The 57,912-nt window shown below is 39.4% G+C and overlaps 2 protein-coding genes across 2 annotated transcripts; both read left to right on the top strand.

Annotated features, from left to right (window-relative positions):
* Positions 1-7,496: 7,496 nt before the first annotated feature.
* On the top strand, positions 7,497-39,930 carry PLGRKT (plasminogen receptor with a C-terminal lysine). Its single transcript, XM_033003813.2, has 4 exons — positions 7,497-7,709; positions 29,669-29,799; positions 30,761-30,870; positions 35,484-39,930. The coding sequence occupies exons 1-4, from the start codon at positions 7,629-7,631 to the stop codon at positions 35,603-35,605; spliced, it is 444 nt and encodes a 147-aa protein (XP_032859704.1). The 5' UTR covers positions 7,497-7,628; the 3' UTR covers positions 35,606-39,930.
* A 2,292-nt stretch (positions 39,931-42,222) lies between these two features.
* Positions 42,223-45,335, top strand: LOC122154652 (relaxin-3-like). The gene is made up of 2 exons (XM_042804830.1): positions 42,223-42,499; positions 44,502-45,335. Exons 1-2 carry the CDS (start codon positions 42,262-42,264, stop codon positions 44,873-44,875), a joined length of 612 nt encoding a protein of 203 aa, XP_042660764.1. The 5' UTR covers positions 42,223-42,261; the 3' UTR covers positions 44,876-45,335.
* The last annotated feature ends 12,577 nt before the right edge of the window (positions 45,336-57,912 follow it).

The following is a 57,912-nucleotide window of genomic DNA, read 5'->3' as shown; positions in this document are numbered from 1 at the left end:
GGATCCAAATCTTCCAAAATCATACAACATGAGCCCCTCAGAAAGGAGGGTGTTGCGAGTGTTAGGTTATATGGTAACAGCTCCTCTGCATGCCCCCGACAAGCAATGGCAGGCAGGGAGGCCAAATAATAATAACCTGCTCATGCTGCTCCCAGGCCCATCATAGGAGATATTGGCCCATAAAAGACCCACCTCTGCAAGCACAGAGGAGCACAGAGGCCCCAAGGCAGGTGGGAACCCAAATAAAAGACTCGAAGGAAGGGCTCCCAAGAGAGCCTAAGGCCCCAGTTTGAAGCCCACCTGGATGAGCCAACACCACAGCACCTTTGAGACTGAGGGAGCTGCTGCCTGGTGGTGTGCTGTGGGACGCATTATGGGATGCAGGGGAAGAGCGCTTTGATGTTGCACAGGCCTTATTATGAGATGCGCAGGGGAAGAACCAAAGGTTCCAAAGGGATAGATCTGAATGATTTTGTGAGGAACAGGGGTGACACATAGAGGGGTAAGTGGATGAACAAGACCAGCTGCATATAAATAGTTGCTGACCAATGCAATTTTCTGGCCATGCCCCATGCCCAGTTGTGCAGTCTGTCCTCTCTTCTTGTTAAATTGTTTTCTGACTCTTTTCATGGGTGAGGGACTCTACTTGGGGGGGTTGGGGAGTGTACATAAGAGTCTGAGTGTGAGCAACTGGAGTCATACCATGCGTTGGAGGACCTGTATGTCCATGGTGCAGCAACCAGAGACTGGAGTGGGCGGACTTCAGTGCCAGCAAAGCTGTAGAGGCCCTTTGTCTGTGGTGGCAGCAGCTGGACTGGACCGTGGGCCAGAGGGCCTCTGTGCCTGGGTGCTGGCAGCTGGGGAGAGATGGGTGACACAAAGTGCCAGCTCCTCGGACCAAAGGCCCGTGTTCCCTGGGTGCAATGTCCAGGGCAAGAGGGTGTATGAGTGCATGAGGAAAGATCCAGCTGGATGAGCTGGGAAGTATGTGCGGTGACCTGGGAGGCAGGGGTGGGCACCTCTGAAGGCAAGATCACAGGAGGAGGTGGGACCCTACTGCCGGGACCAAGGGAGTCCCAGAGAGCTGCTGGAGAGACCATAGGGTCTGGGGAGTTTCTAGGGGAGAGCCTCACTGGGGGAGGGGCTGCAGACCTGCTGGGCTCATGTGTCTAGATGCCAGACTAGGAGACTGGGATCCAGGGACAGCTCGTGGGCATTAAATACAAAATATATTAATAATAATAATAATTGTAATTGTAATGAAAAGGAATATAACAAAAAGAGGGAGAAATAAAACCCAAGAGAAGACAAGTGATGCACTGGGCAACTGCCCACCACCCGCTGACCGATGCCCCAGCAGCAATTCCCCCCCCAGCCCATGCGCTGAGCCTGACGCTCCATGGTATGGAATAGCCCGTGGGCTAGTTCAGGTCACCTGTCCTGGCCACGCTCCCTCCCAGCTTCTTGTGCACCCCCTCGCTGGGGGAGCAGGGGGAACTGAAACGTCCTCAGCTCAGAGTAAGTGCTACATAGCAACAGCTCAAGCATCAGTGGGTTACCAATGGTATTCTCCCACTGAATCCAAAACACAGCATTGCACCAGCTACTGGGAAGAAAATTAACCCTATCCCAACTGAAACTAGGACAGCTGGATACCTTTCAAAACAAAAGACACAGCTATATTTAGAATACAATAGCTGGAATGTTCTACTGTACTCTGCCATATGCTCTGAACAACATTTATGCACTTACCTGCAAATTTACTACTGAATTTACACCTGCAAAACTACTAGCTGTATTTGAAAATCATATATTATTTTCTGTACAGAAATTCATCTTTCCACCTTTGTTCCTCTGATTGGCCTACTGACTTAATGATCACTGTCTACCTCAACCTTAATACATGCCCTACTCTGTTATTGGTTTACAGTTTTAGTTGAATTTATTTGCTGAATCTGACATTATAGACAAGTCTGAGTTTCTATAATGCATGCATTGAAACTAATTCCATTTTCTGTATGGTGTAGCCAATCAGTATCTACTAGACCATGCCTCAGAGCACATCTAGTTCTCTGGAAATCCTTCTGACATCCACAGGGGCTGCAGCAGAGGGTAACCAGAGCCCACTGTGATACCAGCAACAGCATCTGTGACCTCTGCACATACTGTGAAGGAGAGGACAGCAACCTCTATAAACTCCATAATGATAATCCAGAAGTGTTGGGGAACCTCATTAATGGTATCAAGCATGACCAGATCCTGAAGGGCTCTGTTAGATCAACAAAATGTGACAACATGAGAACAGTATGAATAAAAAAATGAAATGTTAAACACTTCTCTATTCTTCAGTTTCTTATAATGAAGAAAATGCTTTCTAGTAAACACTAAATCAAATTCCACTAGAAATGAAGAAGAGAATCAGATCATGGGAGTGGGTATCACCTGCTTAGCATTTACAGCACTTGTGATGTAAGAATCCTTTTCCAAATGGAAAAACAAAATGAGCACATATGAGCTGAGCAGCCATTATCCCTGGGAATTATTAAGCATCAGTGTATCTCTTTGGTAACTTCTTCACTTTGAAGTTGTGGGGTAATACAAGTCTATTCTAAATGTTGTTACCCATTGGGTTCCTTTCCAGTTGCAGATTTCACCACCCAAATTAACAATGGACTTTGGATTTTTATTAAAAAAAATAAATAAATAAAAATTGATGAGTAGGAAGCAGAATTACCCACGCAGTTTTGTCCTTGTGGTTCAGAAAAGAGGTACACTGGACATGGGAACTGGTGCCAGACATGAAGGTAACCAGTACAACTAATTCAGCTTGTATTTTGATAAGCTTTATACTGCTTAATAATAAACATGACATTTGTAAATGGAAAATTTACTTGTACAGCTAGGTAGTGTACATAAAATAAAGGTACAAAACAGTCACAAAACCAGGCAAAACAGTCACAAACCAGCCTGAGAAGTCGCCTTCTGGTTAGAACAAAAAATTACTACAAAAACATTCCCAGAATGAAGTGGAAGCTTCTAGTTTAAGAACAACTTTAGTAAGCTGATAAACATTTTAGTTAACTAAGAGGATTAGATAACATTGGGACTTCCCTTATTTCAAACAAAAAATGCTGTGTCAAAGCTAAAGGTTTATACTCGCTCTGTTTATGTGCTCGGATTTTCAAAGCTCATGTCTGCATATATTCACGCACTTCCTTTTTTCAAAAGTCAAACAGTAAGAGGAAAACAAAAACCAAAAATCATCAAGGACGTAACAATTTTTTTGTCATTAACATAAGACAGTAGAAATCTGGATTTTTGCTGAACACTCATTCCCAAAACAAAAATAAGCAATTGTCACAAGTTAAAGAATTTAATATCACAGGGTTAAAAAAGTTTACGTATTTACAATCAGTACAATTCTAGTGTACTCAAATAAATGCACTATGGTAAAACAGGGAAATCAGTCAGCTAAAGACTATGAACTTAGGGCACTGATTTTTTATCATTTTTAAACTATTTAACTATTTTGATCCAGCAGCTTTAAAGATATAAGTCATTAAATAACGCATTTGCTGTTCCATTTGGGAAAACATTGGAAGACTTTGGAATTTTTTGTCAATAATCTTTCCAGTTCAAATGAATCAGTCAGGCAGACTAATGCAGATGTAGCCTCCTTTCCAAATGCTAACTCTGTAGTCTACCTCTAGTATGATTTGCTTCCTTTGTAATCTGGATTATGAAACTGAAATGGATAATTGTTTTACACCCAAATCATTATGGTAAAATTAAAATTGATTCATCCAAGTGCACTATATATAAAGACGAGAAAGAATGCTCGCTTTCTTTCAAACACTTCTGGTTGTTCTTCTATGTTCCTTTTTCTTTCTTGTCATGGAAAAATCACATTTAACTTATCCAATAAACATCTGGATTGGCACAAGTTATAGTTATTTTCATTTTTAGGTTACTTATTTTTTTCAGTCAAGTACCTCAACCAAAATTTTTAAGATTTAATTATTTTTGGACCAACTATTTGTGGAGAAAATACATCTTATAACTTAAATCTTTTTCAAAAGATTACAAGAATGGGGGAGATATGACTGCTGATCTAATGGCTGCCAGTTTTGCACTACTGCAAAATGTCTTTATGACTGTGTGTGGGTCTTCTGCAATGGCAGCAGTCCCTATAGATTTCTTGATTAATGGAACACTGCCTGACTTCTGAAATGCCAACAATCCAACAGCACCATGCAATATGTGATGTTCTCTGATTTTTTTCTGTGCATTTCATATCATGACCTGACAGATTGGTAGTCAACAGGCTATAGCCTGGAGTACTGGAACAAGAGCCCGTGACTAAGCCCAGGTTTCACATGGCTCTACTCCACAGGACGACAGTTCCCAGCCAATGATGTGCCAACACATCATGAATAAGGTGCTGTACTGAAGTAGACTTGGCAGCACCAGTTGTCCCAGCTCTTGTTTTTCATTATCTATTTGAAACACATAAGATGGTGATGGAGCGTTAAGACACATACCTATCAATCAGCCATGCAGGACAGAGATTCTGGATTTGACTATGGCTCTTTAGAGGTGTTTCTAATTTCCTGTGACACCCACTCAGATGAAGAACAGCAATGTGGCTGGGGGTATGGGAAATGGAACAGGACAGGCTATGTCACCCAGTGTGGTGAATATTCGCAGTATCAGCGAAACCATACTGTTCAGCTTGTGCCTGGAGCAGCAAGCAGGCATCATCAAGGAGAGGCAAGAACTACAGCCCCTGTTGCAGATGGGCTCCATCCCAGTGTCTGCAGCCTGGTGTAACTGAAACCTGCCTCTCACTCCACATACATGAATGACAGTGGCTCTTTATGTCGTATGCAAAACTAGCCTCCACTCACTCTACTACTTCTTAAATCCTTAATCCTTTCTTCAGAAACTATCCCAGTTTTCCTAGCAATCAGCCACAGGTTCCTCCCCATTCTCTGTTTGTATATTATTGAAATCTGCTGCCCCATCATGTTGGCCCTCCACAGAAACCAGACCTCTGCAATACAGAGGTCTACTGCACTCTGAAGTATCTTTCTGCTGAAAAGAAGAAATTCGTACAGAACAAAATGATTTGCCTGGCTGCAAGGGGCTCAGTGGACGGGGGTGGATGATATCTTTGGTAACCTGCTCTGAAAGAAAATTACATTCTCTCAAATTTTCTAGTGAGAGAGCCATCAATCACTATTTCCTCCGAAGAAGCCTAATTAAAGAAGTTTCTGTCAGTGGCTGCCGGTGCAGTACTGCCATCTTGCGAGGAGCAGGAAATTTCTACTGCGGAACTTGGCTGCACCAGTACCAGGCAAAACTTCAGTTTTGTGCCACTTGTGTTCATCAGACAAGCCACTACTCCAACGTACTTGGAGGATGGCTTCTCCTGCTCACGGATGGATAGGTCTGTTATCAGCAGTGCGTGATTTCAACTATCAGTTATACTTTTTTCTGGCCCTCTCTGATCATTTCTTACAGCATCTCTCTCTCCCTCCTCAGTACACCACCATCTATTGTTTTTTTCCGTTCCTTCCCATAATTATACTAATCTTAATTTTTTGTAACATTTTACACAACCACCCATCACTCATGTATTTAACAGACTCACATGTATCCTTCCACAAAACCTTACTACCTTCTTGGATCACAAGCAATTAGAGTTAAGTACACATAGTTCAATGCATCCTCCAGTTCTCTGTGCAGGATTACAATTTTGTGAGTCAGCTTCCCTGTTTCCCCCTCCCTTGGTTGTTGCTGTTCTTCAGTGTATCTTAATGACAAGGAATGTTTTGAATCTAGATACACCGTTATGCACATATGATACCCCAGAGAAGTTTGCCAGAACAGGGATTTTCCATGTTCCTTTCCCATGACTGGCATCTGGTTATTTTAGATAAACCAAGATTCACACAAGGATTTTTATTAAAGGGAACAACATAATACCTTCAGTAAAACTATTAACTGTGGGCAAAAACCCTGCTTTCAAAGGTGTATGCAGAATCTTGGGTCAGATGCCTTCATCCTTGTATGTGCTTACATCTACAAGCAGTTAAATCAACACTTACTCTGTATTGTAAATTGACAGTAAAAGCTTGACATGGACCAGTTTGCCAAACCTCTGGAGCTGAAAATACAACCTACTACTATGTTTTTAAAGTTTGTATCTTCTTACAAACCAAAATTGTGTGTGATTAAGAGATAAAATACTTTTAAAAGTCATAGGCATTTTCAAAATATCACCAAAAAAAATCAAGTTCTTGGAAAGACTTGAAGTAAAGATGTTAAGCAATTTTTCACAATAGAAAAAAAAACTGTTCCTTCCTTACTCGTATTTTCATCGTGCCATTAAATAACAGGGAAAGATGAAAAATGGGAAGACAGCTGTTTTCTCAGACATTTTTTTCTAAAACACAACCTTTGCAAAAGCATATACATTTAGAAAATTAATTAACACTATGAATCACTTGCACGTCAAGACATTAGCAGATGCAAGTATTTGAAAACAACACTCACTACATCTGAATCTTGAACTAGAAGACTCATTCTGGAAAAAGATGATTACTTCTTGTTGTGAGATGTCAAATTCCACTATGAGGTGGTATCTGAAGTGCCGTATTTTCTCATGGACTGGCACTGGAAACTTCAATGAGATACCCTTTAGTGACAAAAGACTCCAGGGGATCCTATCCAGCATTTGTATCTCTGTTTTAAAAGCCAACTGACAGAGCATAATTTTTGTCTCAACACTTTTTTAATTATGAAAAGTAAATTTGGATTTCAAAGTCAGCCTTTAATTATGGATGCCGCCATGAAAACATTCTAACACAGGATGAAAGGCAGAGTAAGACAAGCAACCCAAGTGTCGAAGGCATTTCATCCCTTTCTTTGCTAATTTGTACTTAGTACCCAGTTGCATCATGCCCGAGATGTGAACCTGCCAGGCCCTGTATATACATTTAACATGGAGATTAATTCCTCTAATTTTCTTGGGTCAGTTTCTATAGATGAAGTATTTAAAAAAAAAAAATAATAAAAGAAAAAAGAAACCGACGTGCAGACACCTGCAGGACTGGCACTTCCCATCCAGCGCATTTTTAATACCCACACAAGCTGCAAGAACCAGCAAGAAGCCCATGGCTTTTTTCCACGTTTACGTTCCTAAATTGCCTCAAACCTGTAACGCCATTTCAATTCCTCGGCTAAAAGCACGTGCGGTGCCAGTCCCATTTGACCGGAGCCGCATTTCTTTCCCACTGCTGGAGGACTTTAGATCGTTTACTCGAAATTCGATCGAAGAGGAAGTCCGCAAAAAGCACAGCGCGAGATGGCGACAGGAACCCGCAGGCCCGTTCCCGCGGGCCCCGCCCCCCCACAGCCATGCCGCATGGCGGGCGGCCGCCGCCCGCCCTCAGGGAGCGGCCCGCGCAGCCGAGCGGGCCTCTCCGCGCAACGCTCCGCCGGGCGGCCCGGCCCCGCGGCCTGCCCGCCGCCACCGCCCCGGGGCGGGGCCGGGGAGAGCCGCCCGCCATACTGCCCGCCTCGGCGGCAGCTCCTGCCTCGTCTCCGCGGCGCTCCAGGGCACTATGGGGTTTGTCTTCTCGAAGTCCGTGAACGACAGCCTGAAGGCGCAGCAGGAGTTCATGCTCGTGAACTCGCGGCTCCAGGTAACGCCTACGCCGGCGGCGGTGTGGGGGAAGGTCACCCCCGGCCCGCTGTCCGCGCAGAGCCGGGCTTGCGGCTTCACCTGCCGAGGCTTGCTCCCCTCCCAGGGCTAAAGGTGCTCCGTTTACACGCTCCGACAGTTCCGGTGTGGTCACCTAACATAGCAGGTTCAGATGTGTAAAGCACCTATTCTCTGGGTCTAACCACTTTCTCGGAAGTTTGTGTTACTACATTGCATAGGTGGAAACTACCCTTATACTAGCCAGGCTTTAAAAATACAGTTTTGGAAACTTACCCTGAACAGTCCCCTGAAGCACAATTGTGTTATTGCAGTGTTAGACATATGTATGTTAAAGTGAACTGGTTACTAAAATACGGATACTGTTCCCTTAAAGCACGTGAGTTAGATATGTTTGAACTCTTCCACTATACAAAATCTTTCAGACAACTCTTTCTTTAGGTTCAGTTAGGTAACTGCAGTTATTCCACATTACTAGGAAGGCACTACACAGCTGTTCATTGTTCTAGAAACCTCAGACTAAATAGGTCATAGGCAATATATTATTCCCTCTCATAATAAAATAGCAGCTGAGAAAGAGAAGGAAAACCAGTTGAACTAAGGTTCAGAAAGTTGTGCTGAACAGAAGTTAGTGCAGCACTAGCTAGAGCTTCCTAACTTTGTTGTTTGGTATCTTATGATCTGTAACTTGTTTATATACTAAATGCTAGAATGCAATCTGAAGGGCTTTGCTGGAGTTTGTCCCGTTTGTTTTGTGTTTAAATTGAATACGCATAAACTTCAGTAGTGATGGATGGACTTCCAATTTATTAAATTGCCAGTAGATGGCATATTCTAGTTTTCAAAGCAGTGTGTACACAGTAAGGTTTGTAGGATCACATGTAAGCTGAACTCTGGATGTGACCCTGGAAATGTGTCCAAGGAGAAAAATGCCATAAGGAAAGATGATATAATAAAGTACAGGACAACTCTTAACTGTTCAAAGAAAAATAACTTTTTTTAAGTCTTGTAAACATTTTCTCTCTGTGCTGGTTATGTTTGTCAGATGCAAGCACAAGTTTTTTGTTCAAACAATTTATTTTTTTCCCTATACAGAGAGGTTCCTCCGACCCCCCAAAGTGTTTTTGGAAATGCAAATGACAAGAAGGCTTTCAGTTTGAGAATATGATGATGAAATTAAAGTGGAAGCTTGCTTTACGTGCTTCTCTGCTGTGCAGAATGACAAGAGTTGAGGAAACAGCTTGAATTCAGGCTAGCATTTGTAGAGTGCTATGGGTTTTGAATGGCAGTGTTTGGCCTCTTCACCCCAGGTGCCTAACAACTCTAGTTCTAGCCCAAATGCTCAGGCTAACATAAAAAATAAACTTGGTGGGCAGTTACAAAAAAGCTACAAAAAAGTCCTTTCAAGATCACATACAAAATTTTTGCAAGTTGTTCTTTAGGAACTCTCTCTGTGTTGTATTTCTTCTTTTTGACAATAGTAACAGTAAACATAGTAGATTTCTAACACTACAAATGACTGAACATACCTGATTTATACTATATTTGCAGACATATCGGCTGTACTAGAAAATTCTCATCCTTTAAAAATTCATAACGTGGGCATCTGTCGGGTGTGAAACATGCAGTGAGAGTGAGGAGAGGACTAAATTTTGTGTCATAAGGTGATGGAAGAAAGTAGCTCTGCTCTGAGCTTAAGGAGAGCACAGGGAAAAGGCTGACAGTTGTCTTTTCCGTATGTGAGTAAAACCTGTGATGTGTCTGGAGTTTAGTGTTAGACACACAACTTTCAGGCTATTATTATTTGTGGAAAATAATAGAGCTTGATTATTTGATTTTAGACATAAATTGTGTCTAGAAATACCTGGAGAAGTTAGGTCATGCTAGGACCAGAACAAAATACCTTAAGTTAAATCCTTAGATATTCTCTTCTGGTGAAACACTAGGATTTGGATACTATCAGTTCTCCCAACTTCCCCGGAAAACCAGCATATTTATTAATAAAATAGAAGCTTCCACTTCAAGCAGTATGATATATTTGGTATGAGAGATTCAAAAATACAGATCTGTTTTAAGTCTATCCCAAAACAACATGTGAGTTTGAAACGTGGAGATTTTTGTAGCTTCTGAACGTACTTGACAGTGCCTTATGATTACAATGTTGAGGAAATATGGTACTATTGTTACTCCAAGCCAATTGGTGTGAATCAAGAAGTCATTGGAATTATTTCTCCTAGAATACCCTCCCTGCTAGCAATAATGGTGTGACACTGCTTAGAAAAGAACTAGTAGGTCTTTGGGTTGACCTGGAACAATCCACAGCAGGTGTTGGTGACACAGAATCTGTGAAGGGTTCTAAGGCTTCTCCTGTTCCTTGTAGATGAGGAGGAGTCATAAAGTTACTGTAAATTGTTTGGAATAGGATTTTTGTGATATCAGCTGGCGTGACAGAACACTTTTTTTTTTTAAAGGAAAAATAAAATTATGTACATGCTTTCCTCTGAATGGAGAGAAAATACAAAGCTCTTCAGACTTGTCCTCTGTGGAGGGTTGTAGGTTGGAAGGAGACCACTGCAAAAATAGGAAGGCAAGTAACATGACAGAAGTTGAAGAAGACCTCTCTAAATCCCAAGCCTTGGTACATGAGAAAGCTCGGTCAGTTTTAGAGTTGTTCTGATCTGTGCTGGACACCCAAATCAGCTTGACTACTTCAGAATAAGAGAATGTTAAAAGGTGTTGTAAAGTTGTGTACATATTGTTTTCTTTATAACCTTCTTGGGATAACTCTGAAGAGAAGGGACTGTGGCCTTGTAAATTATATCTTGGTGCTTTCTGGAAGAAAAATAAAAACTCAGCTGACAGTTTGCCTTGATGTTGAAGGACTTGCCAGTTGTTTGTGTTGTCTTGGTGTGGCTCCAGAATTAAATACCAGTCTGTATCAAGTGGAGACTGTTTATGATACAAGTTTGTTGGGGCTTCATTTTTATCATGAGTCTGTTCCTTAAAGTATAACTTGCAAAATTCTTTCTAAAGACTTACTATGTCAGATCTACAGTTCAATCCTAGCAGATGGCCTTGCTAAGTGATTTAGTGTGGATGAATAGGTAAGAGGAGGTTCCTAGTCTCAGATCTTTCATAGCAGATTATTTTCATGAGCTATGTGGGTGCTCTTAACACAATAAAAAGCAGGAATTTAATGTATTTCTTTTGTTGAAGTGCTATGTTCTATACTTTCTGTTCTGGTTAGACTTTTATTCCTTGCCATTTTTTTCAACAACTCAAATGTATACCTTGAAAAAGTTATTTCAATAACTATTTACTAAGAAAGCCATTTTAAGCTGTACAAGGCAACTTGGAAAAAGATACACGTTTTGAAACTGGAAACTAAGAATTCAGCTATATTTGTGGCTGGTTATTCATTCCTCAGTATGGATTACAACACTTAAATGTAACTTTTTAAATTTTATATTTCTAGACTGTGACATTCCTTGACCAACAGGTGTGTCTCTTCATAGGAAATTGTCTGAAATCACATACTTTGAGGATTGCTAAAGACTTTATTGTGATGAGACAGGCTTAACTATAATTAATGCATAATATAAGTACACTGTCTTCAAATAATTTTAAAAAATGTTAAAATAGCCTTGTGTAATCTATACATAGTGTTATTTAGAGTGATAAGAAGCAAAATCATGGTAGAAGGTCATGGCACAGTGCTGATTAAAGTTTTAAATTTAATTTCTTACTGTTAATGAATTCCATTCCAGCTTACTAAATTAACTTTGCACTACAGAAGAATATTTTCATGCTGATGTGTAAAAGGCATTCTGAGTGCAACTTAAAGACTTTTACTTTAGGTTATAGACATAAAAAAGCCTAAGCTCTCCTGCGATTTTTTTTTTGCCATGCTTTCTCATGCATGTAGAGGAATCAAAACCACTTTCTTTTGTTTTAAATGGAACCCCACCAACTCAGTACTATGACACCCTTCCTCCCCCCACTACAAGTTAGATTTTAGTTTACACTCAGCTGTTATTTTTATAGAGGTAATACTGCTTTTGGCTCTAAAAAGTTGCTTTTCCTTTCTTTTATTGGGAAACTCTACACAGGGGAAACCAAGACAATTTCCAGGTTTCCTGTATGTAGGCTGTCTGTAAGTGCTCAGTGAACTACATGAAAAGTAACACTTCAGAGGAGGAGGCTGAGAGTTTGTTTTATCAGGAGTTATTTTTCCAGAAGTATTATGAGTGTCTAATGACATAAAGATATATTTATGTGTGGGGGAATAATACTGCATAGTAAACAGTGGTTTCTAGTCCATGGAGTTAAAAAAAAAATTAAGTCCCTAATAGCATTTGAAATCCTTGATAACAGTTTTCATTTATACCTCAGTGTATAAGGTGTTTTCTTAGTGAGAAAAAAAATTTTTCATTGGAACTCCACAAATTGGTGGTATACCGAGTCCTTCAATGACTAGCTTTTTTAGTCTTCCATATATTAGCTTGCAACATCATTAATAATGAGATATGAATTGATGACTAGCTTATAGTTTTGTTATGTCTTTTTTTTTTTTTTCTTTTTTTTTTAGCATGAGATGACCAAAACGGGAAAGCAGTATCTGACTGATTTGATTATGATATCTTTATGTGTAACAATCATACCTGGGGGATTAAGCATTCTCTTGATATTTTCTAGCTATTGAAGTTTTCACCTACATGCTGTTGTGGGGAAAAAAATTACAAAAAAAGCAATGAGGAGAAAGAGAAACACTGATTTTGGTTGGAGAATGGAAGGGAAGAATCTGTTGTATAGGGGACTACCTAGTGGAGTGATGTAAATGAGGGCAGGTCAACTCAGAAAGCAAGAATTGTGTAGCTGGAGTTTAAGCAATGTGGAAAATAGTAATTCATAGTTTTGTTGAATTCCTAAATGTAATACTGATCAGATTCTAAACAACGAACTTCCTTCTCCAGTAACTTGGAGCACAAGGAATTCTCTAAACTATCAGCATTTTTACTCTGTTAAAAACAAACAAAAAACAACAACAAAACAAACAAACAAAAAAAAAACCTAAAACCAAAAAAAGACCACAGAAAATTAAAAACCACTGTGTTTTCTCTAAGCAAAACAATAAATCACATTCCCCCATCCTAAAAAATTGTTTCTACTGTAGCAGCATTTTGCTGTCACAGCAGATACCAAGTAAACAAATCTAGAACATATCTGGTCCTTGCAGAAGCTTTTATGAGTGGCAGTGTGCTGGAGTTTCTGTAGTGTAGATGGTTCTGGAGAAAGGAGGTTTGTACATGCTCAAGTACACATGAACACAGCCTGAGAAATAAGCAGGAAGAACATGAGCTGTTTCTGGTCACAGCAACATCATGGGAATAACTGAGATGTGGTAGGGACAGCTCATGCAGCTGGAAATCTGTAATGGAGGGACAGGAGCTCTTCAGGAAAGACAGGTAGGGAAGACAAGGAGAAGGGCTGCCAATGATGTGAAGGGGTAGCCTGTGTGTTAAGGTCAGAGGAGAGGCCACAAAACATGACACTGTGGTGGGAGTGTGCTGCAGACCACTGATCAGGGTGACAAAGTACATGAAGCCCTTAAACAACTGAAGAAAGCCTCCGGATTACTGACTCTGGTTCTCATGAGTCTTCAGCCTCCCTAACATCTGCAGGGAGGGCCATAAAGCAGCACATAAGCAAGCAGTTGAGTACATTTCTGAAAAATGTGAGGGATAACTGATAGAGGTAGGTACTAGATGGGCCGTCCAGGGCTCATGTGCATCTGGATTTGTTACTTACGAATGGGGAAGAACTGATTTGGGGATGTAATACCAAAGACAGTCTTGGTTGTGGTGATAAGATCAGGGTCTTGAAGAGACTGAGGAAGGCAGGTAGCACAGTGCAGACCCTGGACATCGGGAGAGCAGATGTCTTATTCATGGAACTGGTAGGTGACATGCCATAGGAAGCACCTCTGGAGGATAAAGGAGTTCAGAAAAGTTGACATGTTTAAGGGCAACCTCCTCCTAGTGTCCCTGGTGAGACAGAGACCATGCCAACTGTACAGTCTGGGGGCTGACAAATGGGGAGTGACTCTGTTGAGATGGAGGGGACACTGGAAGATAGCAATCAGAGCATAAACCAGCAGTGTGCACTGGCAGCAAAGAAAGTCAAAAGGACCAACAATGAGGGCTTCATAAGCAGCGGTGCAGCCAGTAGGTGAGGGAAATGACTATTGTCTTCTGTGCAATGCTTTGTTAAATACATTTAAATACTGCATCTGTTTTTTGCACCCCTTCTCCCTTAATACAAGAAAAATTTAGATGAAAAGGAACAAGTTTAGCAGCAGATGATCAAGAGCACTTCTTGAGAGGAGGCCAAGTGAGCTGGACTTCTTCAGACTGGAGAGGGAAGCCTTCTGGGGTGCAGGATCCAACAACAGACCCCCCCAGCAACTGTGAGGAGGTCATCAAGAAAGAGACAGGGTGTTCACAGTAGTGGATTGCAGGAGAGTGAGAGATAGAGGGTATACATTGAAATAGGAGACTGGGAGCGGTTCAGACTGAATATAAGGAGAAACCTTTTCCCCCAGAAGGACAATGCAGCAGTGGAACAGAGGTCCAGTGAAGCTGTGCAACAGATTTTCAAGATTGGACTGGATAAAGCCCTCAGCAACCTGCTCTGATCCTGTTCTAAGCAGGAGGTCCCATCCAACCTTAGTTATTCTATCATGCTCTGACCACCAGGCACAGACTGTCCCACTGTATTTTGTGGATCCTGGGAGGTAGGATTTCTTCACATCTTCTTCCCAGACTGAGAATTAGGACAAGTTACCTCTTGATGTCTGCACTCCTATTGAGCACCACATGCACAGCAGCAATCTGTTGAAACAAGCTGTGACTTTATCTAACTTTTAACTGACAGTTGTTAGACTTTAGGTATGTGTAAGCCATACTGATACAGAAGTAATATCACAAGGAAGGGAATTCAGAATTAAAGCCTCGGTGTGCCCTGCATGTCAGATTTCAAAAACTAAGCAAAAATCTGGTTGTCTGTGGGAATAATTTACTTGAAATATAAGCAAATTGTACAATCTCCTGTATATTTTGAAATTTTTATAATATATATTGCTGTATTCACAAGTACGTTTCCCCAATACTGCTTAATATTATGTATCCAGTGGTAGCACATATATAAATTCGTCAACATCTGCAATTCCAGTAAAAAGCTATAACCATTATTTAAGCAAAACTTGTTACAAAAGTCTTAGATTACAGCAGGTTGGCTCTGCTAGACTTTCAGGGGCAGATTAGACTGATAATAGTGGAAGACTGGAGGACTGGAATTCTTGAAAAATGTAAGTTTTAGGAGAAAGTAGGAGCCAGAATCACAGAAACTGCTGGAAAGAGACTAGTTAGTGCTTAGGGCATGTCATTTCTGTAGCTAACAGATTTTTGTTGTTTTTGTTTTGAGATAGCAGTTCAGAGTAATTTGAAGTTTTGTTCAGCTGAGTTTTGGGGTTTTTTTCCCAATAAGAGAATTCCTTATCAGACAAAAAGATAATCTTCTCTGTGGGAAAGCATAATTGCATTCTGGAGTCAGAGATAATCCTCCAAATTAATCTTTAATGAGAGCCACATAACCTCTGAGAAAATAAACAGGCTAGGAAAAATAATATACTTCTGACAAATCTTGTATTTACCCATAATAAAAATGTTTGATTATAACCTCCTGTCTTCTATATGACTCTCTGGATAGTCTCACTCCTCTTCCCCTGCCATCCCTCCTCTCTTCCTATTTTATTATGTCAGACTGTAAAGTGCGTTCTTCTCCCGAGGTAATATTGGCTAGCTGGGAAACAGCCGTAGATCTGCTTTCATAGCAGTTTGGGAGCTTATAGGCTTGCTCCTTGTATACTCCCCATGTGGGCATGGGAAAGGTTCCGTACTCCTTGGTGAAAAAAATGCCAGTATCAAGTAAAACTGGAAAAGTAAGGGGTTGATTTTTCTCTTTTGACAACGCAGTGCAATTAGGTCTTTTCTGAAAATCCATGTCAGCTTCTCCTTGTTGTTCAAATATTTTCCCCATTTTAGGGGCTCCCCAATGTCATATAGGTTCATGTCAAGCTACGGGAAGACCACATTATCCTGTTCTAATGAGGGCCAGCCAGTGGTATTGAAGCTCCTCTGCAGTCCTGTACCTGACTGGATACATATATGCTCTTTTCTCTATTTTTTTTTCCCCCCCTTGGTGGTGGTTTGGGATTTTTCCTGCTTTGTTTTAACAGCTCCTTTTGAAGCTTTGGCAGTGATGCAAAATAATAAGGGAAATAGAAACTAGAGGCTTTTTTTCCCAAGTTAGTAAAAATTTCTAAGTTGTATAGCTGGGCAAATAATATAAAACATTGCTAGGGAAACTCATCCTCCATTGCAATAATACATAGTCTGACTTTTTAAAGATGAAAAAGAATAAAGCAGTTGCTTTGGACACAACACAGATATGCCAAAACCATGTTTAACTCTTGCAGATTCTGTACTTGTAGAAATAACTTAATTAAATCTGTTCTTCACTTCTCTCCTATGGAGAAAGATGTATGCATTTTACACTGTATGTACGAGCTATGCCACATGCATTCATGATTCAGCTTGAAGTGGAACTACTGTTGAGTGTTTCCCATGTCTGCAAATGGCTCTAGTGCTCTTGGTCTCCTAAGAATATGCTCTGGGACATTATTTCATCATAATATGTAAATATTAATTTCATTAGTCTGTAATTTGATGTTATAAAAGATTTGTGACAAAAGTATTTCTATTTGGAAAAACTATCAAAAAGTCAGTGTAAGCATAAATAAATAAAACTTTTCCTTCCTCTACAATGTCAGCAATTGGTTAGAGGCAAAACACAGCATGATTGAGTTACTTTCTTGCCAGGGTTGTATTGCCTTAAGTGGTTTGTATTGAATGACAGTAAATGCAAGGAATGAGGCAGTTTTCTCCATGTTCAACAATTTGTCCTTAAATCTGAAATGAAAGTATAGAAGTACCCTGTAGCAAGTTTCTAAATAGGCCATGTTTTATGACCAAATTATATTGGATATTTTTCTGAATTAAAGTAATAATAATAGTAAAAAAATAAAGTCAGTCCTATTATAAGTGATGGAAAAGAACCAGAACATTTCAGTTTATATCCAGACTCTCAGCAGTTTCTCAAAATAAACTCTGGCCATAATTCTATGAAATGTTTGTGTAAAAATTTAGATTGGAAGATTGGTTTAGTATTCTGATTGTCTTGATGAATTGGAAAATGCCTGAAATAATAAGCAATGGTATAATAGGTAATAGAATAAATACCAGCCCAAAACATTGTATCCAAGAAGGAAGAGTTACATAGATTAATCAAGTATAAGTGATCAGACTTCAGGAGCTTAAAAAAGACCTATGTTTTATATACTTGTGCATAAATAATGGTGTATTTTTTTTTAATATATATATATATGCTGATATATAAGCTGACTCAACAGCACATATTCTTGTAAAAAACAAATGTAATTGTGGATTTATTAACTAGGGGATAAAATTACAGCTTTTTCACTACTGATGACTTTGCTGGGAAGAAGATTTTAGCACTTCTTTTAATGAGCAGGTAAGCTGTGAAAAGTTTAGTGGATGGTAGTAAGAATAATAAAGGCATTAGAATCTATGAGGAAAGGGTGAAAAAATCGTATTTGTCTGACACTATAAACATGTCTGTTATGAATTCTGTATGTATTGGTGGTGGGTTTTTAATCCACTCATTTTTCTCATACGTTCTTCCAGAGATACTGAGTCTTTTCAATTGCAAAAGCAAGCAAGAAAGAATTGGGATAAATATTAGGAGACTGAGTGCTTAACTGCCATTGTATGGGTTATTAAGAAAAGCAGTGAAATCTGTCACAGGTGGTTTTGGTTGGGATAAATAAATGTCTATTTCAGGCTAACTTTAAAGGACCTCTGAATATACTTTCTAGCCTTATCCTCATGACTATGCAAACACAGAGGCTGAAGTACCTGAAGAAAATGCAGGTCCATTTAACCAAGGGCTAGCTAATATGTAACAATTCTTTCTTCTAGTTTTATTTTAAACTTAATACCGTTTCTTCCGTAGCAACATCTCTTTCCCAATTTTGCAATTTCTAACCAGCTTAAACACATGAATAGATGTTTTTAGTTTAGTTTTGGTGTGGGTTTTTGTGTGTTTTTTTGTTTGGTTATTATTTTTTTTAATACAGAAAATACCTGTTTTTGCAGACTTAACATTGATTTCTGTGTGAAATTATATTCACTATTATATTATATCATGTTACCAGTGAGATTGTTGTCAAGCAGAGATTACAAGATGATGTAACTTCAATTACACAGCTGTTTGTTATTGGTGTTTGGTTTTCATCTCAATTACTTTTTGAAAATGTACACAGCAATCATAAGGTTTATATATGCCCAGTAAGAAATAAGTTTAAAACTTCCAAAAGGAGTTTTAGGTTTGTTTCTTATTGGGAAGCATCTGATAATCTACTTATCCTCCTAGTGATTTTTGAAGTTCTTACTTTTTCAGAAACAAAAGTTTCTGTAGTAACATATGACAGAATATAGTGAAAGAGGCAGATGAAGCATTTTAAACATATGTTCAAGTGAAAAGTGAGATTACTCATTTAGCATAGATAAAGTACAAGCAGTATTTGTACCTGCATTAAGATAAATGTACAAAACTATACACCTTCCTTGAGTTACTGTTTTTGTGAGATTTGAATTGAATAATGGATTCTACTGTCCTTAGGATATATTAATACATAACACTTTGCTGAACTTCCTTTACTACTGCAGATACTGAGAATTTTGTGAGTGAGAAATAAGGGAAACCCGATTTATTTATCAGACACCTTGATGATCTCCTCTGCCCTTCTCTCCCCAGTTAGTTCTAAGCTGGGAAAGAATTTGTATTTGAGATGAAGGTTTTATATGCATAAATTTTATTTCAATTAAATTAAAAATGTACTAAGAGTATAAAGATGCTATTGCAAGATAGGTAGTAGGAGTTTGATGACATGGACAGTGGGATTGAGCATATCCTCAGCAAGTTTGCCAATGACACCAAGCTGTGTGGTGCGGTCGACACGCTGGAGGGAAGGGATGCCATCCAGAGGGACCTGGACAGGCTGGAGAAGTGGGACTGTGCAAACCTCATGCAGTTCAACAAGGCCAAGTGCAAGGTCCTGCCCATAGGTCGAGTCAATCCCAAGCACAAATACGGGCTGGGCAATGAGTGGGTTGGGAGCAGCCCTGTGAAGAAGGACTTGGGGGTAGTAGTGGATGGAAAACTGACTGTGAGCCAGCAATATTCTCTCCCAGCCCAGAAAGCCAACTGTGTCCTGGACTGCCTCAAGAGAGGTGTGGCCAGCAGGTCGAGGGAGGGTATTCTCCCCCTCTAATCTCTTCTCGTGAAACACTACCTGCAGTACTATGTCCAGCTCTGGAGTCCCCAACATAAGAAGGACATGGACTTGCTCAAGCTGGTCCAGAAGAGGCCATGAAGATGATGATCAGGGAGCTGAAGCACCTCCCCTGTGTTCAGCCTGGAGAAGAGAAGGCTCAGGGGAGACCTTATAGCATCCTTCCAGTACTCAAAGGGGGCTTCAGGAAAGATGGGGAAGGACTCTTTATCAGGGGGTATACAGATAGGATGAGGGGTAGCAGTTTTAAACTGAGAGTAAATTTAGATTAGATATAAGGAAGAAAATCTTTCCTGTGAGGGTGGTGAGACACTGGCACAGGGTGCCCAGAGCAGCTGTGGCTGCCCCCTCCCTGGGAGGGTTCAAGGCCAGGCTGGACGGGGCTTTGAGAAACCTGGTCTGGTGGAAGGTGTCCATGGCAGGGGGCTGGAACTAGATGATCTTTAAGGTCCCTTCCAACCCAAACCATTCTGTGATTCTATGAGTTTTACGAGAAACTAAACATTGGGCCACATTTTGTTTTAGTAATTCAACTTAAAGACAGATGCAAAATTTTAATGAAAACCAGAGGAGAAGAAAACAAAACTTTTGAAAAGGGAAAATGTTAATGTCTGTCAGATACGTAGTAGACTAAGAGTACTCCATCTTTAGACACGCAAGGTGAATTGACCTAATAAGCTTATTGTTTTGTTCATGGTAGGGACCTGTATCTTTTACATATTCCTGTCTTTATTGTAGGATGCTTTCTGAGTGATGTGCTAAAAGGAGGAGTAGAAAAGAGAGTATAAGAAAGTATGAGTAAGGGCAGGGAGAGATTGTCTCTGTTTTGTTTGATGATGAAGTATATTTGCAAAGAGTATTGTGGGATTCTGTCAGGTATTTTCTCAATAAATTCAATTAACCCATTAGTTAACATACCATTGATCATTTATCAGTTGATCATAAAATGAGATGGCTGTTGAAAGGCATATGTGTGCTATATTTTGACTCTTGGCAGGAATAAGAATGGCTAATGTTAAAATGCCCATGAGTTTCTGAACAATAAAACTGATTTTCATGTTTTATCACTTTCATTGATCAAAAAAGAGAACTGACACGTGCTTCTGCATAGGCTGCTTTCTGTAGAGTCCTGTGCCTAATAAAACTTTGTGTGATGACATTCTTTCCATCTACAGATTTGCAAACTTATATTTGTTAGTAAAAGATCAGCCACCTTCATGATGATACCTGAAAATTTTAATTTTTCCTAGTATCTTAGACACAAAGTAATTTTCTGCAGGGTTTTGTAAGTCCCTAACCTTTTCCTCTCTAATGTTTTCACTGAGAATTAGTCAAAAGGATTTTTTTTAAGTTCTGTTACAATTAGAATAATTGTTCTGTTTCTTCTGTGTGAAGTAAAACGTAAGCAACCTTTCCCTTTCCTGACTGCCTTCATCCTTTTCCCTTTGGGGTGGGAAATAGATAGATTTAGTTTTTATTGACAAGATACTAGTAGTGCTTAAGGCATCTCTAATGCATTTGTCTTGAAGCATTAGAAAAATTGTTTTGCCCCCTAGGTGATCTGGGCTTAATTCAGGAAATAAATGCTCTCTGGTAACAATTCTATATCCTTATTAGTTTGTGTGTATCAAATGGAACAGAACAAGATGAATGATATCTGTACTGAGGAAGATTAGAACAATCTATCTCAAAGGAAAAAAGCCAGTTTGGTTGGTATTAGCTGGGAGATTGTATACTCTGCGTGATCACTGTAAAGAAATAAACGCAGTGGTTTATAAAGAAGAGATTTTAATAGCTATTTCTAACACGCAAACACTACCAGCAAAAGATGCAAAACAGAGTGGTCCACCAGTAATGAGATAAATGATAATTAAATCTGTTCAGTGGAATCAATTCTACTGGTCTTTTTACTGGGGAGTATCTGTGACTAGTACATATCGTTTTGAATGCAGCTTGTTTATGTAAAACTTCTGTCTTCCTTGGAGGTGTACATGCAGCTAACTGTTACACATGTAAACTTAGTTTGTTGGGGGGATTTAACTGACTTCAGAGAAGAAATGCCTTCTGAGGCTGCCTCTTTTAACTCTATGAATTTTCCATAGTTCCTTCCTAGTAGATCACACCTACTGTTTTAGTCCTCTGCCATTAAGTCCACTGAAGTAAAATCTGACCATTTATTTGTTTTGCTACAAAATACTATTTATTGAATGTTAAGTTTAAAAAGAAAAAAAAAAAATAAAAAGGGTTGGGGGAGAAACCTGTATTGAGCAGAACTCCTAAAAGCCCAGGAGGTACAATGGGAAAGTAAAGAGCTCTTGTACCTATTTTAATTCCATAACAAAAATGGTGTAAAGAGAGCCACAGAAAGTTTGCAAGTCAGAATCTGAAATGGATAGGAAGAAGCATAATATTTGCAGATTTTGTTGGTATTATAACACCCTTTCATACCAAAATATAATTTCACATCCATTTCTACCAGTTTTCATTTTGGATTAAATGCTCTGAGTCTTTATTTTTCTTTTAATAAACAGGTTTGAGGCACAAAAGGAATATACGTGAAGGTATTACTGGGGGATGGGAATAACAAATTGAATAGTTCTTACTTATTCAGTTATTTGTCAGATTTCAAAATGACTTGATATTGTAACGTTAACTCTTTGTCATATGCTGCTTCATCTTTTTTACTATTCCTACGGCATGGATACTTAGTTTTTACACAGCTGGTCATCCAGTCACTTTGGTTTGTCTTTATAGAGAGTGTATAAAAGTACTGAGAATTCTAAACACCAATAATAGCACCTTAAAACTTTGCTTACTCTGTAGCTAATGTTATTAAATGCAGGTGGAGGACACCTTTCTTCACTCCTCTGCATGTTCATTGCCCAAAGGCCACACAGCAGGAGCATGGAAATGAGGGGTTATTTTCAAGAAATCACAGTCCGTTGGATTGAGCCCCTTCTTTGCACAGCTTAAAACGTCAAATGGTTTTAGGTGGTTTTGATGTTATTTTCTTTTTATATGTCATGTAATTCCAGTAACTTATTGATGACAACAGGAATATAAAGGATTTTTTTTTCAGCGCAGCTTACATTCTGGCTTCCAGCTAATGTTGTGAGATCCCTTTCTTTTTCTGATCACTCTTAGCTTGTAAATATGTTGTAATGTGTCTTTGCATTTGGAAGCTTTAAAAATAGAATTTTATTTTTAAGCAGTATAGTTTCTTGCACGTTAATAATTTTAATCATTCTGTTTACTTTATTTGAAAAATATTTGCAAACAAGCTTTGAAGTGGCAGGATAAAACATTTAAGTCAGATTTATTTTAACTGTTTGATCTAGAGGCCCATTTCCTGACTTATTTGTGCATGCTGCTCATAGAACCAAGCATACACTGTGTAATTATTACAAGTTATCGTCTCTGTATTGCACTCTGGTGGCTTACAATGGAGGTGTAAACATAGGTATCACTATGTTATTTTCCATTTATTTTTGCTAAACAACCATTTGCAGCAGCTTCTGGTTTTGCACGTTGATTAGGAAGGATGACACCTAGGATGAGTCACATAAGCCTTCAATCTTCCGTCTGCTTACGAAATGCCAGGTGCAAGGGGTTTGTGCAGTTACTTCACTATACTACCTGCACACCAACTTTTATATGTGTTTTGTAAGGGTCTTGGAGATTTTTGTGTGTGACATATTTTTGAAAAATTACGCCTTAATTTCATTGTGCCTCTGAGTACTCAGAGGTTAGAAGTTACTAGTTGTTTAAAGAATGCTTTCAGAGTCTCTGATCATTGAAAAACGAAGTGAAAATAACCTGTTATAGGCACAGTAGTCATGGCCTATACCAGATGTGCAAGAGATTAGTCTGTGACAAAACTGGAGGTTCTTTTAACATGACTGTAAGGATATTCCAAGAGTTTCTTCGTGTTTCTCTTTTCTTAGCTTTAGATTGTTTTGGAATTTAGGCAGAGATGGTGTATATTTATCTGGCTCATAATTCCGTCTAAAGTAGACTGCTTTTCAGTCTAAATATCTGTTTACCAGGCTGTCACCATAAATATGTCTTAATGATGGTGACATGAAATACAGTTCCCTAAACAGGTTTACTGACACAACCACTCTGAAGCCAAGAGTTTGTCCTGCCCACTGTTTTAGAGGTTTTAGGGGAAATGACATATTTGCCAGGAGAGCCATTAAATATGTAAGGGAGAGAAAGAATGTTGTTTTCACAGAACAAGTCTGATAAAGGAGGAGCGATTCACACCTAGCCTGTGTCCAGAAGATAAGGGGTCCTTTTGTTAACTGTGATAACCCAGTACTTGGAACTAGTTTTAGGTGGCCGGAGATACTGAAAGGCTTGGGGAACCTGAACTTCTGAATTTTTCATCTTAGTACGCTTGCGTGATGAGTCCATGCACATTAACTTCTCCGCCCTGGAGAGAGCCAAAGTTAATTTCCATGAACATGCCACGTACGAACACATACATGAAGGGGGTTGTCGGTAGGTGGTTCAGGAAGTCTGTAGACCCTGTAGTACTCAGCCAGTGAGGAATCCGGGGAGGGAATTTGTGGTCTGGAGACAGGGATGTGAACCATCGCACGATGGCTGCCAGGTGCATCCACCTGGTGGGGCGCCCGGTCTTGCAAGAACATAATAAAAAGTGCTTCACAACGCATCCTGTCTGAGCCACTGATCATTAGCAATTGAGCATTTTCTCAGAAATATATCAGGTTGCAAATAGAGGCCTTATCCAGGGGTGGTTCCTATGTCTCCTCTCCAGATACATCTTGATCGGCACAAAATATATCACAAAAATTGCATGGACAGTGAAGGGAGAGCATTTTGCACTGGCTCTGCTTTGCATTTCTGTTGAGCACACCACCTTGCATCCCATTTGTTTTGCTTTGTGTACCACCTTAACACAAAACCAACTTAGCATGCGTTCCTTCCTACAGCATATGAACATGAAACAGGAAAGAAAGAAAGAAAGAAAGAGAGAAAACAAGAGTCTAAACTATCAGAAATTTCCAGTCTGCCTACCAGTGCTGATGTGGTTTGTAATCCAGAGAGGACTGTTTATTTTTTTGCAAGTTGTCAACGTTGGTTAAATTATTTCAGATGAGAATTTTCTCCCACTGAATTTTAATCAGTGAAATGATGGTATAAATGCTCTTTTCCGTGGTTTGACATCATTGTGGCAGTCTGAAGGATAATCAATAGAAATGACAAGGTTGGTTACCACTGACTAGTTTATTAGCATTATCAGTTTCACAGTAACTGACCTTTTCCCTTTCCGCCTCACTTCTCTTCATCTGTCATGTTTCATTTTGTCATATTGATTTCCTTTTACTCTAACAGTTGGTATGTGGCAGACTTCAAATGCTAATAAGCCCTTACAGTTTCTTACATGGTCTTGAGAAACAACTACCTGTATTTAAAGAAAAATGGGAAAGTTATTTCTAACTGGGTCCTCTTGAGAGTGTTATAAATTATAAAATGTTACTTGCTACTAGTACAAATTTATTTTGGAATACGGACTTAAATTTTAAAATTACATGGTCAATATTTATGACCAGTAAAGAAGTTGTTACTGTAATTTAAGAAAATTTGCTCATTATGGAATTAAGCTTGCAGAAATTTATACAGTTTTTTTTAAGAAGAGGATATTAATTGTACTTGTATACGTGTCTCTAAAACATGGTCTAATTGTTGTAGGATGTGACTTCTTAACAGCAATAGAAAAGTGTACCTGAATGTGTACCCATGCATCCACATCACTGCTTCAGCTCTTGTGCCATGCACAGCAACCTGGCTGGGAAAACTACAGCCTCTCCCTTCCTTCCATTGCAAATCTGCACCTGAGACTCTTTACCTATAGCTTTTATACAAGCATAGGCATGTAAATAGTCCCTACTGAAGTTTTTACAGCTATATAGATGTGAGGCTTAAGTATTTAAAATTAAATAGGATTTCTTCCCTAAGACATGGCACTTGAATGGTGAATTGTTGTTCACCTCGTGTATGATGTGCACCTGTGGCTTGTTTCCTCAATAACCAACTTCTCCCATTGGTGAATTATTCTAAATAAATTGCAGCACACCTCTGCTAAGTTTGAATAGTACACATTTTTTCATCTTATTACCTGTGAAGTTCTACATGTGAAGTTACGGTTTGCAGTAAAGTGAATACTTACTGTTATATTCTGTTATAATCGGAAAAGAAGTCATCTTAAACATCGTGTCCTAAGGGAACAGAACTTGGCATTTGTCATAAAATCTGCATGTTAATAGGTCAAAAGTCTTCTCCACCCTTTCACCATCCCAGTGTGGCTGGCATTTTCAATAGGACACATGTGGAGGACAATAAGACACAATTACTAAGAAATTAACAGCTGAAAATGGGATATTGATTCAAACTGCAGTCAAACATGATTTGGTTTTCTATCTTTCATCTAATTCGAAATCACCTTTTCTTCTGGACTCCTGAGTCCTCTATATAGGTCTGCTTTCAAATTCTGACTTGCTTAAGGTTAACATAATCTTAGTGTAATAGTTTTGCCTTATGATCTACCACTAGTTGTTTGCAGGCGTAAAGGTAGAGTAGCAGTGTATACTGGTCATTCAAAACTGTCAGAACTCAAGATGTTCAATTCATATTGGCAAGCTAAATGGATAAGCACATAGATATTGCCTCTGAATTTTTTTAAATTTTGAAAGATTGGGGTACGTGGGAGTTGCTTGAGCGCCCGTATAGGTGCTTAATTTTGCTGCTTAGAGCATCCAAAATTCATTTAAATGCATATGCTATTTTAGTGTCTAACACTGCTCATAAACCTATTTAGCTGATCATGTGTCTGGTCTGGACATGCTAAAGCAGTCTTTGATGACACAGGGTAGGTAGGCGCTCTGCTTTGTATCTGCTCTGTCAGAGAACGCGCAAAGGGTGTTCCTGCTGTGCTGAACGCAGTTGCTGGAGCCCATGGGTGAAGGTGATGGCAGCACTGATACACATCATTCAGCAGCGCAGGGGCTGTGGTGCTCTCTGGAGAGAGCTCAGGCATACTCCAAACTGTTTTTTCTACAGTCATTCCACTAAGTTTAAGCTGAGGGATGGAATAGTATGTTCTGGGCAGCCTTGGCTTAATTGTTGCTCAGTTTTCCCTTTTACTTAAGGAAAGCTTGAAATTCAGTGAAGTCAGTGCAGAATTGCCCTGGAACACTTTGACTAAATCTCTTTGTTACGCAGATTCCTGTTGCAGTTCTACAGCTGCAGCAATATAGTCTTTTGGCAGGATGAAACTATGCCAAGTAACAAACCTGACCTCCGAAATGGAGAGTAAGAAGTAAGATTTTTTTCAAAATAAAGGATGACAGAACAAAGGGCATTTCTGGTGATTAGGACTGGTATTCCTGGATTTGGCATAAAATTGCATAGGTATAGAGGGATTTTGGAGCACATTTAGTGATGTTTGTATGTTATTATATTTTCTCCATTTAAGTTACGAGCAAATAAAAATTTATTTAAAAACAAACCTCTGCATCAGTACTGTAGGTTACATAGCATCCCTAAAAACATCTCAGTACTTTCTGGATGCTACACTAAGTTTATGGACAAAATAGATCTTTTATAGTAAACTGTTCATTGTAACATGCAACTTACGTAGTAGCAAGATTTAAATTATTAATTTAGCTAAATGTCACTAGATCTACTTTTTACTGCCTTCTGTGCATCAAGATTCCTCTGAAACCTTCTCCTGGCTATGCCACATTTCCCCATGTACACATAAAATGCTCATCTCAAGATTCATCAGTCTAAAGCTTCCCTCCAACACATCTTTTTTTAGGCAATTAATTTAAATACAGTATTGTGTTTCATCTAGGTAAGATTTTACATACACATTGAAGAAGGTTGCTCAAAGGAAAGGAATGATAAGCATTTTTCTACGAGTTTCCCTCTCTCCTCTCCCCCCCAACCCCCCCCCCCCCCCAGCCTTATTTTTGGATGGGGCACCATGTAAAATGTTGAGGATTGAGTTTTTTTAAGTAGAAAAAAAAATTCTTCTGGTTAGAAAAGAATATGGAAAGTTGTTTGATTATGTTATCTGGCTGCTGTTTATATTATAGAAAACAAGTTGTTTTCATTTATACTAAGTTATTTATATAAATTACTTTTAGATATACATGAAAATATCCTTGGGCTTCTGAAATTTGATATGACTGGCTCCTACAGAAAGGTGTTTGTTTGACCTTAGTCTCTGTGACTTGGGAATTTATTTTTATCTTTCAGTACTTGGGTTTTAAAGAGCTATCAAAGTAGAACTTGTGTGAGGGGTTTTTTTCTTTTGTTTGGTTCTTTGTTTTTAAAGAAACTGTCAGGATCCTTTAGTTTACTCTTGTAGTTTTAAACTTACAGCTTTCTTTTTATTCCATGCTTACGTCTTTTGATGCTCTGTGCATATTAAACTGTCTGTTTTTCTTCTTCTTCATTAAGCTTCCTTTTAGCAAGACCCATATTTCATATCCTTGTCCCACTTCCTCCCCATGTACTTCTTCAAATTGAAGCTCATTTAGGGTAATGCTGTGTATCTTGGAAGCATAGGCTCCGTATCTGTGCTGACAGGCAAACAAAGGATCCCTTAATACTTTTCACACTTGTGCAAACTACACACGTAATCAAATGGAAGGGGAAAATAGAGGTCATTAAATTGATATTACGTGTCATTATTTTATCTTGTCACGTCAACCCTTAGCAATTTACCAGGCTTAGAATATTGGAGGCCACAATGGGGATAATTAACGGGCGGTGTGCTAGTTTACTTTAGAATTTCCAAATATCTCATAGATGACAAAATAAAATCTAATTATTCTGATATTTTATTAAGTGGTTTGTCAGCCATTATATAATTACTTCTTCTGAAAAAAGTGATCTGAAAATTATGGATATCAGGAAGGTAGAGCCTGTTGATATTTTTTGTGAGAACAATTGCAATATAAGTCTTGAGGAAAGAGAAACAGATGAAACAGTATTGTGAGACTACAGTGAATGTTGTTTTTCCTACTGTGTACAATTATATGTAATTAGATCTGTCCTTTTTTTATTATGCTGTCTAAAAAATTAATTCTCCCTATCTAGGTACTGAATGAGCTTGTAAATAAGACAGCAAGATCAACATAGTCTGAAGAAATAATTAGTAAGAATTTAACAGAAATTGTTCTGTTCAGGCTAAATCAATAGTAATGGAGATGAATAAGTGGGTGGAAACCTTAACTAATTACAAATCCCTTAAATTATTCTTGAATTAGAAAGCAGGAGAAAAGAACAGATTTAATTACTTTTATAGATGCATGAGAAGAGAACTTTCTGAATTCACTTTGTTCTTTCTTTTCTAGAATATACTTTTTTAAGCAGCTGGTATTCTGTTTTCTGTACCTTGTTGGACTTTTTATCCAACTTCGTTAGCCAGGCTAGACATACGAACTCAGGTACTCTGTTTTTTTCCCAAGAAATGAGTTACAAACATTAATGGGAAGAAGCAGACTTTTTTCTGTGTCAACTAACTTCTGTACTCTGGTTTCAGACTGCTTGGTTTTGGCACAATTCTTACTTTTTGCATCACTCTAAGGAGGAAAGGTCATTATTCTTTTTGATGTTCTGTACAGTAGAGAGGAACTTACAAGAAATACTAAGTTTACTTTAATGGAAACGTAGCAGTAGGTTTAGATGTGTCATGTAATTGAAAAAAAAAATCTAGTAGTCTCCTTTTTTTTTGTTATGCACCATAGAAAGTACTACTTTAATGTGTGAATATGCAGTCTAGGTTGTACTTTTTGCAGTATTGTTTTTAATTTTAGCTGTAGAATTATTTTCTCATGGACTTTTGATATGTATTCCAGTATCTTTAAAAGATCTGATATCTTCACAGTGGTTTTTCTGTATTTGTAAACTATGGTGTTTCAAAAGTGTTTAGGTTTATCATGCATCATGGAGAAATCCTCATAGTTCAAAGAGGTGTCAAGACTTACTCTAAAGATAATATGAGCGAAATTAAAATCAAACAGAATAAATTGGAAAGCAGCTAGATGATACCCTTTGGATCACCATGGAAAGGCAAAGGTCAGAGAACCCAGGGAGTGCTGCTGATATTTGGGGAGCTCTTGGAACCTAACACTGGTATTTTTGTTTTCTTGACCTGGAGAAGCAGCATTAGAAAGATTCTGCATTAAAACATTTGCTAATTGACCTAATGCTTTCTTACAAACTATAAACTAGTATAAACTATTCTGAGTTATTACTAAAGACCATTCCTAATCAAAAGCTATGAATGACTGAAGTAAAATAACAAAAAGAAACCTCAGTGTTTTGGATTTATGGACCAATGAGAGATTGAGTCAATCTTTAACATAAATGAATTACTTAATTTCTTTTAATCTCTCTCTCTCCTTTAGCTGGAAAGGCAACTACTGATGCAAAACCAGATGAGAGAGAGACAAACAGCCTTGCAGATTGCTTGGACACGGGAATTTCTCAAATATTTTGGGACTTTTTTTGGACTTGCTGCTGTAGGTTTAACAGCTGGGTATGAAGTTTATTTCCTAGCAAAAATATTACACTTATATTTCTATATTGCTGGATCTTCCTTTTGCATTATAGCAGGTAGTTATTGTCATCCAGCAACTGCTCAGAGGCTGATCAGATGACAAAGTGACTCTGATTTCTGTCTGCTTCCGGATGTGTTTTGGTTATTTCTGTACTGCAGACTTAGATAAAAGCAGAGACATGTGAGCTGACAATAAAATGATGCAGCTGAGGTACCAAAAGTTCAATGTAAAATAAAAGTTCTGTGTGGAACAGGAGGGATTGTTTAAAAGCCATGCAATTTTCCTGACTGTATTGTGATTTAATGAACTATCAGCAAGCAACAAATCCTCCATCATCTGGGGTTTTTAATATGTCAGTGAACAAGTGGACATATTCTGAAATCTGCTCACTTAAAATTTTGATAAAAAAACTAACCCAGTGGGAAAAAACCCTGGCTAATAGAGCTGTATTGCATGGGGAAGAACTTGCCGTATAGGCCTTTTGTTTGGTAGCATGTTTTACTTGTGCTATAACATGATTAGAGGGAATGTAGGAAATATTTGTGATTTTGTGTACATAGTACAGATTAAATGAACCTTATGCATTACGTGTTCTCTGTGGACGCAGATGCATTTGGAATTGAACATAGTATCTTGATTGCTACATGTTGCATGTGGCTGGATAAATATATGCATGTGCACATGCATGACACGAGTTAGATAATCCCATTTTTGTTAGATATATTCAAAACTCACTTGAAGCATTTTTTAAAATATCCTTGGGTTGCTATTTGAGCAAGAAAGCAACCAGAAGACTAATGCTTCTGAGGAAATAAAGACTTGTTCTTTGATTAGAGATTGTAGAAGGACACACAAGTCCTAGACAGTCAAGGTCAACCTAAACAGTACTGATGTGCTGAATGTCCTAAATAATTTTTTTTTTTAATTTATTTTAAACAGAGCAATAAGGAAGAAGAACCCAGGAGTTTTACTGCCAATAGTTCCCTTAAGCTTTATATTTGCCTATCAGTATGATATGGGCTATGGGACACTGTTGCAAAGGATAAAAGGTATGTGTATATGTCTGTCTGGTTCACACATAGAACCAAGCTTAATATTTCAGATAACCTGTTCTTCTTAGGATGGCTGGGAGAAAACTTGCTACAGATTTTCGCTTTTTTTGGACAAAAATCTTACCCTTTCATTTCTTTTATTCTCTGCTACAATCAGATGCTTTCTCAGTCAAGAGTACTCACTCTACTTTTACAGCCTTTCCCTCCAATTAAGATTGTTAATTTCTTCTCTCTTGTTTCAAAAAGTGTGAATTCTAAGGCTATAAATGCAGCTGAAGTAAGCATTGCATATTTGAGAGAAATTACAGATCTGGTGATTTCCTTCAATATTCTACTCTGATACTGCTGTTTTGGCAAGGGGTAGGGGATGATAGGAGCACATAAAGGGATACAGACAGGAATTGTGACCAATCACAGTCATCAGCTGGTCATCTTGCCACAGTGCCCTGCTAAGATGAAAAAAATAAAAGTGAGTCCCAGAAAGTGAGGTCTTGCCTCATAGTTGCCAGTGGCAGATCTGATTAAGTGGTGGGTGTTGAGGATTATGGAGCTACATTTATGTTAGCTTTGATTCCTAGTGAAGGAGACATGCTATGACAGTGTTTCCTGTAAGTGAAGACAGCATTGGTCCATGGCTTGTCATCTTCACAAATCATCTTAGTTAACTAGCTTGATTTTCCTGTCTGATACTGACACAAGCATGTAGAAACAAAACAAAAATTTGTTTCAGCTCTTGGTCTTAGCCTCCAGATCTAAGAGCTAGGTTTCCTAACTGTGTGTACTTCACTGAAAATAATGATAGATTCAATTAATCAAACTCCCAGGTATTTCCTGCTGCATACAGGTGCAAATATATTTAGGTGATGCAGCAATCTATATCTGCGAACATTTCCTAAACCCTACTAAATACATTTCTTTGGATTTTAATATGAAGAGTCAGCTCAACACAGGGAGAAAAACAGGGTGACTCTTGGACATCAGAATGTTGAAAAGGAAATCAGTACATGCAGTGCAGAAGGAGCACTTGGAATCTAGGATTTGTTAATATGTTGGGGTTTTTTTAATGAGGTCATTTTCATTCCAGAATTCTGAAGGAGTGAGCATATCATAATGCAAACCCCATGATAAGAGTATGTTTACTGTGATCCTATATAGGTTGAAGAGGGGCAATGTGGTATCTTACTGCTTTGCAAATAGGAAAAGTCATCTTTATAACTTCAGGAACACTAGGGTAACTTCAGCAGTATGTAAGGCTTGTGAAAAGGTTTTGGAGAAAAGCAGCTTTAGAGCTAAATGGACAATAAGATAAAATGAAATATGTCAAACTAACTGTGTCTTTTCCAGGAAAATGATTTCTCTTTTCCAAAAGAAATGTGGTAGATCTACTATAAAGTCATGAAAACATATAGTGTGGTATCACATGAAGATTAAGTTAGCATGAAAGACATGGAAATTAGTAGACAGGTAAGCACTGGAGTAAAGACAAGATGTCAAAGGTTTGTGCTTAAAAAGGAAGTTTAGGTTTTAGCAGGGTTATTAGCAGTATTCCTCAAGATTTGGTCTAGATCTGCTTTTGTTTTGCATTTTAAATTATGGGCTGGTTATACTAATCAAATCTGCGGATGACAAACTTGATTGGTGTCATCAACAGGGAAGAAATAAACTATAGTACAAGAAGAACTGAAGACTTGAAGAACTGAGATAGTAAAATAGCATACAATTTGATAAGAAGTCCAGCGAAAAGCTAGAGACTAATAGGGATTTCTACCATCAGAGCTCACCAGCTGGAAATGATAAAAAAAGGGGAAAACCTGAATGTAGTAGGTGATCACAGAATGAGTATAATCCAGGTGAAATTATGAGAGTCAAGCAAAGTCTAGAAACATCAAGTGAGGTTACCTAGTATCACAGCATGGTTGAGGTTGTAAGAGACCTCTGGAGGTTGTCTGATCCAACCCCCCTGCTCAAGCAGGATCACCTACAGCCGGTTTCCCAGGAAGATGTCCAGATGGCTTTTGAGGATCTCTCACAATGCATATTCCATGACCTTAGTACAAATAGGAAGTACAGATAGGAAGGTATTGATGCAGAAAAAGCAGTAATACCATCCTTGGAAATTTAGATGTAATTTGGATCACTTCTGTATAAGGACTCTAGAATTAATGGAGAGTTAAATTTATTAGGAAATGCAGAGTTGCCTTGTGAGAGAAAATAAAGTGATTAGCTTTTTTAGCCTTGTAAAAATACATGAGAGATTTGGGTCTACAGATCCTACTTACAGGATAGGATAAACAAAAGTAAGAGAAGAAAATTAAACTAATTACTAATATCAGCACTAGGGTAAAAGGAGGTGGACTAGCCTGAATGAATCTGGGTTGGAAATCAGAAGAAGGTTCATAATTATTTGGAAATCAGGTTCAGGAGTTCATTTTTATTAAAAGTTTAAAATATAGTTGAAGAGAAGGTTTTATGATGCAACTGACATGCAGCCACAGTGCTTGTTCTTATTACTCGTCAGATCCCTGTGTCCACTCCCATACTACTTTCTCAACTACTGCTCTTTTTGCCCATGTATTCCATTGCTGCATTCCATGCTTCATCTGTGTTGTGTAATAATGAATATATACACCATTCCCTTTATTGTTCCCTCTTTAACTGGTCTCTTTCCTCCAGGATATGTCTATCTTCAGCCTCAGGGCCAATTCCCTCTCCTAAGCTAAACTGCAATTATTTCTGTGCTGCACAATCTTCCTTGTATCTGAATGACCTTGATCAAATGACCCTGTATCTGCTGTCCTTCATATTTTGGAGTCAGTTTTTACTCCTGGAAGGTTTCTCTGTTTCTATTTTACCAGGCATTTTGTCTCTGTTCTTGGTTGCAGTTAAGTTTTTCTTCTGTCTCTAGCCTATTTGTCCAAACGTCTTCTCATGACTTGCTTATTCTCCCACAATGAAATCAGAGGGTTTTCTGCTGCTATGTAGCTTGGGCTCATTAAAGCAAAAACTGAGGACATACATGTTTTGAGTTCTGTTTGCGCTGTTGAAAAGCCATAAATGTGCCAGGGCTGCATATCAGAACTGAATCTCTTGTGGATGGAAGTGTTACAGAACAGTCCTCAGGTGCACTATCTTCTCTGAAAGGCTGAGGACACTAAGATGCATTCATGGACCTGCTATTCTTGGCCTTGCTATTCTGCTTTTCCTCTTAGTCCAGCTACATATTGCTGGTGTCTTTCAGACAAATTACTAGAGGAGTGGCAGGGTTATATAGCCAGCCTCCAACTGCACAGAACTTCTCCACTAATGAAACTCTAGATACCTTTTCCAAGATTTAGATAGCTCACTCCTTATATCCTGAGCCATGTGAGGAGGATGATGACTGGGCAATCTGTTCTAGTTCATGTGAGTGACAGGCATAGAGATTTGACTATAACATCGCTGTCCCTTAAAATCTCTTGCTATTCCTTAATCAGATGCTATATGCAACTGACTGCCATTGTGTTATTACCAGTTACAGGGAGTGCTAAGCAGTGTCGTCCTGTTGGATATTACTGATGTGTGGAGGTCCCAAGCACTGTAATATTACCAGAATTGCAGTTGGAGATTTCAGCATTCAGACCTGTTCTAAAGAATTACCAAAATCTTGACTACATTACAATAATCAGTGAGGTTTATTGCACATAAAATACAGCTTCAAATCACTGCCATAATGATCCTCAATCTAGAAGTTAAGGCATAGGTAAACAAATTGTTAGCAGTGTACCAAATGACATCAGCCAAAACAAAAACATTCTTTGCCTAATATTCATCCTTTCTGATATCACAATCAGATCACCACAATTTATGTATGATGTTCAATCCATATCTTTGTTTTTTGGATTCTGTGACCTAGATGTTTTCATTCCAGCCTTACCCAGAGCATTCTGCACCCTGAGACTTTTTCCTGCTATGCTGTTAAGGCTGCATGTTTAGATAACTCTCTTAGCAGATCTTTTTGTGAGCAGTGTGCTTTGACCAACACTTCTGTAAGTCCTGTGCTACCCACTTTCTGCCTGTAGCCTGACATATTTTGGCCTAGTCCTGAGGCAAGAAGGAAAAATTGTGCCCAAATATGACACATCTAAAATACTGTGTACAGGGAATTTGGTTGTTAAAGATTATGTATGCTCTTATGTGTATGTCTGATCCACCCTCTTCTCAGACTCCTAATTGGTCAAATACGGTATGGAGTTGGTACAAAGTACATGGTGATGTTAGGTCCTTGCTGTACCTCATGCCTCCATTCCAAAGCACACGTATAATAAATCTCTAAACAAAACATTTCTCTAACTCAGTGTAGTTTTTAGGAGAAAGGCGCCAACAGAAACGGCAACAACAGCAGCACAATAGATTATTCTGGTTGAAGTTCTTTCAAAGAAATGCAGACTGAGGCAGATACTCAGTTCAGACTAAACACTTCTGTGTGCAGTTATCCCACCAGTCCAAAATTCCTTAAAGACCACTTTAATGCTACATTGGTATCAGCTCTTTTTTTTTTTTTTTTTTTTTTCCCACTTACTTTGTTTTCTCACAGTAAGGGTGAGGAAATTTATTTACTTTATTTTTTTCAGGTGAAGCAGAGAATATATTGGACACACAGAGCATTTTGCTAGAATTGCCAAAAGGACCACTCACTTATGAAGACCTGGAAAAAATCAGAAAATCTCAGAGCAAGTTATTCATAGAAAAATAGGAAGATGATGTTAAAGCTTAATATCTGAAATGTGATTGTAGTACTGGTTTTGGACATAAATGAATCATTAAAATCTTGTGGAAACTATGAGCTTTTGTAAAATCAAAATATAATTAAATTTTTCTTAAAATCAGTCCTTTCTAAAGCAATCATTTTCATGTTGTATGTTTCTCTTGAAAAATATCCATTGTTGATATAGTATATTCTTCTCATTTAGAATGAAATCTTGAATTTCCACTGTCTTTAGAGTCTGAAAATAACTTTAACCTGTAGTAAATATGTCTGGTACTGACAAAACTCACTATAATCAACAAAAATAAGTTAATTGGTAGTTACAAATTTGTATAAATACGGTCATAGTTTTCAAATATATTTAAAGATGCACAGCTCAATTTGAAGTCAGCAATAGACAGCCAACTCCTTTGAAAAATAAAACATTTTTTATTTGCTGTTCTTTAGGCAGTAAACTCATCAGCTGTTTCAAATTTTGGGATAAACAGCTTTTATCAGAAGTAGGTTCAGAAGCAAACACGTCACTTGCTAACTGTGTTTTACTCTTAGGAGAAACTGTATTAAAGTATGAGCAGAGATAATTTCTCAAAAAGAGGAAACAAATTATGTAGCTATTTCCTGAATCTTTTTCATGCTTGTTTGACATTCTGAAACTCAGGATAATTTGTTTACATGAAATCAGTTTCATTACTAGAGATGAATATTAACTCAGGCTAACAGCAAGCAAATTTATTAATGTAAGTTTTTGTAATGGGTAGATCCAAGGGGCCTTACAAGTACTGAAAAACTGAGGGATTTTTTGCATGCCTTTACTTTAGCATGTTATATACTGAGAATATAATTTTAGTATATTTTAGTGTTCTGATGCTATACTCGGGGGAAAAAAAATGCGTCTCTCTGTACTGGAAATCTTGTTTAAATACAGAATACTTTGTGTTTTGGATGGAAACTCTTCTAGCATTAGTCTAATTGTGGAATGAAAAACAAAAGCTCAAAAAGCATCCAATAATAAATTAAGCCTGAGTCTGTACTGACAGTTTGTTGAGTTAAAAATTAAATTCCAGCTGGATATAACGCCCCCAATCTATTTTTGAAGAATACTTGACTAAAACTAGAATACAGTTAGAGCAAGACAGGTGAATATATAATAAAACGAAAGCTTCCGATATACCTGTGTAAGACTGATTTCTGAAAGTGCATTCACTTCTGCCTTCAATCACTTCTGTAATTGGTTCTGTCATCTGCATATTAACAACGCATATGTAACAGATTTAAAATGTGATGCATTTTAATGTGCAGAGTGATAAAATGTGTTATAGTAACTTGTTGGGTTAGAATATCTTTGTCACACTTCAGTTGTTTAGGGTTTAAGGCAGTGATTTTAACTGTCTTGGGAGGCATGCCTCAACTCAGCCTGTGGTGCTACCCATGTCCTGTGAGCACAAAATGCAGCCCAAGGCCACCTCATGTTTTCTGCCTGTCCTATAACAATCCCTCACCACTTGCTGCTATATTATGTACTACTCTTAGGACATGCATATCCCTGCTTACTTGCCTTGCTTTGAATAACAGATAATCTACTACCTTTCCTCCAAGTTCTGAAGTCCACCTTGCTTTAATTTTAAAGAAGTTGTAACAGCCTTTTATGTTTTGATCTTTTATGTATTGATACTCTTTCTTCCCAGAAAGAAAAATAATTAAACCCATTTGGTTTTGTAATTGTATGTCTCTACCTGGGCCTTTTAACCACCCACTTTTTAATCCTATGAAAGACATTTTTACAAGAGAGCAGTTTTAACAATCCATACAGGAGTTTTACTTATGAATCCTAGAAAATTAGGAGATACCCTATTCCTATCCACTGTGAATTAGGAATTAATATCTGTGTGTTTGTGATAGATTGCTGGCCATGGCCATGGTGTTGGATCAAAAGGTGGTGTTAAAGGAAGCAAGAAGGGTAAGCAAAATAATGACCCAGACATCAGTTTTAGGAGATAACAGGATATCTGCCTATTACTCCATCCTAGATAAATTTGAATTATTTTTTTTCTTCCCAAAGGTTAAACTTAAATCAATAATGTTAAACCATTCCAAGATTCCACACTGAAAAGTGATGGAAATGGGGCAAGTTTAATTCAGTGTTACACAGTGACTATAAGTGAAAGTTACCAGATTTATAAGAGAAAAGCATCAGGCTCTGAGCAAGACAGTCTAATGCCAAGCCCAGAAACGGATTTAAACAGCCTACATAGAATGTGGCAAAGATCATCAAGAAGTTAAGGGTTAGTCACCTTCACTGCCTTTATTTTTCATTGTTAACTTTGCTTTTTTTCTTGATAAATATATGCTTTTGTTCTCAAGATGCTTAGTCTACGGCCAGTGTATTAATCAAAATGCTTGCATGTGCCAAGCCTGGTCATACCTGTCACAGAGGTATCCAGCTACAGAGTGGCTGAACTGTACAATTTCCTTCAGAGAATAATGGAAGAAAGCAGATCCTACCTTTGACAGAGTCTGCTTCAGGGTAGTAGATGTTTACAGCACAGTTGCCCATAATCATCATACTATAAACAAATAAATAAAACACCTAAAACATCCTGCTCCCTTCTGACCCTTCTGTCATTGATGCTCAGCTGGCTTCAGCTGCAAAACTTTAATATACCACGGCAACTGTCTGTGCTTTCATGAATCACTGGGTAAGAGAAGGAGAATAACTGCAGGGGGAGCTTGCTCTGACCTGAGGGTATTACTCTTACCAGTTTAATCTTGTTGGGTTTTTTGGTCGTAATGTCTGGTAGCCACGTAACCTGAATCAGTGTCACTTGGAGCAGGATTCTTCCAGGAAAGTGAGAAGTCAGTCATGATTAGGATGTCAAAATTAAACTCTTTGTGTTCTCACTAGGAGTATGTCTCATTTAGAATCCAAGAAAATACATGCTACTTGTGAGCCACAACTGCTTGCCCCATACTTCTCTTATTAATGTTGTTCTGATAGGATACATAATTATTGTTGAGAAACAAGCAAAGTCACTTTGGGGGGGGTCCAGTTTGGGCCCCTTCATTCCTTGGATGGATGATTTAACTTTTCAGAACCCTTCCTTACAATAGGGGAAAGTTGATTCTTACAGCCCCTTCCTAAACATTTTTAAGTTACAACTACAATTGCATATCTCTGCTCTTAAAAGTAGAAGGGGAAGGCACTTACATGGACATATACAAATGAAATAATTTCTGCATTATTATTTAATTGGGTAATCATTCTTGGAATTCATTATATAAAGATGGTTGCGATTTCTTAGTTTTTTATCTATTAGCTTTCTTGAAGGTGAACTGCTTTCTAAGACCCAGGATCATCTGATGAAGATAACTGGATAACACGGGTACTTAGTCATCAGTTATATGCGTGCAGTGCTACTTCACATTTCTTGCAGAATCCTCTCTGGTACTAAACAAACTTAAGAAATATTTTAAGTACATGTTTGGACATCTTTCAAAAACTAAGTAGTTATTGCAGCATTGAACTGCATGAATTTGAAATCAAGTCTCTGAAAAAAGACTAATGAAGTCTGTGCATTTTGGTCCTAGTCTGATCTACTGTGTAGACTGTCTGACATTTTACATGTGAATAAGCCTTTCATTCAAGGTATTCAAGGCTATCAAGATACTGGTAAAAGTTATGATTTTCATGAAACATCCTTTACCCTCTATAAACTTCAATTGCTATTGGCCAACGGATTCAAAATTTAGTGCAAGGGTGAGAAAAAAGACAAAATACTTGCATTGAGACAATACACTAGATGTACCTATCTTGCAAGATCCTACAGATCACAAATGGAATTTCATTTCTTTGCTCTGCTGCTCTGTACTTCTTTATAATACAAACAGTAAGAACGTGGATAGTTACTTCAGATTGGTTGTATTATTTATTTTCTTCTGCATGTAATAGTTTTGAATAAAAGTAGTTTTTCTAGCTATGATAAACAGATAAACAAGCCTACCCTCTGATTTGATTTAAATCCATGACAAATTATCGAGAGATTGACAATTACGTTTCTCTGTATAAAATCCTGTATGATTTAAAGTTATATGACTAACATAGTAAGTTTCTTTATAACCTGCTATTCAAATCACAGTAGATTCAGTCAAAAGCCTTAGATGTAAAGGCAATGTTGTTAAAATATGGCTGGAGGAAAAATACGCAGCAATATACCCCACTAGTGAAACTGCATTAAGCATAGTAACATTAAGCAATGTCAAACTACTGCCAGCTCATTCAGATATGATCCTTAATAAAACTCATTAACTCACTGCCAGTTGTTGCAGTCTTTAATCCTAGCAGGAGAGCATTTGTCGCCTATGCTCTTCAACAAAAAGAATGATGAGTCCTGCAGTGCAGGCTCCCCCAAGGAATTATGTCTTGGAAAGACAATCCCTCCAAGGCCTCTTTGTCAACTTGTGCTCTATCACCTACCAACAAGCATGATGGAAAGCACAGAAAGTAGTGTCTTTCATATTCAGTAGCTCTGATGAAGAAGCAGGTGAGGTCAGAAAAAATGTTTTGAACTGTTTGTTTTCCAGTCTCTTCAGTGCTTGCACTTAGCAGCTGCAGTCAGAGGTTGTGTGCTTCAGACAGTTGCAAAAACAAGGTTCTTACAAAAAAACCCTAAAGGTGGCCATCATAATGCCTGCCTTTGCTTAGGGAGAATTAGATGTGGTGCCACAGTAAGTCATGGTCCAGTTAAATTTGAAACTAAACCATGTGGAGAGTCAGGAGCTTCCAAGCTAGATTGACCAATCTGCCAGCTGTTTGGGGACTCTCTCGAAATTTCCTGGTAAAAACTCTGAGAAAGACATATCTGACATTTTGCTGCTTTGAAAGACTGGATCCAATATTAGACATGGACATAAAAGTACGATATAAAATAAATTATATTCGTTTACAAGCTAAGTGAGTCACCTGGTCAGTCATGGCCTGACTCAGTAGGCACCTTCTTTACTGCCCTGAAAGTCTGGGTAGTGCTCTTGCACAAGCCCATAGCTTTCCAGTCACTGAAAACTACTCCCTTGCCTAGAACACTAGTTACAATCCACAAGTAAGCTCACCTGATAAAATAGGTATTTTCAGAAAAAGTCCATGACACCAACAATATCAAACTGCTGCTCTCTTTAAAAATGCAAGTTCTGATTACCATTGCACAACTTGTCTCTAGCAGAATGGCGGTTAAGACTCTGAGGGAGAAACAGATTGAGGTTTTGTTCTTTGGGAATTTCTTATTGGCAGCCTCCACTTCTGCAGATTGCATCCTAGTAATAGCCTGGATGATAGTGCCTACTGTTGAACCGGTGCCACTGTCTAAAACATTTAAGACCGGACCAAAAAGAAAGTCCAGGTACTGACAACATTGTAGGTTGCTCACTATTCTACCTCTCCATGGCCTTTTTCTAGATCCAGCTCAGTGTAAAACACCGAAGTCCTCCTTGAAAAAGTGACTGGAGTTTACGTCTTCTCTGCCCGCACACCTGTGTACACTACACTTCGCACACACTTTGTACACGAAGATGCATGTCTTTATGCTCTCTTTCTAGATTGACTTTTGAGAGTTTTTCTCTATGCACTAACAGTATTCAAGGGATAGACAGCATAGCCCTCACACAAGAGGATCTACAAAGAGCGTCGTTGTATTTTTACAGAGATTAACTTTTCTGGTTTTCTACAGTGTGACTGTTTTTAAAGGGGACATATTGTGCAGGAAACAAACAAAAAAAAAAAAAAAAAAAAAACAAACAAACAAAAAAAAAAAAAGAAAAAAAAGAAAGAGCAAAGTTTACTTTCACAGGGCACATAGTTCTGCTCAGTGAGGCTGAAGAATGCCACCCTTGGCAGCGGGAGCCTGCTGGAGGCTTCTGGTGAAACACAGGCACGGAGACCCGCATCCCCAGGACGTGTGTGTTGGAGCCGAGGTGTCGCGGACGCCTGGGTGCCTACAGCTGCCACCAAACATGGGTGTCAAGAACGGCAAACCTGGGAGGAATTCAGGCTTTTAAATCCCACCTCAGGTGTCCACAGCTTAAGTAGTTCTGCAGAAGCACGTGTATTTCACTTAACTTGCTTCTGCCTTTGCACTTCAGCCAACATGTTTAGGATACAGGAGTAGTTATGCAGATTCAAGACCTGCAAGGGAAAAAAGAGATGAGCAGAAGTTTTCCACATTTTAAGAGTCATTTGAGAGGGCATTCGCGACGGGCACTTGACCACAACCAGGGAAAGCTGAGACGGAGCGCCGGGCAGAGGGCACGGAGCGTGTCTCGGAGTCGGTGGGGAGCCGAGAGCCGGAGGAGGGAGGCCGAGGGTGGGGCGCGCCTCCACCGAGGCGTGAGGAGCCCCACAGGGGGCGGAAGGAGCGGGGAGTCCTGCCCGAGGGCACAGGCAGCGCCCGCCGGCGGGCCGGGGGCAGCGGCGGCTCCTCCCGCGGCTCCCCCCGCGGCGGGGCCGGGGCGGGGGCCGGGCCGGCGGTGGTGACGCGGCGCCGCCCTCAGCCCATAAAAGGGCGGGAGGCGGGCGGCGGCGGCGGCGGCAGCGCGGGCGGCACGCGGCGCGGCGGCGGTTGGGCGCGAGGCCGGGCGGTTGGGAGGCCGGTGGCGCCATGGGGGCCAGGCTGCGACTCCTCTGCGCCGCAGCGGCACTGCTGTGCGCGGCACCGCCGCCGGGTCAGCCCGGAGCCCCCGGCGCGGCGGCCGCCGCCGTGCTGCCCGCCGGCGAGGGGGACGGGTACGGGGTGAAGCTGTGCGGCCGGGAGTTCATCCGCGCCGTCATCTTCACCTGCGGCGGGTCCCGCTGGAAGCGGCTCTCCCTGCTGGCGATGGAGCCGGCGCCCGCGGCCGGTGAGTGTCGGAGGAGCGGGCGGGGCGAGGCCGGCAGTCGCTGGGGCGCGATTAGCCGGGACAGCCGGCGAAGTTGTCGGTCGGCCCGGAGGCACGGATTGCTCCGCACCGCGCCGAGCAGCCCTGCTGGCGGCCGAGCCTCACCCAACTCTTTCCATTTAAAAGCCCCCAGAAGCGATAAATTACGCTTTTTCCTTCTGAGGCGTGCGGGGAGGTGTGATGTACCCGTGGAAGCGGTAGGGAAGTGCCTGTTGCTATGGCTTCGCTCCTTCCCCAAAGCTCTGTAACTTCGGGCTCTGCCGACCGGCTTCGGTTTTCCCTCCCTGCCAGGCGCTTTAAAGCTGTGCTCCTCGTCCTCCTCGGCCGTGCATGATAGGGGCATTACAGCATGTGGAACCGTTTAGGCTTTTTATCGCTCGCTTGTGCTGCTCTGTACAAAAGTGTCAGCACGTTGGAGGATGGATGGGACGCTGGTGCTTCAGGTTACAACTTAAATAGCAAGAACTGCTTTAGGGATATTTGCTGTTAATGGGTAAAATATTCCTCAGATAATTTTACTGTCGCCTGTTCCAAGTCCGATATTTTAAGAAAGTGTAAGCAGATGTTTTCTGGGCTGTGTTCTTAAACTGCAGTAGTGTAGCAGTAATTTTACGTGATGATTCTCATTTATGTTGATACTTTGCATAGTGAAAATAACATTTTTAACAAGGACAAAAGATGGAATTATGGCTAAAATGTGCAATGCAAGAGCTGCTTTTTTTTTCTTGCTTAAACATGCTGTTAATGAAATAATAATTGAACCTCGGGCAGTTAATGAAGCCAGTATTCTGGATTTCTTGGGAGTTTTTTGCCTTTTTTTTCTTTCTCCTCCCCTCCATAGATTGAGTGGAAGATAAAAGTTACCTTTGTGATTACAACAAATTACATATCTGCAGCCTCTGCTGGGATTGTGTTCTTTCCCAGCAAACTTTGTTTTTATTAACAGTGGTGCCAGAGAGCATCAGTCACTAGGAGTCCCCACTGTGCTGCACGCTGTCTAAAAGTCTTCCCTGACTCAAAAGACGGCTAAATAGCAGTTACTGTCTAATTAGTAAAGTAGCTACAACCACTTTTATTTTTGTACATATTTGGGAAGCTGTTCTATCTGAAAGCTAGCTTACATATATTAATTAGACATATTAAGATAAATATAACATTCACTGGATGTTCTCAAGTTCAGCTTTCTGAAACAATAAAAAAAAAAAACTATTAACAGCATCAAGACCACATGACAAACACGTTGGAATTTTTTTTTAAGAATTGAAGGAGTTGCTTTTCTTCAGCTGAAGTAAGCAATGCCACGTCTTTCAGAAGTAAAACTAAGAAAAGCCGTATGAGGTGAAACGCAGTAGAGCTGGATTTTTGAGAACACTTCAGTCAGTGAGACAAAGCATGTTTCTAAGTAAACTCTGCAAGCCTCTGCTATGTCTTAAGAAATTAGTGGAAATCATTGGCTGAAAATAGCCATAGAAAAATACCATCTATCAGAAGCAGTTTATGGACAATATTTGCTTATTTAGTCTGATACTTAGTCCTCCTTACATTTGTTCTTCATATGATGGTACTTTGTGTGATTATGCGTGGGAGAAGAGTGATGTAATACAATTCATGAGCCATGTGACGTAGATCTGTGGTTTCTGGGTATATGTCTTTGCAACAAAATTTTGTTTCTACAGAAATATCGAGACTTCTAGATCAGTAATGCTGCAGTTGTGATAGGGTGTCTATACCTCAGTCACGGTTGTAGCTGTGTACTCTCCACGTCTAACAGGCAGCATAGCCTTTAAAACATAAAGATTCCCCTAGAAGTAAGCTGTATGGTGGAGTGGAAACTGCAGTACTGACAGTTTTAAATAACAGTGCTTTGCTTGTTACTGACTGAAAGGTTTTTATTGCTACTTCTTAGAGCTACGTGCTCCTTTTGATCCTCGTACAACCTGAACTTAGTCTTCTCTTTAAACAGATTCTGCACGAACAGCAAGTAACAAACTACTGGGAAACTTCAAGGTGCAACCAAATTTGGGTCCTGAAGTGGAGCAGCTGCAGAGAAGCAGCCCATTTCTAGGATGGGAGACATTTAAGGATCTGTATAGTTTAAATGACTATAACGAATATGTACCTGTGGCAGACAACTTCAAAGAACTTGTTCGCCAGGTTGAAGAAGCTGTCAGCTCCCCTGCTGACAGTGGAGGAACAGGAGTTGCAAACCCCATGGGATCAAACAGTTATCTTTGGGCCAGCTATCCCAGAAGAAAACGTGAATCTCTGGGTTTGGCAGGAATGTGTTGCAAATGGGGCTGTACAAAAGCTGAAATTAGTACTATATGCAGAGTTTAAAATCCTCTCTGCACTTATGCATGAAATTAATGTTTGTTGCAGTGCCACTTGATTGAATACTGTACGGAGGAAGAAACTCTCACTGTGTTCTATTTTGTCTGTATGTGCCAGTCAATACTGCTGGTTTTCCTAAAAAAAAAAAAAATCCACTAGTGTAATTGTAATGACTTTTTTTTGCTGTAACTTTTAGTCTGTATTTTTTATTAAGTCTTTCAATGTCAAGTCTTTACACTTATATTACAAATGTATTATATCTTTGTAACACTTTAGGAAGAACTTCAATGTTTCATTAAAGTGTAGTTATACTAAATGTTACTGAATAGTTATTTCTCTTTCAGCAGAACATCTAGCGCTGTTCTTAAAATGAGAATCATGGTACAAAGCTGTACAAAAAGGGTATTTTGCCAGTTGAAGCTCCACTTGTGATAAATAATAGAAGAATTTTGCTTTCGCTAAAAGTAACTAAACAATTACTTCTTAGGCTAAAGCTATTATTAGTACAATGATCCAAATTTTAAGAAAAGTAAAAGACTTTACTGGGAAAAGAAAAGGGGGGAATTGATCTGAGGAAACACCAGTCTAACAGCCCCCCCTCCTTGGGATGCTCACCCGATGGTCCATATCAAAGGGTGGTAACTCCTTTGCAATGGAATGAGAAAAAACAGGGTGGGCCATCTCTGGTATCCCTTGTCCTTGAGATAGGAGAGGAACTGAAACCACTGGGCCATAAAAGACAAAGGAGCTGCAAATTGGCCCAGACTTGAAGGACAAGGTGTACGTACATACGTGACCACAGGACTGAAGAAAGAAGAAGATAAGATTGTAGAAGAAGCCAGGAGGCGTGCCGAAGGTGTTGAAACCGGCAGCTGTGTGGATAAAAGGGGGTTTGAAACTTAAACAATTTGGTGAGCCTGGACGGAGCTGCGACTCCTCGGCCACCCCAGCGCTGCATTTACTCTCTTACCTTAATAAAGATTCATTAATCCATATTTGGATGTGATTTGCCTTAATCTACCTATAACACACTCACCACTGACTCAGCTTGCTGATTATTTTGAACGTACTTTTTCCATTTCCTTGTAACTGCAGAATTGTTCTATGCAATATTGTCTTTCTAGAAACTTTACCACAATACAACACTTGCAGCCTAAATACTTCTTCATATTCATGAATGGGCTTAAATATTTAGCCGTGAAGTATTAACACTTTAATTATTCCTTGTTTACCTTCCCCATTGTTTTTTTATTACCACTGCTAATAAAAAAACAATGATAGTGTTGGATGTATTTCAATTAACTTATTCTACAGACACTCAGACATCTTCCTGCATGTGCTTAACAGTATGCTGGTCTACACTACTTCAGATTTATTTCTAAGTTTCTAATTGCTACTGTATTTATAAATAGCTAATTTAATCTTTGTAGTTGCTAAACTTTTTGCCTGCCTGGCTCTTTTTCTCAGCTATAACAAGTTGTATTTCTAGCTATCTTGTTGATGACTTGAGTTTTGGGGGTTTTTTTCTGACCTTTATGATGCTGATAACAGCTTTTTAGCAGAAGTTGACTTAGAGTATACTTCATAGCTTAGACTGCACAGCTATTACCTTTGGCTTCATTCTTCAAATTGTCTTTCAAAAAGTGTTCTTTGTTTGAACTACTGCTTAGTGAGATTATTGCATCACTTCTTTATTCCTTTTCCTAAGATGATATTGCTATTTCAGCAATTAAGTATCTATTAATGCTTTTTTTTTTTTTTAAACCTTATCAATTTTATTCACTAGAGCCTGGGCAGAATGGGCTTTCACTACGAATGTTGTCATCCTCCAGCTGGAAAGCACCATCTCTTCTGTCACTTAGCAAGAAATGAGTTTTCTTCTTCCACACTGTTGTTGTAGTGACTGTAAGATGCTCTTTGTCACTCTGAGTGGAGGAGATAACTGTAAAGTTGCGCAAGAGTTTTCAACAGGCTAGCTAAACTTCTATACCTTAGCTTCCAGCAACTTCACAAATAGTTTTGGGTTTGAAGACTCCTAGTTTAGATCAGGATTTCCTAGAAGAATACAGGAGGGGTTTGAAGGGAAGTTTTTCATATTTTTGAGTAGGATCCAGGGCTTTGGAAGTTAAGATTCCTTAGTGAGATGAAGACTAAATGGTACCTAGAAGCCTTAAGAAAAGGGAAAATGTGAAAATGCCATGCTTGATGAAACTGAAAATTCACCTATATGAATTTTTCATCTTGATAGAAAATTTTCTGGTTTTAGAAGCTTTTTAAAAGGAACATGGCAAAAGAAGAATATGGTGTTTATTCTAATTGCTTGCTCCAGTAGCACTGGTTTGGTCAGGTACACAACTTGCATATGCAGTGATCAGGCTTTCTTACATCCTGACTGAAACAAAGATGTAGTTAAAATCTTAAATGTGTGAGCCTTTGTCTTGAACAGAACAATCTGGAGTTTAACTTGACAGGTTAGACTTAACCTGTTGATAAAACTATAAATAGTTTAAGTAGAAATTAGTGTTCAAGATCAACTGGTTCATGCTGAGACAGAATTATAAATAGAAAAATCAGTCTTTATCTGACGTAAACAGGCATTTTTCAGAAGTATGAGTCAAGATAAGTCAGGATGCATAACCCAGAGAAATGGTGAAATTTGTGTTTCCATCTGGTTTCTTAACAGACCTCATCATATTCTGTAACAGCTTTAGCAGGTCAGCTGTGACACAAATCCATGACACAGACTGAAATTCAGCCTGTGTTTTAGAGTAAGAAAGTATTTGATTCTGTGTATACACTAGAGTGTGCAAAGAATTTCTTGGTGTTAATGCAAATTGAATTTTCAAAGATCTCCAAGGTTTTCTTTGTGGGTAGGCCATATTTTATAATGGTTTATTTGGACTATCGCCAAAGATGACAATTATGTGTCATTCGATTGCAACAGGTCTAGAGGATGCTGTCTGTTCTTGCTCACATGACTTAACGTCCAAACACACTTTTTAAGACCAGAAGCGAAACTGTTAAGTAAAATGAGGTGTCTACCTACTTGCATGGGCATGGGGTAAGCAAACATATTTTGGGGTAGACGGCTCAAAACTTAAAATAACTGCTGAGTTGGCATATTGATCCAAACAGCAGACCAAAAGGATATTGTCTCTTGGTACTCCCACATATGTATAGCAGCATAAACATAAGCACAACAATATAAACCAACACACCGTGCTTACCATGACAACTGTTCAGAAACATGCATTTTTTCACAAGAAATAAGCTTTTTTTTTTTTTTTTTTTTTACGTCCATTTCATTCGCAGCACAATTAGCCATTGAGAAAAGCACTGTTTTAGCAACTTGCTACTTACAGAAATTGCAGTCCCATTGATGTAGTCTTAACCCACAGAAAGTGTCCAATTTCTGGGTAAACTTAAGAAATATGAACTATTTTCTCAATGGTTATTTTGAGTTCATGAGTAGAAAATGATATATCAGTATATTCCCATATTAGCACTGTTATTTGTGTCTGCAAGAGTTTATTATTCTGGATGATTTGGGAATATTTTTTTCACTGTGGGTGTAGTCTGATTCAGGTCTGACTGAATTCCTTAAGCAATGCCTGAAGACATGGGAATAATCTGCAGCAGTATATGCAACAGGTTTCCCTGCTATTGCTTTGTTTACAACCTGACAGAACTCTTCATGTAAAGCAATAAGCAATGTGAAGATTGTGATATAGCTAGAGCCAAGTGCCTCAAATGATGATGAGGTGTAAGTCTGACCATAGGTGGAATGCTAAAAGTGCTGCAGAAGGATATCTAACAAATATCAGAGACCTAGAGAACATGGCTTGCTTCAAAGTTTAGTTCTATTTGGTCAGTTACTTACTTTGCCAGCAGTTTAAACCATATGGGAAAAATCTAGATTCCTGAGTTACTGAAGCAGATGTGCTATCTTCTTTTTTTTTTTTTTTTTTTTTTTTAATCTCCATGGTTAGGCAGCAAAGAAGTTAACCTTTATTTCTACATTCTGGCAAAGCCAGAGACAGACTTAGAGTTAGCACTCTGAATTTTTGGAGGACTTTCTGAGACCACCATCTTTCCTCCTCAGCAGGCAGCAGAGACTCAGTAGAAAATGCAAATTCTTTTCCTACTCAGCAAAACAGAACCTGGCTAGATTTCTATCCCATCTGCTGCTCTGCAGTCACTCACCAGTATCAACAACTAGCTCAAAGATGGGCCTTTTCTCATTTGTGCCATGTTGCCATCGCATGAGGAATTGGTTTTTTCATTGTATAGCTTTTCTATATCTTGGGAACAAACACCAGAGCTGTTGGCTTTTTTCCCTGGATTTTAGCTCCAACAGAGTTACTTGACTGTTACTCTGACTGCTTTGTGCCACCTGCTTTGTGGTCAGGTCTTGATACCAAATTCTGCACTGTCACAGTAAGCGTGTCCAGTACTGTTTTCTGACCCATATACTCTAGAGAACCAGCACTGATAGGAAGGAAAGTAAATTTGCTAATCTGTGCATCCACCTCTTTTCTTCCACCTAACCTCCCTGCTATTTACATTTTAACTGGAAGTTTCCTGTACTTGATTGGCGGTGCTAAAAGTTCCTCAGTTGCAACCTACTCTCATGTTTTAACCTTAAGGTGTGTAAAGCTAGATGTGTAGCTAGGACTCTTCAAGAGCACACCATTGTCAAGCCATTTGGGAGAGGTGGCATCTCTCTCATGTACAGAAACTCTGATGAGAACCAAAACCCGGCTTCCAGCCTTTGTGCTTTGAAAACTTCTGGGTAATGCCCTTCAAAGTGCACCAGCCAAACAGGCCCCAGCAGAACATGCCTCTTTGACTTGTCTGGATCATCTTCTCTGGATTATACTGTTTGACCTGAGATTCCCCAAGTCCTTGCAGTTTCCGTGAAATCTCATCCAACAAGTGATGCATCTGTTCTGACACTGAGGAATGCCTCTTCAGGAACTCTTTTGTCCAGACAAGCTGAAAGTGAACTGCAGTAAGGTCACACTTTCTGCCTCTGCACCACGACTGGACCACCATGGCTTCAGCTCTCCTGGTATCACTCTTCAGTGGCGTAGTCAGCACTAGCGTGAAGTTGTTCCCTGTGTCAGCAACCTGGTGTGCGGAGTTTGGCTGTGGCTATATGCTTCTGGCACTGCAGGAGCTATTGGCACTAGGCTGTAGCGTTACAGCTGTTCCACGTGGGAATTGAGCTGCCACTGAACAGCCCTACGGTGGGGCAGGCGGGAGGCAGTTAGGCGGTCCCCTGGACTTAACTCTGCCGGCGCATGGGGGTGGTAACTGGGGCTGGTCTCAGGTGATTGTATGGAGATGTGTGAGATGAGATGAGTAAAAAGCCCGTCCCGTGCTTGGTTTGCTCAGTACATTAAGCTTAGCGATGTCAAATGGTTTGATGTTACTTACCCCGACCCACACAGAAGGGTACTGTTATTTCAGTGCGTGTTTTCCATTACTAACCTCATCCACCAGGCTGAGGGCCTACTAAGGCGGACTCATCAGGTTCCATGTGGGAAAGCAAACACTTTCCTGGTGTTGAATTGGGCTTTCTCATCTGAAACAGCCACCCAGCCGCTCACTAACAAAAGGCTTTGGGGCATCGACAAAAGCCACAGGAGAGCATAAGCACTTAAGAAATAGCAATGTCTGTGAAGGTGAGATGGCTTTAAAATTAAAATTCAACTAAGAACCAGTTTTAAGGATTTTAAGTTTAGAATGAAAAATCTAACAATCTTTTATAAGTGCCTTTCCCTTAGGCACCTCGGCAAAACTTTTCAGTCTCTCCAAAACATCTTTTTATTCAAATTATTATCTTTATCTTGATCCCTTTTGTCTGTATTTTTGGATCTTCAAATTGCACGGTTCAACAGAGAAGAAAATGTTAAACGTACTCTGCATGCATCACAAATGATGCAATGGAAAATTTAAAATTTTCAGTCAGTCTTGGGTCTTGAACTAGTGCATCTGTGGAGATAAATTTGATTATACAGAAAAGAGTTCTCAAATAATTTTTTCTTTGTAATAATGAGCAATAATAAGAATGTAATTATGTGGGATTACTCTAATAAATACACCTGCCAACTTGCAAAAGACTCAGAAGAATGGAAATGTGAGGAGAGGCATAAACTGGATTAGGTATGTCAGAAGAAAAAAAGGATTTTATTGCAGAGTTGTATCAGAATTGCTGAAATTCAGACTACCTAAACAAGTATAGCAAAAAAATCCTATTTGAGTTTGAAGTGTGTGATCAGTATATATTTTAGGTACATACAATAAATTTTAGCCAAATGGTGTGTGTTTGAACACTGCATGGTAGGAAAAAATTAACATCGTATTTCATTCCCTCTGTAATACAGCTGCCATCATATTTCTGACTTCTTAAAAAGAAAAAAAAATGCTACAAATGTAATAGTTATTAGTGATTTCGCTTTGCCACTATAATCTCGTCTACTGTTTTACTGAACTTAAACAACTAATTTTAACTTTAGTCTTTATATATACATATAAAATTTTTACAGAGCTTTTGTAAAACTTTTTAAAGAAATTAAATATTAACAAAACATATTTAAATTAGTCAGATATAACTGAGTACATAGCTCAAATGTATTGCAATTCATTTAAATTGCAGTAATTTCCCCCAACAAGAGCTCCAGTTAGCAATCATCTAGTGTATTATTGAGTATATCTAACTTGAATGATGAAACAACAGGTGCTAAACAGTTACATCAGGAGGAGTTGAAAAGAACAGCTATTAAATGTGGATATGAGCCGTGTTGCCTGAGCTACAGCTGATTAAGCTCTAATCAGATCAATGGGCTTTTCTAACTGTGTAATTAAAAACTGTCTGTCAGGTCACTATTAGAAGTGGCTTCTCCTCAGAAAGACCGACCTATCAATTAAAAAGGTAAATCAAACTTATCATCTAGTTCATGTACAGCAGGTTCTGTATGGGAAGTGTGGAGCTTACAAATAAGCACATGCAGGTTCTTACCTCTTACCAATGAATGGATCTCTGAAAAGACCTTGAATAAAATTTAAGGTTAAACCTAAGCTTGACTTCAGCTTTTGACAGAAGAACATCTGACATAAGGGCATAAATCCTTCTATTCACATAGCCAAAGATATTGCTATTTGAAAGGATGTTTTGATAGCGAATGAAGGGAAAAAAAAAAAGTTTCCAAAGGTTAAAAGAACTTCTCCATTGAGGACTGAACAGGTTTGAATCCCACTGCAAACTGAATTCCTAAAGGGGGGAGAGGACAGAAGAGTTTGGCAAATCTTTGAGAAATCACAGGAGAGTCCCAAAGGTGAGAGAATACCAAATTCCTTAGATGTGAGGAATGTCAAGTGGATTTTAAAGGAACTGATGTAGGTATCTCTCCAAGTATAAATGTATAGTTTATACTAATGGACAAAGAGATTGAATCAGGTGATCACAATCACCTTTTATCTTACCACATACCACTTACTAAGTACCCCGAATTGATAGTTTTCTGCTATTTATAAAGAAGTCATAATTATGAGGTCCTGTAAAATGGACTAGGGTTTTTTAATATCTTTTCAGATCTACCTCTCCTGCCATACTGAAGTTATTCTTGAGCAATATTTATCCAATATGCCGTGAGGATTCCATAACTCTACAGGAAATCTATTCCAGTGACTACCTTTTCTTGCTCTTAAAAAGTCTTTTCAGATTCTAATATACTTTTCTATAGTCTAAACACATTGCTCTTTGTCCTACACTTGCTGTATAAAATGTCTTTCTTTCAGCTTTACTGCTACCTTCAGATAGCTGAAGACTTCTGCAAGTTCTTGCCTCACTCTTCTTTGCTCTGCATAAAACAGCTGCTGGTTCAGCATACTTTCTTCATAAGCCATATTTTCTACATCTTTGATAATTCTTGTTACTGTTTTACAGACTTTCTCCTTCCTGAATTGTGGTGTCCAAAACTGAGCATGGTACTGTAGGCCTTATTTGTTCCTAGCAGAAGAAATATTTCACATATCTTACAGCTAAAATTTGAATTTATATATACTCATATGATGTTTGCCTGGTTTTATAATATGATTTTGTTATCTCATTCAGTGATCACCTACAACCCCAGATTCTTCCATAGAGCCAGACATCGCTTGTATTTATGCTTTCAATTGTTACTAAACATAGGAAATATTTTCCCTAATTTTTAGAGATTGGTCTGAACTCTTCTAACATAATTCCATTCCCTTCCTCCTTAATGTCACCTGCAAATTCTGCTGCAACTTTTCTCTAGTTCTTTCTGCATCTTCATTGCTTCTGTTCCCTCATGCAAGCAATTGATGAAAATGTCAAATAGTACTAGACCAAAGAGAGGATGCTCTGAACTCAGCTTGGCCTGTCTCTCCTCCTTGACAGCACACCTCTGATAAATGGCTGGAATACCATACTAAGAAGGTCTGACATTACTCCTCTTATTAACATTTTATTTCAGTTTGTGTTACCCTGGATTATTTAGAAGGATTGTCGGGTTTGATTTTTTTTTTTTTTTTAAATCCATGATAGTTCTTCATCATCTTTCAAAGTACCTGCATAAGGTTTATTTGACTGTTTGCTACATTTCCTCTTGCCCCCCGAATTACAGTCAGACTGACTGATCTGTAATTCTCTGTCCACTTCTTAAACAGAGTTTATATATTTTTTCCTACCACCTGAAAGCTCTCTTGTCCTCTGAATTCCCACAGGTAACTACCGATGATTCTGCGGTCTCAGCCTGGGGGATGCAAACACGCAGCTTGAACGAGCCTGCTCTGCATCATTCTTTCCTTAGCTGTGGTGGATACCCCTGACCCATGGCCGTGCTTCTGTTTGGGCTAAGGTGCAACAGGCCTCATGTCCTGTGTGGTCATGTCCACACACAAGGGAGTGAAGGTGCCTCAGAAAAATATTTCAAAACCCAAAAATTCAAGCTGACCAACATACAACACAAAATACCAGAGCTAAAACAAAGTCATCAAACTTGTCTATACTACCGACTAACAGCCAACTACTTCACCCCATAAATACTACCATCGGGATGAACCCAGCTGGAGATCTCCTTGAACTGCAGCTGGTCTGCACGCCAGGTGACTCTCTCATTGAGCAGGGACACCTCTCAAGGCTTGAGATCCCTTTCTTGAGACTAAGCGATCCTTCCTCGCCCAAGGTGGAAGGATCCCTTACTCCCAGTAGAGCCTCAATAACTGACAGATAGGATGTTGAATTAATACTAATGTAACATTACTAATCCATGTACCTACTCAATAGTATTATAAACATTGCATAATTCCATTAGGCATAAACTATTATCCAGGTCTGAGACTAAGATTTGACTTAGCTGCACCTGGGCTCCATAAGGAGTTTAGAAAGAAAGGGGGGTCTACTCTGAACGTCATGACTCAACGGGAGGGTCCTCCTTCCTCTGCATCTCCTGTCTCTGTGTAAATCATTCTAACTCAATTCTCCTTTGTATGTTTCTTTCATGCAGTAATTAATAACCCAAACCTTGCCATTAAACTTACTGAACCTTGTCAAAACACTGTCAAATTCCATCAGATTTGTTGAACTCTGTTGTATTATTATTTTACCTCAGTAAGACATATTGCTGCTTCTCTCTTTTGAGTGAGGGGCATTCCACGCATCCACCACATTAGCCTAGTCTCAGTTCTCAGCCCTAAGTCACTGGTGCAGTTGTGCTAGTTGACTGCACTTGGTAATTTCATCGGAGCATGTGGGGGAGGCATCAGATACTTCCCCCCGCCCCCCTTCTCTGTGTTATGATTTGTTTTAACACTCCTTTATTTTCTAAAAATGATGACTACCTCATGGTCATTCTTTCTTACGATGCTCATCATGTCCACATTCTCTGCCAGATCTTTTGTAGTGTTTGTAGTTAAATAGCACACTCCCCTCCAGTTGTTTTCTTTGTCTTTAGCAGAGTGCTTCAACACCCTTCCAGAATTTTCTGGGTAGTCTGTGTCCTTCTGTATTGCTTTCTCATCAAAATGATAACTGAAATTTCCCATTAGTATGAAGTTTTCATGTTTTTGATAAGCCCTTTGATCACCCAGAGAAAGACTCATCTCCATTATCTTATTTATTTATTGCCTACTGTAGTCCCTTGCATGACAGCAATATTGCTTTTACAGAGACATGTTTAGTCACTCTAGTCTGCAACAACCCTTCTGGACTAAAGAATAAACACAGACATCCTTGAAATAGACTTTTAGTCTTGTCTATCTTTCCTGAACAAACCATATTTGTCTGTATGAAGTATCCAACCAAATCTCTGTCATGCCAATTAAGATATGATTTTGAATAGGATTTAAGACATCTAGCCATTCCTGTTTGTTACTTTCTTGCATTCCTATGTAATAAGCTAATTATAGTGTGTGTGTATATACATATACTCGTTATTTATTAGTATATAACGAACAATAGTATAGAATTAATATATATTTGTATATAAAGAACTAAGATATTTCTGCTTACCTCTCTCAATACCACATTAGGAAAAGACTTCCCTCCACATCTAAGTCTTCATACTGATTGCTGTCTTGTACGTGGCTCCGTCGTTTGTGTCCTTCCTGCAGCTGGTCCCTGCTGCGCTCCTGCAGGGGAAATCCCAGGGGAATGCAGGTTGGTGGGATCTCAGGAGGGCTCCAGTCCCACAGCCTGCCCACAGCAGGCTCAGCTGCAGGGTCAGGCCAGGCTCCTCAAGGCGTTACCCAGACAGGGCTTGAAAACTCCCCAAGTTGGGAGGGAGGCGGCACAGCTTCCTGGCACCCGGGCCCCACTGCTGGGCTGTCCTCATGGGCAAAAGGCTTCTTGTCTCCCACCTGAGCCTCTCGTGTTTCACTTTGTCACCATCATCTCTCACTGTGTGCTGTTGTGAAAAGCCTGGCTCCTTTATGACTTCTTCACTGATAGCAGAGGGTCTGCGTCATGGGGGTTTTTTGGACCCTCCGTTTACCTATTCGGGCCAACTAATTTAGTTTTGCTGTAATCTAAGTTTATGGTTAGATTTAAGGTCAAATGAAAATTTTAAGAGATTATTGGATGCTGCAAGTCTGAAAGAGAGAATAATTTAGCCAAGTTAGGAACATCAGTGAAAGTTCACTTACATATACTTCCATGCAAAAGGATTAGACTATGAATAGAACACGTTTTTTTGGAGCCCAAGTCACTGTGATTTAATGAGACTTGAAATTTGAATAGGAACACAGCTCTGATCATCACTGGAGACTATTTATTAACACACTCTCCTAATTGATAATGATTTTCAGCTTCCAATATAGCCTTTCTTTGTGGCCTGGGACCCTATACAAGCTCAAATCCAGCTCACTGACATATTTTGAGATGGATACTGTTGCCTGAGTAAAGTTTTGAACAAGCTTGGAACCACAATGGGGGTAAAAGCTTATGTGTGCTTAAAGGTGGATTGACAAACCTGTAATTACTGGGGGTCTGCCAAAAGGAGAGGCTGAGGGAGACAGCAAGAAAATGTAAGGTATTCTCCCTCATATAAATTTTAGGAAGATTCCCAGGAATTGCAGGGTAGTCTAAAAATCCTTGAAAAGAGGATGTGTGGACCTTAAAGGATGAGGTTCTAATGAATAAAAAGTTCATTCCATGACGAATGTGTGTATCCATTTGAAGATATCTGCACTCTGCACCTTTAGGAGCCAATGCAGACAAACAGCCGAGGGGATAGACAGGAAGGTTTACCTACGCACTCTTCAGTGCCAGGCTGGAAGTCATCTAAGTTTCCAAAAGCAAAGCTGAGAGTGCTTCTCTTACATCAGGCCACTGAACCTGCAAAACCTAAACCAAGGTTAAAAGTTAAATAAAGTTAGACTCATGTTTGGCAAACAGGGTCTGTCTGGTTGCTGGGCATCTGGAACAATGAGCAAGACTATGACTTTTTCCATGACCTCTTCAGTTCATGAGTCTTCTGATTTAGATACACAAACATGGTTCTCTCTCTCATGCAGTACTCAATGAGGGTGGGACAGATCCAAGAGACCTTGAGCTGAGAGACTTAAGATGAATGCTGGTAATGTAGGAAATCTGGCAAGGTGTGAAAAGCACCAGATGCTCCTCTGAAGTGGAGGAGCAGCAATACTGCTACAAACCTTAAGAGGTTCTGAAAAGTTGCCTAAGTTGTTCAAGTAACCTGGCCCACATTGTTCATTGTATCAGGGCTGGAAGGATCTGCAGGATGAATCTTCCCTCCCCTCAAACCAGCAAGGTGTCCTAGCTTTCATCAGCCCATTCTAGAATACACCAGCCCCTTATGTTACTGAAAAACTCCAGGACCAACAGTTGTCACACTTTAGCAGGACAGGAATGTTGACCTGCCTACTGGCCTCCTCCTCTCAGGAGCCCTGATTTATCAATAAGAGACTCCACTGCTCACCACCCTTTTCCAAGTTTAAGTTTTTTCTACCACAACTAAAACATTTTAACTGGTCTTCTGGTGTTGTTTCACCTTAATTTAACCCAAGGGGATCACAGAACCTTCATGACTTCCCTGGGCTCCCACTCTGGGTCGTAACACATGTGCTTTGGGATCTGCCTGCGCATTGACCCGATGGCAAAAACTGTGGATCAGTTACTAGGCACGCAAACCTCCTCCGAAACCCCCTTGAAGCACGCAGCTCTTGTTTTCGCCTGCTGTGGCCACCACCCTTTCTGCCACTCCCGGGACTCCCGGCACAGAGCGCCCTGCCAGCTGCTGTGCACAGGGTGGGGAGGCAGAGCCCCACCACGCTGGGTGCCGGCCTCCCGCATGCCCTGGCAGCTCAGGCACGGCGAGGCAGCACCAGCGAGTGCCCAGCTGCCCAGAACTCCTTTGTTCGACTGCCGCTTTCTTCTGTTAAGTGCTATAAAGCTTCTGAGTTAGCATTGCTTCAAACAGCTCCAATGCTTCTTAGAAGGCATTGAAGTAGCACTATGGTTTTGTAGATACTGTTAAAAAAATAATCTGTTTTATGTC

The sequence above is a fragment of the Tyto alba genome, unplaced genomic scaffold, assembly GCF_018691265.1.
Source record: "Tyto alba isolate M040663 unplaced genomic scaffold, T.alba_DEE_v4.0 Super-Scaffold_42, whole genome shotgun sequence".
Taxonomy (NCBI): domain Eukaryota; kingdom Metazoa; phylum Chordata; class Aves; order Strigiformes; family Tytonidae; genus Tyto; species Tyto alba.
Note: the sequence above shows the minus strand (reverse complement) of the source record. Positions and strands in the feature narration are given on the sequence as shown.

Bases quoted from the DNA above. Each gene is read 5' to 3' on its own strand.
- PLGRKT (XM_033003813.2), top strand. From the start codon at position 7,629: ATGGGGTTTGTCTTCTCGAAGTCCGTGAACGACAGCCTGAAGGCGCAG. The intron at 29,800-30,760 runs GTATGAAGTTTA...TATTTTAAACAG, and splicing joins GCTGTAGGTTTAACAGCTGG to AGCAATAAGGAAGAAGAACC. The intron at 30,871-35,483 runs GTATGTGTATAT...TATTTTTTTCAG, and splicing joins ACTGTTGCAAAGGATAAAAG to GTGAAGCAGAGAATATATTG.
- LOC122154652 (XM_042804830.1), top strand. From the start codon at position 42,262: ATGGGGGCCAGGCTGCGACTCCTCTGCGCCGCAGCGGCACTGCTGTGC. The intron at 42,500-44,501 runs GTGAGTGTCGGA...CTCTTTAAACAG, and splicing joins GGAGCCGGCGCCCGCGGCCG to ATTCTGCACGAACAGCAAGT.